General features: G+C 45.4%; 2 protein-coding genes across 3 annotated transcripts in view; one reads left to right on the top strand and one right to left on the bottom strand.

Annotated features, from left to right (window-relative positions):
- ACBD6 (acyl-CoA binding domain containing 6) overlaps positions 1-20,079 on the top strand; it is a 130,019-nt gene extending 109,940 nt beyond the window's left edge. The window contains exons 7-9 of one of the 2 annotated variants that reach the window (XR_002100189.1): positions 12,650-12,680; positions 14,324-14,454; positions 19,102-19,189. Coding sequence is in view for 1 of the 2 variants with exons in the window: in XM_019530939.1 (XP_019386484.1) it covers positions 12,650-12,680; positions 19,102-19,256 (186 nt within the window). In the remaining variant the exon portion in view is untranslated. Of the gene's footprint in view, positions 1-12,649; positions 12,681-14,323; positions 14,455-19,101 lie in introns of both variants that reach the window. The other variant, XM_019530939.1, reaches the window with a different exon arrangement.
- A 10,265-nt stretch (positions 20,080-30,344) lies between these two features.
- On the bottom strand, positions 30,345-67,529 carry LHX4 (LIM homeobox 4). Its single transcript, XM_019530586.1, has 6 exons — positions 67,421-67,529; positions 65,964-66,135; positions 41,782-41,984; positions 36,420-36,574; positions 34,545-34,716; positions 30,345-32,683 (listed from the first exon to the last, which is right to left on the bottom strand). Exons 1-6 carry the CDS (start codon positions 67,527-67,529, stop codon positions 32,289-32,291), a joined length of 1,206 nt encoding a protein of 401 aa, XP_019386131.1. The 3' UTR covers positions 30,345-32,288.
- Positions 67,530-72,089: the final 4,560 nt, after the last annotated feature.

Genomic DNA, 72,089 nt, shown 5'->3' with positions numbered 1-72,089 from the left:
AATGCAAGTATCTTTCAAGGCATCTATTTAAAAGTGGGGGAAAAGTATGGAGAGGAATCCACCTGTAAGAAGGATAAACAAGCTCTGGTAGCACAGGTTGATTAGTCCAACTGTACCCATACATGCCAATCGTTGCTCAAACACATAAGATTTTGAGTTGAAAGTCTGGGACCCTGAGTTCAAACCCAAACTGCTGGTGAAACTAAGGGTTAAATTTCCAAGCTGTAGAAGCAGATTGTGTTTTCCTTCTATGATCTGGGCTGACAAGACATCAGTATTCTATTCATCTGTTGGGAATTAGGCTGTTAATCCAATCAATGACTCTTGAGTGAGCTGCAGCCTGCCTCCCCCACTGGGGAACAATCGGATCAGACGGTAGATTGTTTAAGAGCACAACGCTGTCCCAGTGTCAGGTGGAATTCTCAAGCGTTCCCTGGTGAATTGGGGATGGGGAAAGCTGTCTCAGCCCATTTATCCTGCTCCTTAAATAACCAGGTATCTGCCTCATCCATACTAAAGTGATCAGCAATAGGAGAATGCAATTGGGAGCCACTAGCTTTACATTGATGGGGGTAGGGAAGCACCCTGAGAAGTGAGATCCGAGTCTTCCTGTTCATTAATATATTACTTCAAAAGAAAGAGAAAGCTTATTAATTTTTTCAGTATAATTTGGAGCTAACATATTACTGCTCGGTAACTGTGCTTATGCGGTTCTATAGAAGCTTGGCATCTTCTGCAGCCTTTGGAGGCTGTTGTTATAGCTTTTGGATTCTGGTATCACTCCAAGTATATTTAGAATTCCCTTCTCTCAATGAGTAATGAAACACAGGGCCTCTCAGGTTGCTTTTATATCACATTAACACGCTTTGCCTGATGACCAGTGAGATGCCTTGAACTGTGATGATACATGGTGTTGTAGGTAGCAGGTGATAACAAAATGCTGTTTTGCAGCTTGAGCCTTACACAGTCTTTATATTCTGCCCCTCATCCAAATAGCTAAATACATCCTTGACAATTAATACAAATTAGTATAAAAATACCAGGTATGTCCTTTTAAATCACTCCCAAAAGGTTTTTGAGGTGCTTAAAGAAACTGCTATATGTGTTCAGAAAACATTTTCACCTGCCAATTAAGTGCATCCATCTCTAAGATGAAACTTGGTAGCTGTTTAGTAGTGTACATGCATTTTGTGTTCAGTGATGATAACTAATATCCATCTGAAATAATGCACAGAAATCCAAGCACTATGATGACGAGTTTATTTATCAGGTTGGGAATCTAAGGTTTGGATTAGCATAAACCCTAGAAATCCAGTTCCTCATGCCAGTGGACCCTGGATTCAGGAAGAGGTGATTGAAGGATATTGGGCATGGCATTTTTTCTAGCCTTTGTTGCACCTACTTTTCAGAGCTGCTTTGAAAAAAGTGACCCTTAAAATAAAGCACCTGAATGGGCAGAAATATGCGACTAAAAGAAGAATTATGAAACCACAAGTCCCCAGAATGAAGGTAACCCAGCCCATGGGTTAGTGGGTAAAAAGTTTCAACATCCTCTTCCCTATATTATGCTTCTAACACAAGCAAACTCTGATTGTTTCCTTTTTAATAGCAACTTCTGTTGTAAGGGTCACAACCATTTAAAATACAGTAGTTCAGCAGTCAACAAACTTTTTAAAGTCTGTGGACCAGACTGACCCAGTTCAGGTCAGAGGCAAGCAGGCACTAGGATCCAGCCACCATTGCCACTTTTCCTTGCAGTCAGATGGGGAAGGTGTCCACAGCTAAAACCTCCTATACCACTGAAGCCCCATATCTGTGGCTGGATCTGGCCCATGGCCTTTGTTGACCCTTGCAGTAATTACCTCTCTTTGCAGACCTGGTTAACCTGTGAAGTACTTAGATGCTCCAGCAGTAGGCTTTGTAGAACAACTTTAGAGGTGAATTATATAGATTTATCTCGCATCTTTGAACCTGTAGAGTTCTTAAAGTATTTGATTCATGCACAGTGAAGGAGGTATTGCTGCCTTTGAAAAGGCTGATTGTGGGGATAGAGGTTCAGGCAAGAACTATTTAGAAAACAAGCAACTGGACAGCATAGGGAGAAATGAACAATCTCATCTTGTTTTTCCAGAGGCCAGGTAGCAAAAAGCTTTCACTGATAGCCCCTCTTTTGGCACATATGTGCTGTGTATTAGATTATTTAGTTTGTTTGTGGTCTATACCCCAAAAACATGCTTAGGATGCAAATAGATGCTGATTGGGAGGTTAGTTTTGATGCTGCTAATGTCAGATGCATCACACCAACTCTACCAGAGCACCATGAAACACCCAGATTATTATCATGCCTATTTCAAAGGCCAGCAGTCTTGAGGGCATCTTGTAATCTTTAGCATTATAACTCTTCGCAAACATTGACTCATTAAAAACAGAAGTAAAACAAAGCAGTCAAAAATGGAGTTTGCTTTTTTTAAATCAAAAAATGAATAAATACCAGGAGTTCTGCTTCATATTTCAAGGGATTTTGAAGAATTTTAGATTAAAGAAGACTCCCTTAAGTAAGGAATACAGGCAACCCCTGCTTAACACTCTTAATTGGTTCCTGAAAAAACAAGCATTAAGCAAAACGAGCGTTAAGTTAAACTGGAAGTTTTTGACAATCCAACATGGTGACCGCAAGTGTTTTTAATGACCCAAGATGATGACCGCAAGCATTATAATGAAACTCACTGAATGCTAAATGGAATCAGGAATCAATTTTAAATGAGTCTTACAGCACTAAGCAAAACAGCATTAAACAGGGATTGCCGGTACTATGTTAGAAGGTACGTGCTTAGTAAGGCCTACAGTCAAGGGTCTCACACCAAACTGATGAGGTATAGACTGTTTATTCTTGCCTTAGAGAATTTATGCACTGAAAAGGGATGGCCCGGACAAAAATGGTATAGTTTCTGTATCCAATCAGCGCACTTTAACTTTGAGCTGAAAGGATCCTGTCTAACAATGGAAGAAGATCATTCCATTGGTCTTGAAAGCCCTGTAGTCTCTTCACTGAAATTTACCAGTTACACTGATTGTGTGGCATGGATAAATCTGCAAAGAGGCCTGTTGAAGAATTACTAGAAGATAAAAGAGAAAAGTGTAATTATGGTTCTTTGTGTAGCACGTCTCTGTACACTTACTTATAAATGGATTTAAAAATAATTATATCAAGTTTACTGCTTTAGATTCCATCTAAAGATGGTAAACTTGATACCGTTGTTTTTAGGAGCCTATATTGGCATCTATAATTGATCACTCAACCACTTGACTTGACTGGGTGAAGTTTGGGTTTTGCTCATGCATTTCCAGGCAGTATCTGCTGTATGTAAAATAAGAGCATGGAGATGAATGTTCTGTTGAATTCTGCTGAAAATATGGCCCATGGAGTTCACACGTATTGCCTTAGCCTGTGTTGTCTCATTTTAGTTATTAGTATACACTTGCCTGTAAATTTTGGTACTAGTAATCTCAAACAAGGACATAGAAATATTAGAGACAATTAAAGTAAATTGTTGACAAGCTGGAGTCCTCAGTGGAAATAAATTAAAAATAAAGTAATTTTTAAAAGGACAGAAAAATATTTTCTTTACTATTTTTCACCTGACTCTAGTACTTTTGTGCCATGTGGCTGCAAATATTTATACTTGTAGCTCTGAAGTATCATTGCTCTTTCACTACCATTCTTATTCCTACCCATTTTATACACTTGCCTTCTAGAGATGTAGAGTAAATATTTATCTTCCCACCAGCCAATCCACAGTTGACTCTTTTCCCATGCTCTTGAAATGCTCTTATCACCTCATAGATATTATCTCATGCTATCTCATCCCTTATCTCATCCCTGGCAACATCTAAAATCTGTAAATGGGAACAAGCATGCCTTTCTTAGCTCCCTATTTAACAAACAGAAAAGGGGGAGTGCTTTCTACAGAGATATTGTGATACTCTGACTTGGCAAAGAGTATGTTCATCAAATGGGAAAAGTCAAAATGTATGTTTTGGGCTGTGTATATAACTCCCAGGGTATGTCTACACTGCAGTCACAGGTGTGACATTTTGACATTAGTACATGTAAGCACCTCCTGAGAGCTTTGATCTGTCTGGCTCAGGTACCAATAGCAGTAAACATGTGGTGGAGCAGGCTTTTTCATGGACAGTCACAGTCTCTCCATAGGGCACATATGCCCTACATTGGGGTGTCAAACATATGGCCCATGGAGCCCTGCTGTTTAGCCCATGGTGCTTGCTGCCACTGAGTCTGATCAGACCCACATGGAACAGTGTGGTGTAGGGCTGGTCCTTGGGCTAGATGACCCTTACCTCTCCCCCTGTCCCAGCACAACTGATCTGGCACCCACTCCAGCACACCCTGTACCCACACTGGACTCACCACTTCTGCAGGCATGATGTGCAGCACAGATCCCATATTAGCTGGATCAGGCACCATGTACAGTTTAGATTCCAGATTGGCTAGAGCCGGCACCAAATGCAGCATGGGTCCCAGATTGGCTGGAGCAGGTGCTACATGTGACACAATCCCAGAGCTGCTGAGGTAGGTGCTGCATGCAGCACGCATTCCACCCACTCCAGGATCAACAGCACATGCAGCATGGGTTCCAGACCTACCGGAGCAGCCACCAGATCAGGTATGCTGTAGGAGAGGGAGGGAGGGGATATCTGTGGGCCTAATTTGGCCATCAGATTAGCCTCATGCCACTCATATAGCCCATGGGGTCTGATGTGTTTGACACCCCTGCCCTGCATCTTACCATTACTGAAACCCCAGCTAGGCTTAGGTGGGCCTACATATGCTGCAGTGGTACTTCTCAGTTGCTAGTGTCTGTATGCATGTATTGTCCACCCAGATGTATGAATGCCTCAGCAATTAAAAGCAAGTCCATACCAAACTCCCAATTAAACTTATGCCTCTTTCCCCTTCTCTCTCCAACTTCAGGTTAGTGTTGATCCAACCCAAATTTAGCACCTTAGAGTTGGGTGCAGGTCATTCTGCGGGTGATCCTGTGGATAGCATTCCATTTTTCTGCATCCTGGAAAACTTTTTAATAATTCTGGTCAAATTAAACAAATTGAATTTGTTGAGAGGCTGGTTTTAGATTGTTCATTTCAGGGCAGTTAATCGTGTCTACTCCACTTGGAAATCACCTTCCATGTTTCAGAGGTTACTCAGGGTAGCTGATGCAGATTTCTAAAGAAAGTTATTGTTCTGATATTCCATTAAAACGTGTACTAGGGAAGTGTTAGGATCAGACACTGAAAAATCAGCAAGTGCCCACATTGAGGCAGCCAGTCCTGTTAGTGTTGTACATTTGGCAAGAGCTAAGCCTTCTGTATTTTGCAAAGTGGATACCTGTCACACTGAATCCCTAAGTACCTTAGGATTGCCTGAGTTCACCCAAAAGCTCTTGTCTCTGCCTTTCAGACCACAGGTAGTTTCCATATCTTTGGTATCTGTGCTCAAGTTGCATCTTTTGCAGAAATTCCCACAGATGAACAAGAGTTGGAAATGCTCGTAAAACCCTATCCCCTGCTGTGCAATATTTGTGGAACCATTTACTGGATAAGACGGTCAGCCCATCTGCACTTTAAACATCATCTTCTCTTGTTTTCTTGCTTACATTACAACAGAATCCTGTTATCCAATAAGTTGCTCATCGCTAGTTGGATTTTCTTTGGATGACATCTGTTGCAGAAGCTGGACACAAAAAAAAATTACTAGCGCCTGTGTCTTTGTTTAGCTAATTCTTGTAGATGGCATTTTTAAGAAAGCAGATAGAGCATTCTGACTGCAAGGGAATAATCATAATCTGGCACTAGGGTCTGTAATATATATTTTGTTCAATGGTTAATAATAGGTAATCAATTAATATAACTTCCTTTCGCAATTATCTCCTTTGGTTTAGGGGTTCATTGTGGTGACTGGCAATATGTATTCATCTTTCATACCATACATTTTCAGTAATGTTCTTTTGCAGAAGTTTGTTTGGAAGGAAAGGTGTTAAGTGTGTACAATATGAAATCTTGCAGGACAAGCACTTTGTGTTACTTAATATCTGTAATATTTCTGTGCAGTGACTGATCCAGGCAGCTGTGTCTTGTCCTACAATTAATTCTCCTGTGTTATAGTTTATCTTTATAAGGAGAGTGGATGCTTATTCTCTAGTTTTATATCAGAAATGTACTATCCTCTCCAATTGTTTAAAGGTCTGTACACTATTAGTATTGTGGCTGCTTATATAAAGAACTGGTGATATTTAATTTACTAGAGGTTTGAAGGTAGTAGAAGGGTATTTTTCTTCAAAGGTTTGTGGTTTTGTGTTCAGGAAACACATTCTAAACACAAAAGGTCCTGTACACCTACTATTGCTGCCAGTACTGATGTACTGTTTTGTGGTCTGAATCTGAGGAGGAGCCAACTGCTTCTCTTGAGACATTGATCACCTGTCTTCATTTCCCACTGCTTGGGCCCTTGCAGTCAAGCCTTTACTCTCCTAAAGTAGAAGGGATGAGTGAGAATATTTGATCACATAGTATGTATGGGTAGCTGTTGCCTGTCATGTCAGCAGTTCTTGATCTCTGAGCTATCCTTTGTCTGCTTTGAGAGATACGATAGGATTTGCTTCCTTAAAAAATGGTTCTCAGACCTTGTTTGTCGAAGAATGTGGCAAATTGTAAGATTGTACATCTAGTCTTATTTGTAGTGTATTTCTACAAGGCACTTAAAATGTTTCAGCTGATAGGTAACCATATAGACAGCATGGTTTATTGTTGTTACAATGCATAGTTTTACTAGACTGAAATGTTGTCTCCCTTCAAGTGCATGTAGCCATAGCTCTCAAGCTGCCATGACTAAATGCAACAAGAGGTTGTAAAATGTGTCATGTGGCTTCTCAGTGTTAGACGTGATGTTAAGTAGCACAGGTGGAAGCTTGGAATTGAACATAGTGTTTTTAGTAACTCATGTATGAAGAAGTTGGGGACAGTTTCAAAATCATTGGTTTTCTTATACTTTGGTGCAAGGTTTTTTAATTTATTTCTTCAGTTCTCCTGTTTTTCTCATGTTACTTTATGGGCCATGTCATTGATTAACTTGAGTGCAGTAACTCAATCTGTCTCTCATTTCCCTATCCGTAAAGTGGTGACATTGTTCTCCACAGTGTGGTGTTTTGAAAACTTAGCAAAGATGCAAAGGAGCGCTAAATAATAACTGTTATTATTTTTTTCCCCTTTTGTATGTAACATTACTTTGTTGTATACATCTATGTCTTTCAGATGTTCCCTTTACTCCACTAAAACATTATGTAATGTGGTAGTTAGAAGTTCCCAAAGATATCATAGTGGGGGGGCCTCAACTGAACAGTGGGTGTCTCATGGACCATCCATCACCTCTCCGTTGTGCAGTCACGCGTATCATTTCCTCTCCCTTTTGGGATTGTCTGGGTCATTCCCCCTTCAGTTTGTATTCATGTAATATACTGGTGGCAACAGTTGCTTACAAGGAGAATGAGTATTAGGAAAGCTGTATATTTTTAGCTCTTTTAATGCTCTTTAACAGATAGAAATAATGGGCATCAGTGCCATGTGATCAGGCAGCTTTCCATGGATTAGTTTCAGCATACAACAGTAATGCTAGGCCTTGTTCTTAGTTATGGCTGCATGTGAATTAAATATAGGAAATCCTTTGAGATAAAGTGCAAAGAATGGAATATAAATATCCATGACCCACACCCCTCCCCTGGCTCAGTCATTTTGTAAAATCAACCAACCAAAATTCCTAATCAGTTGAAATGGGGGGAAAATTAACTGGTCTTGTTTCAAGCCAGATAAGCAAAATCTTTCACTTGCACACCCTTTGTTTGGTTACAGATGTTCAAATCTGTACAGGCAGGGGAACTCCCTTCTCGTCAGTGCAGAGGCAGAAAAGGATCTTGGCGTCGTCATTGATGCCAAGATGAACGTGGGCCGGCAGTGTGGGGATGCAGTCAGGAAGGCTAACTGCACCTTGTCAGGCATCCAAGCTGCATCTCAAGCAGGTCCAAGGAGGTGATGTTCCCCCTCTATGCGACACTGGTCAGGCTGCAGCTGGAGTACTGCGTCCAGTTCTGGACGCTGCACTTCAAGAGGGATGTGCACAACATGGAGAGGGTCCAGAGGAGGGCCACTCGCATGACCAGGAGGCAGCACAGCAGGCCCTATGAGGAGAGGCTAAGGGACCTGAACCTCCACAAGAGAAGACTAAGTGGGGATCTAGTGGCCATTTACAAACTAATCCGAGGGGACCAGCAGGCATTGGGGGAGTCCCTGTTCCCCCGAGCACTGCCAGGAGTGACTAGAAATAACAGTCACAAGCTGGCAGAGGGTAGATTCAGGCTAGATATCAGGAGGTGCTACTTCACTGTCAGGGCAGCTAGGATCTGGAACCAACTTCCAGGATGAATGGTGCTGGCTCCTACTCTGGAGGTCTTTAAGAGGAGGCTGGATGAACACCTTGCCAGGGTCGTTTGACCCTAGTACTCTTTCCTGCCATGGCAGGGGGTCGGACTTGATGATCTGCTCAGGTCCCTTCCATCCCTACCAGCTATGAAACTATGAAATATTTTTGGAAGCCAATCTGGAGTTCCTTAGGTCCCTTTTCTGGAAAATCTGAAAGCAAAAAATATCCCAACGAATTGTAACTGCAGAAGTGTTTAAAGGTTATTAGCAGAGTTCACAGAGAGGATTGCTAAATGGCTGGTGGTTCAAAAGCAGTCTGGGCTATTTTTTTTACCTTTATCCAGGGCCAGAAATATGGATGTATTGGGGCTCTTCTACCTCAAGAGAGCACTTGAAGAAACTGTAGCTTACTAGGTACAGTTACTATTAGAGACCCAGGAAGTATGATAGATAAAAACTTTTGGATTGAGCCTAAACCAGGGGTGTTTAACCTCTAGCCCATGGGCCAGATGCAGCCTGCAGAGGATTTGGAGATTTGGTGGCAGGGGAGCAGTGGCTGTTAATACTGCCACTTCCATGCTGCCAGATTCCTAAGCGCTGTATGGCTGGATTGGGGCCAGGCTGTGCCTTCTCATCCCATACAGCCAAATCAGGGATGGGCCACACCCCCTTTCCTCCACATGGCTGGGTCAGGGTTGGGCTGCACCCCCTTTGACTCACAGGGCCAGGCTATGCTGCCTTTCCCTGCACAGCTGGATCAGGACCAAGTCATGCCCTTTCTCCTGCAGAGCTGAGCCAATTCCCCTTTCCCCATGCAGCTGGATTGGGGCTGGCCTTCCCTCCAACACTCTCCGCATGGTATAATGGCCCCCCCGCCGCGTGCTGGCTTGGGACCAGTGGCCAAATCCATCTCACAGACAAACTGGATATTGCCCATTTGGCTTGCTGGGCAAAAATGTTGAGCACCACTTCTCTAAACCAAACTCACTGCTCCTATTTCTTTGGGAGGTCATTGTTGACCCTGTGCAGGGTCCAGAGGAATCTGGAGAGAATTGGAGCTGCTGTTTCCTTGGACATTGTGTTGGGTGTATAAATGGAGAGAGCACGTTCTAGCACTGACATCACAGCAGGGCAAGCAGCACAGTTTACATTTGTATTATTACACTGATTATCTAATGACTTTTTTTGTGTTTGCACATAACAGAAGATTGAGATGTGGCCCCACTACTGGAAAAATGTTTAAATTTCTGTATGAAGACATGCTAGTGTCTTCTTTAAGAATGCTTCTGTACCTCGTGTTTCATTGTAAAGCAATGAGAGTTTCAGGATAACTGTAAGAATTATGTGGCAGTTATGTCATGTAATTTCCACAACTGGAGCTGTGGTGCTTATGTGCATGCCATGTTTCTAATTAGGTTTCAGGTGGGAACATCTTAAATTGAAGCATCAGGATCACTGTATCATTCTTGAGTCGAGCACTATGCCTCTCTAATGCACAGCAGCTGGACACATAAGTATTGTATTAGCCATGGTGCTCCAAATCAAAAAAGATATTGGGAGCAGCAGCCCCATCAGACAATTTCAGGGCCATTAGTGAACAGCTCCAACTTGAGCTTTTTGGTTTAGCTCAATTTAAAATTTGTCATGGGATAAGCAGAAATAAGAAGTATAACATCTAAACAATCTAGCCTTGGACTAGCTTCCATCTAGCATTCGGGTGACGGGAAACATGAGAGTGCAGACAGTAACGTAACTTGTTTCTAATTCTTATGAAATGAAAAGCCTGTCTTATCCTGGGACTTAAACTCAGTTCTGACAATATTAAATATCAGAAATGTGTGTCTTTAGCATATAGATTTTTGTATGAAGCTCATGAATTAATTTTTGATTATGTGAGTACTTGGAGCAACATTATATAAATCTTTGGAACAAGAACAAAAATATATATAGAATTTCTGTAAGAATGGGTCGTATACTGCAGTTTTGAGGCTAAGATTATTTATACCTGCCCTTCTAGGATGCTTATTATGAATTTTCAGTTCTCTTCTTTTTCGTTCTATTACAATTTAAAAAGGAAAAACGCAGGATGGAATCCACATCCCCTCCTCCAACACACATGCAATCTGCATATTTTAAATTCTGCCTTTCCAATAATTCATGTTTACTGTACCGGCCTCTCCATCACCAGCCATTTTCAGTCTCTTGCTGAAGTCAGTGCTGTCTTTGTAGCTGTAGTTTTAAAGGCAAGCATGTGCTTGGGAACTATGCTGTGGCTCTGGATCTGATCTGATGTCTTATTTGTGTTGAATTATAAATTATTGCTGTTCTTGATTCCCTCTTGTTTGGTTTGTGGTATCTGCTTAGATAGCAATTTACAAATCCTAGCCAGAAATTTTCACTCACTCAGGAAAAGGAAGGCCCTATTCCATGGCGGAGCTTCAGCAATATTGTTTCTGGTACATAAATGTTAGGTGCCTAGAATCTTTTAAAATGCTGTAGTTCCTAGTCAGTTGTATTGAAAAAGGTTAAACACTGAACAGTGTATGTTCTGTTAACCAAAGCTTGGAAACAACAAATCTTCAGGCATGTTTTCTTCCTGTTTTGCAACTCTCTTCCCCACCCCCCTTTTGTTTCAGGGGTCATGGCAGTCTGTAGAACTTAGTTTAATCCCAAAGAAGATGATAATTCAAAATTGACCAAATTAATATTAAATCAGCTGATTGATGAAGGCAGGAGGGAGTTCCATAAAGCCAAAATCTGCCACTGCAATGTAAAGCAAAGCAAAGGAGCCGCTAGTTCTTCCTTCTATCATTTAGTGCGATTTTGCCACAAATAATCTGCCACTCAGGATCCAGCACCTTGTCGTGTTTGTTGCTGCTCTTTCTAGCAGGAGTAACACATCACCTCCCGTTGGCAAGTACTTGCTTCTGATAGCAGCGTTTGTGCTTGTCAGATTAGAGTACCATATGTTCCTCCCAACCTGCTGGCTGGGTTCCTTTGGAGTGTGCTGCCTGGGTTGGTGTAATAAATCAATATGCTTCCTACTGCTTCAGATGCACTAAAGAGGGATCCTACCTTCCTTCCTTGCTCAAAGCAAAGAGACTGCTTATACCTTTCCCCCTTCCTCTTACACAGTCCAATACAGGGTGGGACTGAACCCATAGAATGTGACTGAAATAGAGTACAGGTTTGCTTACGGGGGTAAAATCACACATTAACTCCTTAAAGTACTGCAATAGAATTTATTTTTATTACTTATACCACAGATATCTCAGAGTACTTCATATAAGAGCAATCAGGACCTTGACATGCCTGTCATATTTGTGTCTTTCCCTTCATGCTTATACTGCAGCGGCATTAGCAGGTTTGCAAAATTACCTTGTAGAAATTAGCTCAAGATGCAAAGGTTTCAATCTAAAGCTAAACTTACAAAATTGCAGGGTGCTCAGACATAGGATTTATTTAGAAAAACAAAGTGTGATCCTTCCCAACATGTTCCTGCATGTCTGGGGCATTGGTTTTTTTTTATTCCACAGTTTTCAGAAGCGTGTGAATCACAGGAATAGGTCCTACTTCATTTTGGTTATTTTAAAAGTGTTACCTTTCATTATGATCAATTCTGAGGCTACAAGAGCTACACACATGTAGTAGTTGATATTAGAGCCTGTTTTACTGGGAGAAGAAATATTATTTTGAATGCTGAGGCTACCCTTAGTAATTCTGAAGCATTGTCTGGGAGTTCTGCCTCTCCTGAAGTAGCTACTGAAGGTCTTGTCTGGAGAGCACCTCTTGCAATACACCCCACCACATTCCAGTGTCATGTTGCTGTGGCAGACCTGGCCAGGGACCCAGTGTGTGGCTGTAGGACTCGAATCATTGATTTGATGTGCTTGGGAATGGTTATGCTGTGAACTCAGTTGTACTGATACTGTGATGTAATGCAGGCATTCTTAGGATGTATTGATGTACGTTCACTGCTTCCTGAGCCTATAACAGATACATTCAGGAAAATCTGACTACTGTTTAGCATACTATTTTGTGCTGTTTATCTAGTTATTTAGTAAACTGTTCTGAGTCAAGTTGTTTATTTAAAACTAGAATTTACTTTTGTCCTTAAAACCTGTATGCCACTCTAAAACTGGATGTGCTTGTTTTTCAGGATAATGAAGGCCAGACGGCACTGCATTATGGTAAGTCGGGTTTGAGTTTGTTCCATACTGACTATATGAATTTGCAGACTGAATAAATAGACTGACAGAAAAACAATGTCAGTAGAAGCATGGAGCTGTCCAGGAGCTGGAGCTGTGTTAGCAAGGCCAGCTAACTCCCAAGAGTCCAGTGGGAAAGCAGTGTGCAGAGGTTACAGCAAGTGACCTTGGGAATCTCCCATGCTAACATGTAGGTTATGGGCTGACCACACCCCTGAGATATGATGAAGAATGCCCCATCATCCCTAACCTTTACTATCCTCTCACACCTATCTGGACTTTGCCAAAACAGTCTCTCTTCAAATGGGCTGTTCTGGCTACTAGTGTCCAGAGTATCATAGTTTCATAGATGTTAGTGGCTGGAAGGGACCTTATCCCTTTTTCCTTACTTCTAGTCTGAAGCAATCTTCAATCAGTTTGTGCCCATTGTTTCTTGTCCTCCTCCCCCGGAGGGCCTTGGTTGTCAACTTTCATGTGCTTACTGACTTTTCTTTATTTTCTGAACTTTTCCCTTTAGATAATAATTCCCTTTCTGTATAAAGCAGTTTGCAGTACTGCTTTGTGTACAGGATACTATACACGGGAATGTCCTTGCTTACCAGAATTGTTGATGTTCAACCTGTTAGAAGTAATGCGTGGGGGGAACTGTATCATAGGCCAGGAATAGACATTGCATTATTTGTCCCTGGATAAGTCAGGCCTCTGTTTATCCAGGATTGGCATGTACACACATTACCCTTCTAATCAGGATTTAGTGAGTGACTGAATGAAATGCTGCTTTTCTCCCATTAATGATGCAGTCCTGGGATAACTGTACAGATACATACTGCAATATCCTAGGATAAGCTATTACTACGTCTCATCTGGGAAACTTTTTTAGGATTTATCCCAGGACAGTTTTTGCCAACTGACATGTCCTGTGCTTTAACCATACAAAATACATGTCTAGCTTACAGCAGCAGCAGCAACTGAACAGATTCTTCACTTGGCCAAACAAGCAGTTTCTTACATCTGTTGAAATTATAGAATTGTCTCTCCTACAGCTAAACTAATTAACTTGACTTGAGTTATGAAAACTGAAGGTTTTAAAGTAAATCTTCTGCAGTAATCTTTTTAACTGAAGATTGTTATATGTACAAGAGAAAAATCAAAGTGACTAAAATTATAGAAACAGCTGTTGCACAAGGGAAATGCAACAAAGATTGACAAATATACTAGAATGTTTCCCTAAGTTAAGTAATTTCCCATTATTTTATACTGGTCAATCTTGTCACATTTGTACCTCTTCTCTCCATCTCATGCTGCAATAACATTAGCAGGTTGGCAAAATTACTTTGTGGAGATCAGCCCATGATGCAGTGTTTGCCTCTGGATTTAAACATATGTAATTTCCGGGCATCTGGACCTCTGGTTTATTTAGTAAAACAACATGCGACTTTTCTCAGCATGTTTCTCATGTTGGGGTCATTGTTCCTTTTATTTCAGACATTCAGTCATTCTGACTGAAATATCTCATTGTTTGCTGCAGGAGACGGTGGTGCTTATGATGTCAAAATAATGCCTTTCAACACCACATTGTGTTTTGTCTTTGTTCTCGTTCAAATGTTTCCATTTTCCTTACCGAGGGCAAAATTCTCCCACCATGGTTGGAGTCACTTCCATGTAGTTTTTCTTCTGAAGGGGAGGATCCTCATGCTACCCCATGTACCCAGCTAAGGTGCCTGAACTAATCACAGGTTTTTTGCCCAGTTGAATGGTAATTATTTTTTTAGTATGATTGAACTATCCAGTGATAGTCTGTCTGAAGCAGTAAATGAAAATTGTATTACATGTATGCAGACTATTTGTTCTCAGACTTTCGGTCACAATGGCTGGGGATTGAATTAAAGGGTCAACCTGAAATCTGGTTGTTTGCAAAAGAAAAACAAAACTAACGTGGTTTCAGTTTGTTCATGTCCCTGCATCAGTCTGCCAGTTTTGTTCATTTATAATCACAGTTTTCCTCTTGCTTTCGGAAACGCCCACCCACACACAAAGGGAGATGCTGTCAGAGAAACAGTGAAAATGACTGTGCACAAAATGCCCTCAGAGGTGCATCATAATTGGAAAAAAAGGCAGGGAGATTTTTCTTTCCTCTTTGTTCAAGTTACAGTAACAATGGTGGGTAAATGAATTTCAGCTGGCTGTGTGACTGAGGTGCTGGTGTCCCTTTGAGTAAAAGCCACTCTACGTGCAACTTGAGAGTCATATTTTAACTTGTAACGCTGAAAGAAAAAGTACTTTCAAGTGTGACACACATTTTACCTTTGGCCACTTTATTGACTCGGTCTCACCTCTTCCCCCTCCATTTGGGGATTCTCTCATCCTTTCTGCCATAACTGATCGGTAGGAATGCTGCCTGGGATCCCTGCCACGTAGGTCCACTCCAGCTCTAAATGTCATCCCCTCAGCAGCGTCACAGTCTACACATCTCTGAACCCAGCCTATGAAATGTTTTTCTCTTCATTTCCCTCTCCCATTCCCTAGCACTTCTAATAAGCTGAGGCTTTAAAATACCTGGCTAATTTAATAAATTAATTTGACTTGAATCCTTGATCAATTAAAATTAATCAGACCTAGAATTTACTAATAAACTTCACTACCATTATGATTCTTCTTAGTGGTCCAGCATGGGGCTGGTAATTGCAGCAGAGATGTACAGGAATGCAAGTAAAACTGTCTCCTCCTGGCTTTGAGAGCAGGATCTCTTTTCCATGGCCTTCCTTTTTCTTGCAGCCTTACCAAAATGGTTAAATCCCACAACGTGAGGACAGTAAGGCAGGAGCTGCTTTTTGGACTTATCCGTCCACTTTTATGAGTGAGTTTGGTCTGACAGCTGTCCTTGTAGTGACAGCTCTCCTGATTACGGCAGGTGTCAAACTACCCCCTTAGATGGGTTATAAATCCTGGCTTGTTCCAATTGGCTCTGACCCTGGGTTTAATCGGAGGTTAAGTGGAGGCCAGCACTCCAGTCTGTCCTTCCTAAACAGGCTGCATTTATGAGAACCAAAAGCACCCACCTGCCTCCATCCCACTGTCTTCTGGATATTGGTGCTTGTGGCTAAATGTGATGCTTATTTGCAGAGTTGATCAGTATGAGCATGATCTCCCTCATAAATGGTCTGTTAGTCCTCTGCTCCCCCTCACCAAACTCCCCTTCATCCATCCATCTACTCACCTACCCGCCGGGAATACTAAAATCATTGCCTCTGCGTCTCCCAGAGGAAATCAAGGCTTCTCCTAGCCATTGCAAGCACGTGACTTCAGAGTGGGCAGGCTCTGTATCCTCATGGGCGCTCTGTCATCCTTGTAAAGCACCATCTGTTCTGTACTCGGTGCTGTGGGAGGGGATGCTGTAGTGAAAATAAATAAAAAAAATGAAATTCATCATCAAAACCCAGAGGATTAATGGAGTCGGAAGGCGAACTGTGCTGAATGAAAATTCATCTTCACCTGTGCCAGTGTCAGGGCTGCCTCTCTGGCACTTGACAAATAGAGGTTCCCAGGGTGCCATAAATTCAGCAGCTGTTCTAATCTCCAGGGACTTGTTTGTGCTTTTCAGAGATGGGTTGATGACCATTTGTATTTCCCAGCACAGCAACAGCACAAACGCATCCCCTTATTTAGAGCTGTTCCTGAGTGGTGCTGGATACCAGCTGAGCAGTGAGGGATCTCAGGCACTTGGTTGGTGCCGAACACCTCCAGTGATCAAGCCCATAGTCAATGCCAAAGTCCATCTTAGTCCTTTCCAGTGTGTGTTTGTGACAACAAGAGTGAACAAAGATCTGTTATTTCTTTGGAGAGGCAGGATCTGAGGTGGCTTAGGTTTTGTACAAGCTGCTCAGGATTGCCTGGGAAGCCATGAGGTTGACTGCCTTTGTGGCTAACTCTGGTTTTTGGAAATTGCTTTCTTTAAAGGCTTCTGGCAGCCCTGTCGGGCATTGCTATCTCTGTACTGCTTCATTCTCTCTCTCTCTCTCTCTCTCTCCCCGCCACCCCCCGAAGTTGTCTCCAGCCTGCTGCTTGCTTTGTCATCAGTCCCATCAGTCTTTCTCTCTCCTTTTTTTTAAAATAGATGCTCCAATCACACTTAAATTTATTTTAATTAAACTTTGCTGCTTGTCCGTTTGGGTCAGTAGAAAACTGCAGTGTAATGTAAAAGGTACTCTAATTACGGCATTTAATGGCAAAGAAGTGTAAGTCTCTAAAGTAGTTAAAGTGCCTGAAATATAATTAACACCAATAATTAACAGTCGGGCAGGAAGCTGCCATCTTGACTCTCAGGAGGCAGATCAGGACTGAGACATTTCAGGATGTGCTAGAAGTCTGTGTTACCAGGATGCTTTAAGTTAAAATCGAGGTGGCAGAGCTTCAGCCCTTTTACCATTTTTAAATTAAGCTTTTTTTTAACAGCCCTCATGCTAAATTAGGTGTGGATAAGTAGCTGGAACTTGGCAAGGAGTTAGTGATGTCTGGATTATGTTTGGCTTGGATTTGGCAAAACGATGAGAATTTGAAAATGGTAGCTGGGCATGCATGGTAATATTTAAATAGTCATTGTGCTCCCTGGTGATCTTTGCACGCTAAGTGTAAGGGCACCAAGCTGCTGGCATGCATACTTGGGCTCACATGCCATTCTGGCATCGCAATGTCTATTGAATGGGAAATTCACAGACAAAGGCAAGGTAGTCAGCAAGTAGCAAAGAGTCCCTAAAATAGACCTGACTCCAGAGAAGCATTAATTGGTTATGATGTATGCAAAAGGAAGCAGGGAACTACACAAACCATGCCCAGTTCCATGTGCAAAAGCAGGCACTCACCAAGGCAAGATACCCCTGCGTCGAGCACAGCTTGACTCTGATCTTCAGCTCTGCTGGGCTGGAGCAGGGAGGGTGAATTGAGGAGCGCAGGTAGCAGGGATGTGCTTTGCAGTCTCCAGAGGGGGGCAGCTGGACCTGCATTGGCCTCTAGTCTAATCTTAAATGAGCTAAATGCTACTTTCAATTACTGCAGTTTATAACCATCCCTCAAGGGCCATTATGTTGGCTGGGGATTAGAGGGGAGAGGATGTTTTGTCCATGCCAGCTTTTACCTGGCCAGGTCCCCATGCTGAATGGAAAGGAAGGGGTGGCATAGAGCCAGCACAACTTGGCACCAGCTGAGGATTGATCCAGTCTTTTGGGGCAGCCTGTAAACCGTTTTCTGGTAAGGGAGCAGCAAAAGGGGCCTTCTTGGAGTCTTACTCAAGCTCAGAGTACAGGTCATGGGTATGAAGCTGGTTAATAAACACATCAGTGTTAAAGGATTTTTCTACCATTTGTGTTTGTTTAAAAAAAAAGCAAGGCAGCTCCAGAAAGTGTCAGTACATTGAGATTATATTACTAATGAAGGTTGCACAGAAACAGCCAGAAACCAAGACAGTTAAGTGACAAGTACTGGATCGCTTGATACCAGCCTCCATCACTCACTTGTACATACCTGAAAACTGAACTTTTGTGGCTTCTTTCCCACACTGCCCCTTACACTGGTGAGGACTTCCCTGTAAGCACCTGGACAACTACATTTGCCCTCTCCAGTGCTCTTCAAAACACTTGCCTTTTCTGGAGCACCTACAAAAATACTGGATGATGGCTAAGCTGCTGAGATCCATTGCCCAGCATGGTGTCCAGGTTCCCCATGTCCCCAGGCCATCTATAAGCATCTTCTACGTCCTGTTTTATGCTTAGATTGCTAGCTTTTATGGACAAGGATTGGTTTTCTGCTTTGTGTTTATACGATACTGAGCACTGAGGTGCCCTGGTTCATGCCCAGGCCATACTGGTGCAGCAGTAATGCAAATAAGACCAAATAGGTTATGACTTTCAAAATCTTATTTCCTTTCATTCCTCCTTCTTCCAGCTGACCAAATTTACCTGCCTTCCCTGGACCCCTGAATGCAGTACTTCTACATTGGCGTCTATACCTGAGGGCTCATGTTTGCTGCTAGATCCCACTGCTGCTGGCCTCAGCCAGTTAGCTGTGCTGTTCCAAAGTACAGGTCAAAGGTTCAGGACAACAGGAATCTTCAAGGCTGTATTTTCCCTTTACTTAGCAGTGTTCACTCTAAATCCAAGTAACATTTTAGTGCTGAATACTACCCCCAACAAGGTTTGCTCTGTGCTGCCAGAAGCTGAAGTGACAGATCCTAGCACCAGTAAATGTCCATCAAGTGTAAGGATAGGATGCCTAGCACCATTGTGGAGCATTGTGAAATCTCCCTTGAGGTGGCCACTTTTTTTATCTTCCAGTTTGTAAATGCCGGTCCCTGCTGAATTACAATTCCCATTTGTTGGTAACCCCATACTAACTCTGCCTTCTCCTCCAGCCTCTGCCTGCGAGTTCATTGACATTGTGGAGCTGCTGCTGATGTCTGGAGCAGACCCCACTCTCCAGGACCAAGATGGTTGCCTGCCAGAGGAAGTGACAGACTGTAAAGCGATCACATGCATGCTGCAGCAGCACACAATTGGCAAAACCTAGCCAAAAGACTGGGTGACTGCGGACAGCATCAGCTCAGTGCTCTGAGAATGGACAAACTCTGCAATACCCCCCACTGTCCTCCACGATCCTCTTCAATATGCATTGTTTATTTTTGAGAAAGGCACATTATAGTCAGGTGGTTGGGGTCTGGCAAGTCTGGCTTACATCTTTGGACTGGCGATGGTATTGGATATGTATTGTGCATAAAAGGATTCAGGTTTGCATGCTCTGGAATTTATCGCTGTTCAGGGGGGGAAGGGGACTCTAAACAACATTTTATTGTATTAAACATGGCTGCTCATTTGGAAAATGTATATGATTAGTGACTGTTGAACGGATCAGCTCTGAAGATTCAGGTATGACCAAATGGGACCCATGGGGAGATCAGGTGTGGTGAGGTTTGTTTAGTCCTGTCAGGAAGCCAAGCTGATTTTCCCTGGGCCTGACCAAATGCCATAAATAAAAGCAAGAGCAGAATATGAAAATGGTTTGACTCTTTTGCGGGGGGATGACCAGACTCCTGCAAAGCTGAGGGAATGGAGGCCTTTCACAAACCCTTACCCTGCAAACAAAGCCTGAGCATTCTTCTGATCAGCTCAGGGAAATAAGCGTTTTCTTTTGCTTGGGTCCCTCTGTATCACAGATACAAAGTATCCTAGGGCCTGAGAAATGATGTAAAAGGAGGACAGAGGTCTGTCTACATTGAACGCTCACTCTCCATACCTAGTGTGAAATCTTAAGGAATTGTTTTGCCATTTGTATGACTGTTTCTTATATGTTCTTATAGTTAAACATAGGAGTAAGAATCTTTTCTTCAGTCTCAGTTGTTTTTGTTTCGTTTTTTGTTTTTCCAGCTCCTTATCATGGGAAAGTCTTTAAGGATAACTCTCTGGGGTCAGGTGCCACTGATAGTGATTTGTGACAGCCACCAAGAACCTCTTAGGGACTAAATGGCCCTGGAGGGAGCTGTGAACATCTAGACTGCTGTTAGGAGTGATTACTGTTTGGTTAGTTAATAGTCCAGTGGACAGGATTGTAGAGGTGTGTCAGATGTGCATATAACTGCAGTTTCTTTTTAGCCGGGTTGGAGAGTGCTACTGTGTGTTAACCATGTCCTCATCCAGTGTTAAGGCTCTTTCAAAATACAGGGAACTAGCACTAGTCAGGATAGGATTAAAGCCCACACAGTTCAGACTTATCTGTACAGCAATGCCAAACCGTTTGTTAGTGTCAGAGATTGCTGTGCTCTTAAGTCATTTGATGCAGGAGATTTTAGAAGGTGGATGGAATTGTGCAAATGTAACCGAAGTATAAATCCATTTGACATTGAGTCTAGCCCTTTCTGTTAAGGCCCGACTACAGAAAATGTTATTTTGACTCGCTGAACATAGTAACATGGTGTGGATGTTTGGTTCCCCAGGGACAACTAGCAACAGTTCACCTTGTGCTGCTGCTACTTGTCCCCAGGAAATACCCATGCTCTGGTGCACAGCAAGATACCCTGGGGGCAGCCTTTCCTGGGGGGCACCTGGGACCACAGCAGCAGTGATCCTGCCACGTGGAACCTGGTTGGTAGCCGCAGTGGGGCTCTGGGCGGCCTGGCTCCACTTTTGAGCAGCGCACGCTACCTGTGTGGACACTGCTCCACATTTTTTCTCTGTGGGTTTTTTTGACCCCTGGAAGAACAGAACACACAGTGAATACTCATGCTTATGGTGTGACCTGTACAGACACATGGATGGAACATTATGACTGAAGCTTGTGCCCAGTTGTCTCCAACGGTTTACCTGTTTTCCAACTAAACTGACTTCATTCTTCAGCTGACATCAGATCTGAGGTGGTGACCCAGCATCTACTGAAAGAAAGGGGAATCTTTCCATTGACTTTTGCCAGATTTGTAGCTGCCCTAATTTAACACTTAAAAAAATGTCATTTATAAATAGCATGTTCTTGTACATTTTTAAAGTGTGGTTGAACAAAAAATATTCCTTTTTGTCTCTGTGTTAGTTAATACCCAATTGACCCATTTAAAATACTGAAACAGATGCACTTGTTGATACAAACATATATTTATTGGAGAATGTATAAACCTATTTTGGAAGACAAATAAGATGAAGAAATTGTTTGTGCAGCTCTGTGCTCAGCCTACCTGTGGATACAAATATGAGCTTCCAAAACAATAGCCCAAGTTGGCTTTAGTAACATGGCAATGTGCATGCATGCTATCAGATCAGGAATATCAGTATCTACTATAGCCCAGATGCAGCAATGGCTTGCATAGTCTTGTGGCCTTAAATGTAACTAGTGGTTACTGTACAGAATAAGAATGCCAGCTTGTTGCTTCAGACTCTGGATCTTTTATGAAATCCTGGAAGATGTGAATGGTGCATGTTGCACAGAAGAACAGCAGCAGGAGTTGCACACAATTATTTTCTGATTAACTGAACCCTTTGCATGTAGAAGGTCATGAATCCTGTGCTTGTAAAAGGAAGGGTTGAACTTTCTGCTGGGCTTTATCACCTAACATCAGAAAAGCACTGGAGGCCAGTGTGTTCAGGTGATGTGTGCGATGTGCAGCTGAGTGTTGGCAGGTACCTACTGATGTCCCATCCCATTCAGTGGTATGTTAAAGGAATGCCACTGAAAACACCTTCCACCCCCTATCTCGGGATCTACAGAAGCAAGGACTAAGAAGGCTGCTGTTTAAAATTGATAAGCTGCTTCCCACTGTATGAGGTAGATGTTATAACAGACATTAGGCCATGTCCCCTTTTTCCCCTGAACTGCATTCTGATGACAGCCTTGCAGAATACGATGGTGTATAGGAAAATGTCTTGCTGGGAGTACAGCTAAGTCTGAAGTTGGTCACAGCTAAAATGAATTGTAAGACTACTCTTCATGCCCTTCCACTAACTTAGCTATGGGAATCTGAACACTCAACTGGCTAACAAGGACTCTTTCTTTGATTGTGCTCTGCAGGGGAATGTGATATTTTTTCTCTTCCTGTCTGGAATGTTAATAACTCCACCCATGCGGATATTGCCTGTATCAGGTGTTGATAGTTTACTAATAAATGTGTATCTTAGTAAGCTGGTATGGTCAGAAATGACAAATTTAGCACCCAGTTCCACAGTTTATCACTGGACTCTGCAGTTTTTTACATGGATATTAATTCCATGTATGCGGGATGTATACATAAAATAGAAAGATTTTGAACGTGCATCTTGTTGTATAATGCAGAGAGCTTGTTGATTGCTTTTGGGTCCAACTGTGTGGAGGGGGATGTACAAAACCAAAGGTAATTTGTGACTGCTTATTTCTGATTGAATCTCTTGTGGTCAGAAATGAAGATGTTCAAGTGGATTCAGTACCAGTAAGCAGTTTCCAGTTTGTGCCAACAAGGGGTGAGAAAGGTTAAAAAATAATAGGGAGGTCACCTTCATGCATTGTCTTTCCAGGCAACAGCCACCTTGTCCTCACCCAGGATTTATTTTTCTCTTCACATTGAAGGTTATCCCTGCTTGCGTTTTAATATGGCAAAGGGAAGTTGAGTTTGATGGACATTTTGTGTAATAAAATACTCTCTTAAAATACACACACGCATAGATGAAAAGTGGCAGCAGTGCCCACAGCTTTCATGAAGTACATTCAGCTTAGGCCTGGATATGTTTATAGCACTTTAGGTCTGTTTGTGAGCTTGGAGCCCTTCCAAAAAGAGAAGAAAAAAAATGAGAAAGACATATATTATTGTTTATAATCTGCTTTATTCAGCCAAACCTTTCCCCAGCAGCCCTGTGGATTGCTGTTTAAATCCCTCAGTGCCTTTAACTACCGATACAGAAAGTGGTTAATGCGCATTCAAACTAAGCTTGGCATCCACTCCAGGAAATCACTTTAATTGAGAAGCATTAAATGTTAAAATGATTAAAATATATAAAGCCAACACACCGTAGTGTACGAAGGGCCTAACTCCTTTCTCCATCTCTAAATCCTCCAGCAAGTGTGAGCTTTAAATGCTACCGTGAGTAGTTATCTGGAATGTACAAGGCATTCACTTCCTGGGTCATCTCTTCGATGCTACAGGATGTCATCTCTAGTTTAGTATGCATGCAGCTCTGCTCTATGGCTGAAGGTGAGAGGCTGCATCAATTTGTTAGCGTAGTAGCCAACCTTGAGGATCTGAGCTGCGTGCCTGTACATATGTGCTAAAAAAGCGAGTGGGAGCAGGAAAGGGAAAGAGGTGCTCATTTTTAATGGATCTTTTCTGTTTCTTCAAGCACATTTATGCCTGGACCCCTTCTTCTGTGACATTTGCAAAAGCAGCCATGTGCTGAGGGGCTCTGTAAGCAAAGGGGATTCTGGCTTCCAAAGCTTCTTTCCAGTCGCATATAGTAGAAGCCGAGTTCTGCGTCCATGCCAATTTGACTGCAGTCAATATGATTGCAGCAGTGTAGCCAAGAGCTCAGTCTGGCCCAGGATGAAGGGAAAGCAACTTGACTATTCAAAAAGCAACATACAGCACAGTAGTAAAGACTCCCCTCCATTTCCAGTGCGCCTGGATTGCTTAACTTGTGGAAACTCTGCCCTGATGTGAATGTGCTAGGACCTCCAACTTGCCAGTTCCCCAGCATGGGCAATGTCACTCAGTGAGCCAAGGACAAAGGAGCCATACTCTTCCATAGCATCCCCCACTCTGCTTACTAGAAAGATCGCTGCTTACCTGATATACAAGGCCAGGCTAAGATGAGATTGAGCGGGTCTGGGTGTTCAGTGCAGGAAAAGGGTGTTGGTAAGTGAGAGTTGAGACAAATTCAAAAATATAAGGCCAGGTTAGAGCAGGGTGGTTACAAAAACCCAGCCCTAGTGGGTGCTACTAAGACATAAGTGTTGTTATGGTGGATGATCTTGTCATGTCCAAGGATGCTATATAGTAGCTTGTGAAATGTCATTTCTGTCTGTTCTCCAGTTCTGTTTTCACTCCCGTTATCCCACTCATGCTGAGAGATCCCAGCTTGTAATCCTTTCAGACATGCCCGGTGAGGAAAGACTCAGTTTACCTGTTTGTTTCTACCAACAGGTCTCCCATTTGGTAGAAACCCATGTTTGCTATCTCTCTTCTTCCCTTTCTGTGCATCACCTTCAGCAATGCCAACAGGGGTGTGTATGGCTTTGAGGATTTCATGTGGCATAAGGGGAGCTTGCACAGAGCAGTTTCTGCAATAAGTATTTGGACTACAGTGAGTTTCTCCCAGACTGGAAGTTCAGAGAGCTGTGCATTGGAACCTGATACTAAGGATTATAGCAGGAATACGGCAGGCCCTAATATGGGCTCAGGGCCCTTTGTGCTGGGCATTGTACAAACGCATTAGATTACGAGTGTCCATTTATATAACCCTTTAAGCTGGCCCTCGCAGCAAGAGACATGCAGAAAGGGGCCTTCCAGTGCTTTCACTTTGCTGGCTCTACCTGTTACTCCACGTGGCTCTTAAGCAGATTAGAGAGAGTTCAGTAAAACCTCAGCTGTGGGAAAAGTGCTTTTAGATAAGTGTAGTAGGGGGTGGGATCTTGGGTGAGGGAAGGCTTGGACTCATATTTAGGCAGCTGCCTATCTAATCTCTGCCTGAACAAGAGGAGTCAGCTGCCTGTGTCTTTGAGGATCTGAGCCAGAGGTTGAGCTTTGCAAAGAATTATAATGGGTTTGGACACCCACTTCTGGCTAGAACTCAATGGGAGTTGCACGCCAAACTTCCTTCACTTCTGAAAATCTTGGATTTCATTTCTCTAGGCTTCAGTTTCTCCACCTGTAGTATGGGGCAACTCATACTCATGTGTTTCATGTGCTACTTCAGATTGTAAGGTTTAGGAATGTAGGCATTGACGAATATTATCCTATATTTTATTAGTAAGTGGTCCATCTAGTCTTGTCCCAGCTCTCATAGCCACCAACATCAGCAGTCTTAACAATCCTTGGATGAAATGTACTGTGGAAGGGAAAGTGTTCTCGTGGCTCTCATCTGTTTCCAGTACAAAAGAAGAGAAGGCAGGACACGCTGGCTGCTAAAGAACTTTCCATGTTTTATTTTACATAGATTTTGTTTTGACCATACACATCTCATGCCAACGCACAGAAGGCATAATACAAAGAAACGCACCAGGTTCTGTTCTGTTTTCCAAAGACACATGGCAATAAATAAGTTTTTATTATTAATTTTCTTTTTCTCAGGAAACAAGACTTCACTTTGGAACTGTACAAAATTTACACTGCAAGGGGTGGTCAGGAGGGGATTGGCGGATCACTGAGCCACAAACAAGAGAGCTTGGTGACCTGGCCTGCAGTGGAAACTGCATTCAGAAAACAAAATACAAGCAGCCTCTGTGTTGCAGAAGAAGCTCTGCACGCTCTTGCGCTCCCTTCTGCTGCAGGGCAGGGGTCTGTGCTTGCGGGTCTGCACAGCGTAGCTAATCCAGTGGAATGCCTGATGAGCTCCGAGAGCTAACATTCACGGTCTGAGCCTTACTGCGGGAAGCCATCTCATTCACCAGCATGAGCGAGAAGTGTCACTGATGTGCTTTGTGCTGCCAAGCAGCCTGAATGTGGCATTGCTGAGCTTTGTTTTTGCGCCAGTTGCTGTGTCAGTGCAGCTGCAGCAACTCCTGCAATAACCGACCGACAAATCGGAGAGGGGCAAGCGCTAGCGATGTGCTTTTTATTTAGCTTTCAGCGTGCCCAGAGGCCTTTGACAGCCGGCAATAAAACACAGCTCATTTCCGCTTAATTGAATTCTTCTTCAGCCTACTGTTTCCAGCTTTTAAAGTGCAATGTTTAAACATGAGCATCTTCCCCCCCATACACACATACGCACACACGCACACATGCACACACACACACCAACCTCCGCTGATTAGCGATGCTATAGCAACAGCTTCTGTGATGTCACTAGCATAATGGAAAGGGGTGCATGTTTGTCTGACTTGGGGCAAGGAACTGTGAACAGCAGATACCCTATATAGGGCCAGCATACAATAAACACACGAAAACAAGTTCTTGAGGGATCACAGTGGGAGAAAGCGTTTTTTCGATGCTAAGCCATTATTGTTTCTTGGTGAGGGGCATTGATACCAGGCCATGCTCCTTTCTCCAAGCACCAGGCAAAATTCAAATAAATGCAGCCTGGATTAGGAAGGGGCAATGCCCAAGGGATTCTCTTGGGATCAGTCTGGCCTAAATGTATAAATTGCATACTGGGATCAACTGGTCACAAACCAGGCGAGTGACTTGCACTGGAGTGACTCTACACTGAGGTGGCATTTTGGTTGTACAAAACAGGCCTGAGGTGCCAAGGGCTGTTTTTTTACAGACTGGGGCTCCTTTACTGGGGCACCACAATGTGATTTGGGAGCACAAGTCCCAGTGGCTCTCCACAAATCTTGTGTTTATAGGTCACTCCTGGGTGCTTTTTGAAAAATCCTATTGCTTAAGCCTTTGTGGGCAAGTCCTATAGGATGCACTAGAAAATAAGCGTTCTTGCTATCAGTGTTTTAGAACTCCCCTGTACCATTTCATAGGGAAGGTACCCCTGCATGCAAAGCTAGTTGAGGGTTTTAAATAGACTGTAGAAAGGGTAACATTTGTCATTAGATGTTATAGGGTTTTATGGTAATGTCAACAGAACCTTGGAGGAAAAGAGGAGACCAAGCAAAACCAGCTCGTCAGTGTGTAGTCCTGGGCACACACAACGGCATTAATGTCAACTGAACTCCAGCATGCTTCAAATCAAATTCAGCCCTGACAAAACTATGCATATTGCACTTTGACTTCAGTGGTGGCATATCCAGAGCTAAACTTGACCTACAAGGTATATCAAACTGAAGTGACTTACGCTCATGTTTCCAACAATCTTGTCCTGCAGCGGACAGCACCCTTTGTATCACTGGCAGTTGTGCCATCTTGCAGTTGTGCCATCTTGCAGTTGTGCCTAATGCCGTATCATGTTTGTAGGCTGAGCCTTTTCAAAGCCAAGAAAGAGATTAAGACACCACTTAATATTAGCAGAAGATGTGTGCCTGAATCCACTTTGTCAGGTCTGAAAATCTCAGCCATGCTGACTGTTTTCTGATACTTCCCTGTACTTTGTGCAGCAGCCAGCACTAGCTTTAAGCTTCTCCAGTTCTCATCAGAAGACAGCACTGCCCACTGCATGAGTATAATTTGTCACTGCTTGTAATGCATTTAAAGCTAGCTTTTCTTTTCTGCTGTTGGTCTTTTCTATTCACAACAAACAGTTCTCCTCTCTTCCTTGCTCTTCTGGGGCCATTTCTCCTCACTACGGCTGCCTAGGTGGTTGGTGGGTGACTTTTTTTTTTCTTTGAGTCACCAATACAATGAGCTGTACCAGACTACTTCTGCTGAATTGGTCATACTTTGCAGCCAGGTAGCCAGTAGAGAACAAGATTGGCTGTTTGGGGAAGCTCTGATTTTTCATATTTAAATTCATCCTTGCTAAGCTAACAAGGTAAAACTGCAAATAATGCAATCTAAGCGCTACTGCGAAGCCAATGATTAAATCATCATAACAACTGCATTTTGGCTTACCCTTTTAGCTTCAGAGTGATGAGTTCTTTAGAAAGAAGACAGCATGTTTCTCAGTACAAGGATGTGTTGAGCTACAGTGACTAAATGTTGCAGCTACCCTGTCCTTTAGAAGACAAAAGGAAAACATTTTTTTAATGTTTGTATGGTTTGAAAAGTGACTGTAAAAATGGCACTGACTCGAAGAGCAAACCAGAATCATCAGGTCATAGCTCCTAAATATTTTGTTTGTTTCTTATTAAGGTCCAGGTTCAGATCAGTGTGGACCAAGAGAACTGATTTCTTAAGGTGGTATCATGCCATTCTTCAATTCTATTCAAGAGGCAGGATCAATCACAGTGTGGAAGAGGCAAGAAAAGTCCAGCCTGGTTTCCAGGGCTGTTATGACATACTCAATTTTAGAAAGTAGGTGGAGAGTTCAGCACTGGCATTGCCCCTGTAAAGTAAGCACCTTGACTGTGGAAGCCACAGGAGGGAGAGTGTGGGCCTAAGTTAGTCTCTTTGACAGTCAGTTGTATGCCCCAATCTAGCCTCCACTGAAGTCAATAAATGTCTTTGTGGCAGCTAGACTTAGTACTTTAGACCTGCTTACACATGACTCATTGCTACAGAATGAAGTATAAGTGAGAGCAACCTGAGTATAGGGGCTTGGAGGTAGTATTAGATGGTGTAAGTAAGAGGAGGGAGGGAAAGGGCCCTTGTAACATCCACATGGACATACCCTCTACTAGCTGTGCTCCTCCTCCATGCTAGCTCATGGGTCTGAGTTACTACAGCTTAGACTGTTACACTCACTGGGCTGAGGAAAGAGTGATCATAGAAAATTAGGGTTGAAAGGGACTTCAGGAGGTCATCTAGTCTAACCCCCAGTGGTGCATGTGGAGGTTGTGGAGGAGGGTTGTAAGACTTAAATAATGCAAACATGCAGTTGGGGCAGAGCTGGAGGAAGGTGCCAAGGCCCCCCTCTAAAAGTCAAAGCCTTTCTTTTGCTGTGATTCTTGCTTCTCAGGGTAAACCAGTCCTGCCGGCTGGCTGCTCTAACTTAGGTATTTGCCAGTGGGCCCATACATCAGCTAGTCTGAATCAGAGGGCAGTTTGGTGCAGCTGTACCCTACCTTCTGCCCCTATGGACCCTGCCCCAGAATGATTTGGGGTGATGGTGCATCAGATGGGGCTACCAGCTTTGCATTCTTAGCTGGGCAAATCCAGCTGCTATGGCAGCATGAAGGGGTCTGACTCTGAACTGCTGTCACTCTTGGCCTCACCAACTAAGGATACTTTGGAGTAAGAAACACTGAGTTTCTCCCCCTCAGCCATTCTGTGGATAGGCCTAGAGGGCTGATTTAAGATCAGAACCTGGACTGCAAGTAGAAAGGAGCTACTACAGTAACCACCTGTTCCATGCCCCCCGCCCCTGCTTCCCTGCAAACTTTGCCAGCCATGAAAGCCAGGCTTGCAAAGCATGCAGCAAGCACGTGTAGACCTCAGGACAGGCTTCAGAGCCCAGGTGATAGGGGAGCTCAGTGGGAACCCGGTAGGAGCTGGCAAGTTCTGTCAGGGCTAGAAGCGGTAGGTGCAAGTAGCAGCTTTCCATGTTCTAAGTGAGGGTCCAGTTAACAACAGGAGCTGCCTCCAAGCATTACGACTAATCATTTGTGTGCACTAAGTGCTGTACAAAGCCCCAGCAAGACACAGTCCCTGCAGTCTAATGATGCAGAGCACTGTGCCAATAAAATCTTTGCCTCTTCCTCTAAATTAGTATCTCTGCCAAGAGCAGCAAAATCCTGCCTGCACCTGTGCAGAATCCAGGGGGAAGCTTGGACACAACCACCTTGAGTTACAATGAGGGAAGAATCTCAGGAGAACAAGCATCACTGAGTGTCCTTGGCCTGGAGCAGCGTGCATGAGTGTTCAGGGCTGTGACTCATGGTCATAGATCCCCAGGCAGAGAGAGAGGAGAGGGACTTCCAGCTTCTGGTAAGTACAGGCTGCTGGAGGAGAAAGGGACACTGCTCCTCTAGAGGATGTGGGTGTTGGCAAGAGCCCGGGAGAACACCCGTTTGTCAAATTGTTCAGATTGGCACAGGGCTGCATGCCCGGCTCAGGGTGACTTCTCAGATTAGCTTGCTTCCTCCAGGTTCTGGTTCACTATCAGCATTTTTTCAAACAGTCAAGAGCACTGCAGGCGACAGTAGTTGAGCGGGGCCATCTTAAAAAGTCCTGATCCCTCACGGAAGCAGATGCTGCAGCCCAAGTGCCTCTGAGAAGGAAAATCCTGGCCCCCCTGGGAGCCAAGAGGAGCTTTGCTATTGCCTTCCATGGGGCCAGTATTTCATCCTGTTTACATGCACATGAACCTTGATGAAACAAGGGGATGCTGCAGATAAGACCAGTATTCACCTTTCATCTGAGGCAGGATTCTGATCAAAATGCTAGATATAGAAATATTGGCTGTAAATAAATTCCCTCCCCAACCCACCCCCTCACCACTGTGGCATTCACTGGAGGGGGAAAGAAAGTCTTCAAATGACTTGAACCCAGCTGTTTCTTAGGACACTTCAAGCAGCACTTTCCGCCACCAAGAGAACTGGGGAGAAAAAGTTGTGTGAGAATTGGAGTCTGGTCTCTCTTGCACTAACATAAACCACTTTCCAATATATAAGCTTTTCTTTTATGTGAGGATCTTGGCAGCTCTGAGTAACATTTTCAACCCAGTGTCCTAAAATAACTCTTGGAAATAGAAGATTGCTTTGTCATTCCTTTTGTAGAGCACACTCAGTCAAGGGACTCTCCTGCTAGCTGGCTGGGTTAATTTGAAAAACCTGTTTGAGTGGCTTTATTCCCACCAACGTTTTGCCTTATTGATTGTCTATCCATTACATTTTCTCCCTAGTTTATGTTCTTCCTATCTGTGACATGCAGCCTGATCAGCAGGAGCTGAGGGACTTTTTAAAAGGGTGTGAATAAATGGACTTTTACCAAAGAGGGTAAAAAAAACCCAAAAAATCCCCCAGATTGTGCTTCAGCCAGCCAGCTGGGAAGCATAAATTATTGCCATGTCTTGAATTATGGCCTACAGGCCAAATCCTGCTGCTCTTTCTCAATGGCATGCAAGCTGCAATGGGTAGGGGCTATCTACACTAGGAAAATGTGCTATGGTATAACGTATGTTTGGTAACCTGGGAAGAGAGCCTGCTCTTATGGTACATGCCTGGAAGTCAGGAGACCTGGGGTATCATTCTGGCTTTGCCACCTTGGGTAAGTAACTTTGCCTTCTCCTCTTCTCTCTTTGTCTGGCCTCATTAGGCTGTGAGCTCAACAGGCCTGAGATGCTGCGTCTCAAGCACCGGGCACAACGAGGCCTCTGGCCACTACTATAATGTAGACAACAGCAGTGTAAAGCCTGAGTTAGCACCCAGTGTGGAGAAGAGCTGTTGGTATAAAAATCATGTCAGCTAAATCTGAGAAACTCCACATTCAGATTAACCATAACCATTGACATGGTTCTACACTGGATAGTCCTTGTCTACCAGGGGAGGTTAACACAGACCCTAATGCAATGTAATTCTCTGGCACAGGAATTCATCTTTGTGTAGAGGGTCAGAACAGAGTCTGTGCATCACAGCCTTAAAAGTGCTCCTAGGTCTTGTCAGATCCTTAGCACCTGCTGAGTGTTTGACCCAAAGATGGCAGCAGGGCTACACTCAGGAGTAGGAATTTGGCTTGAGACACAGCCAGCCACATTCAGGAAACATTAATATTCAATGTGGCTATTCAGTTGTAGGAAATCATGTTTTTCACCTTGAGAAATCCTGACAGCTTTTCTACCCTGTGACTGTCCATATTGTCTGTGACCTTTAGAGACAGAGCCCTGTGCTTGGTGAGGGTATTGCACTTGCTTAACCATGGCACGGCTCTGGAAATGCTGCATTTTCATTCCAATGGGAAGATAAGTTTGGCTGCCTGCACTCAAGCAATTCTTGTGAAAAACAGTGGGTCTGGAGGCTTTACAACATACTTAACTCCAAGTAAGGAAATGCCAGCTGATGTGGAGATCCCAATGGCCAATGCTTGCTGAGCCAGTCAACATGCACTTCAAAAGCACTTATCAGCAGAGTCTTCAACAACAATGTGGAGAGAGTGTCAATGAGTTTGTGTTTACTACCAATCTGCAAACCTAGAACCAGAAACTATATACCAGTGTGCTGTGTACAAGGAAGGATTTCTCCTACCCTCCCACTCTCCAAATAGAAAGGAAATAAATACCACACTATCATCTCACAAGCCTCCAGGAACCAGGATTCCCATTGAAAATAATGGAAATTTCTCAGTGCTGTATGTCTAGGATTCTTGAAGGTCGATGGTTGCCTCTTGATATTTTTAGCACACTTTTGGGCCAAAAGAATGCATTGGTTGGGGTGGGCTGGAGAAGTGGGAGGTGCTTAAAAAGGAGGATGATCCATGTCATCCAGCCAAGAGGCAGGGCTCGTTGGAAAGTCTGGGTAGCCTACACTGCTTCCTGTAGAAATATCAGAGGTTGGTCCCCCAGCCATTGCCCTTAGCGTCTGGCTCACCCCCTGCCCTCCATGTGCTATGATTCCTAAATTATTGTCCATTGTGTAATCCAGACCATTAAGCAAGGGAGTATGGGAAGGAAGGGATGATATAGAGGACGGAGACTGAGGAATTCCATAGGGACTTCCATCCCTCAAGTCCTGATAAGATTGTCCTGTCCCATCCATGGAGAAGCTTCCATTCATTAACTGTCCACTAGCAACATCCCCAACATTGCCGTAAATTCTATTGGTGTGGCCAAGCTCTGAGAGGATCTGATCTTCTGTGAATGAAAGAAGGAAGATCAAATTATGAGCGTAGGAACACTACAGTCATGGACAAGGCATCATGCAGAGCAAACGACGTCTTGGGTGACCCTACTGAAGTGAATGGGATAACTCGAAGAATAAGCCTGGCCACCAAAATGCACATGAATGGACACTAGCTATTACAGGAGGCCAGCTGTAAATACATTAAGGCAAATTCTCAGCTGATGTCAACCAGCATAGTGACCTGGCAATAGAGTGGATGTCCTCCAGTTGAGGATTTTGTTCATTTGACTCTGACTGGTGGGTAACTATGCTACATACTACAACTAATGAAGAATAAAATCTAAATGGAACTATGCCTAAAGCAGGCCTTTTTTTTTTAATTTAAAAAACTTATTTCTACTTGAAAGGGACACTTTTCTACATCCCTACTTACAAGCCATTATTATTTTAAATGTCTTAACCCTTTGGTCAGAGCAAAACTGCTGGTAGATAGCAGCTACTTTTGGGAGTACTCACTGGGTTCAAGCTTGGTGCACTCACCTACATAAAGGGCATTCTTTCTAAATTGACTAAAAAAAAAGTCTTGTATTCAGGCTGTATGAGAGGCTGGATTTAGAACCACAGTCGATCCTTGCTGGACTGTAAATAATCTAGTTATTGCCTGTGGGTTCTGTATTTGCTGCCATAGTTCTCACTGGGAGCATTAGAAGAATTTTATAATATTTATTTAAGGATTTTTAAAAATCATTTCCATTTAAAATACTTGGTTCTTCCTGATCCAAACTGTTGGCACAACCAAGAATACATTCCTGTCCAGGCCTATTCATTACCAATGATTTTTTTCATTATATGTAATCCATCCAGTCACAGTACAAGGGCCTAAGCAGGACAAGGTTATAGTTTCATTGATGTTATAAACCTTTAATTACATTTTGAGACGTGGGTAGAAAACTCGCACAGGAAAGTATAGTGGCACGGTGCCTGTGGACCACACATCTCCCCCTCTGTGCCTAGTGCACAGGGCATTGGTTTATGGCACCTCCCAGTAAGGAAGTCTGGCTGCTTAATTCAAACTGCAGAGATTTATGCTTTCAGCTGTGGAGCTTCCGCCTTCAATCTCTAATGTATCACCCAAGACAGTGGGTAGCATACATGCATTGCCTTTAAAATGCTTCTGTAGAGCCCCCTCCTTTAGCTATCAGTCTTGAAGGAAGCTACGGTCAGAAACATTTGGCTTCCAATGGCCAGATTCAGCCATCCTAAAGAGGGCCTGTTCAAGGAGGAATCTGGTTGCTGATAGCTGCGTATTTTCCCTAGAGATAGGTTACTAGCTTATTGAGCACCAGAGTATGGTGAGCTTCCAACAGGGGACTAGAAATTCATGTTGGTGCGAATCCCATTGCCAGTGACATGAAAGAGGATAAGAAATGTAATGGGATATCACTCCTCACACTGTAGGGTATGAACCCTTTCAGGGCCTAACCGATCAGCAGATGAAATGGAGAAAAGGTCCAACTTTGTGATATCACATGCCACATGGTGGTGCCTTCTTGGGTTGTCAAGAGCTGCCCTGAAGCATTAGCAACCTCTACCCTGGAAGATGGATCACTGCACTATTTTGGCACTCCATGACATAGCAGTAATTATTCCTTTATCCTTCTCTTATTTAAAGGCCGCCACACCACCAGCCTCTCTGTCTGAGGAAGGAATATTGGTTACAAAACTCATTCCAACTTGTAGTGTGACAGGAATCCACTTTTTCTGAGTTTATATGTGGGAATGCCAAGAATCTGCCCTTTGCTCTGGATGCTATATTCCCCACCCTCAATCCTCAGTGCCAATCCTGCATGCAGTCCCTGCTTCCACACTCACCTCGGAAGCTCAGCTCGCTGTCACTAACCCCACAGTCCTCCGCCGAGCTCTCCTTCTCATGTTTGCTGCCACTGCGGTTCCTCTTCACCGTCTTGTAGAACTGTCCCCAACGGTGCCGCCCAGCATCCTTCTTCAGACGTTTCTCTTTGGCTCTCCTATTTTGAAACCAAACCTGGAGCCACAAAAAGAAGAAAAAACCCAACGCACTGCCACAAAGTAAGAGACAGAGTCATGAGCAAAACTGAAGGGTGAAGTGAAAAGCCTGGGTAGGGATACTCGGGGCTGGCTTGGACCCTTCCAGAGTTCAAAATAGTCCAGAACCTGAACCTCCTCCAACTCCAAGGGGTTGCAGTTTGGAGGTAGCTATAGCACAGGTCCAAGCCACAAAGGCTGCATCCAAACTTCCCTAAAACTCATACCCAGTTTCCAGGACTGGGGCTATCTCTGGGGCAGTAAGCTCAAAGGAAACCTCTTTGATTTTCACAGAAGACATCTCCAGCAAGCACCTGCCCCCTGCGAAACCTCTAATCAGCCAAGAAACAACAATTCCAAGGGAGGCCTCCACTGCAGTTAGACACACCTGACTGAAGTCCACTGAAGTCAGTGGAAAGAACTTAACTAAATCCAGCCAGCTTTGATTTGCCCCCGCAGAGAGGTCAGGCCAATTATCTCAAGTTCCAGGGTACACTGGCTTGGCATTAATGCCCCAAACATGCAGCCTAAATTCTCTTTTGGCCATTGCAAACTCGAATCTAATGTACTCCTAGATCATAAAAAGAAAAATTTAAAACCTCAGGTCTGGATCCTGCGCTGTGATCCATGTGGGTGGATGGCAACACCCAAGGCAGCCTCATGGATGTCAGCAAGGCTCTGCAGAGACTCAGCTGCCCAGTCATTCCCATTAGTAACAGAATGAGGGCCTTAATGCTTCTCAGATTTTCCTGCCCTGGTTCCTTTGACACGGAAACACTGCACTCACTGCTCCTAGATGCAGTGCAAAGCTTGTGTGGTACAAGAGGAAGTAGTGATATCAGAAGTATAGGGCCCTTGCATTACGGGCACTACACGATGACTTTGGGCATATGGGGTAGACCACACCTTGGCCTTGGCACGTAAGCTGTTCTTTTGGCCGAAGATGGCTGAAGAAGTAAAGGCCAAGTGCCTGACTTGTGACTGATGTGTGCGACGAATAACTTTGCCCACTCGAACCGCCTACCTACACACCATTCAGAGCTCCAAGCCCCTGGAGCTCGTGTGCATGCACTTCCTATCCATAGAAGGAGAGGGGCACCGGAAGGGAAAAGTGCTGGTGGTGACAGATCGCTTCACCCAGTATCCCCAAGCCTTTCCTATGCAAGACCAGATAGTGCAAATGGTTGCCAAGGTACTGTGGGAGAAATATTTGTCTGTGTTTGGCCTGCTGGCCAGAATCCACTCCGATCAAGGGTGAGATTTCGAAAGCCGGCTACTGCGGGAAGTACTAACCGTGGTGGGGATTAAGAAATCTCAGACTATTCCCTACCACCCCCAAGGGGACCCACAACCAGAGTGTTTCCACTGAACATGCTTGAACATCCTGGGCACACTTCAGCATGAGCAGAAGGCCGCCTGGAGCCAGCACACAGTGTATCTGGTACATGCTTACAACTCCACCCAAAGTGATGCTACGGGGGCTAGCCCGTACTTACTCGTGTTTGGGTAAGAACCCTGGTTACCCATCGACCTATGTTTTGGGCTGGAACGGGCCTATGCAAGACAGATGACTCATGGGCAGTATGCGCAACAGCTCCGGGATCACTGACATTGCATGGCACTCTTCCGCTTGGTGGGAAGAGGAGGAAATCAAAGCAATCATTCAGCCTGCAGTTCTCTCACCTGCACCACCCTCATGTCCAGACCTGTTTCTGAGGACAACTGCTCCCGTACGTGCCTGGCAGGTTTGGGGGAGTTCTTATAGGCATTTTTTAACGTTTCCAACTGTTTGGCTGTGATGGTGGTTCGTGGCCGCTTAGCTCCAGCTTCTGAATCATCTGCAATAGAACAATTTCTTACCAGTTTGGAACAGACAGCATGAAATGCAGACCTGCCAATGAGCAGCACAGAAGCTTTGTCAAAATTTAAAGTATGATACATTGGCTCTGAGGAGCAAGGAAAGAAGAGTGTTTGCAAGACTCAGCCCTGGTATAATCAGTGGCTCTGTCTTGGTAGACTTTGGGAGAAACTGTGCTGTGGTGGGACAGTGCTGCCTCCTCAAAATAGTTAAAGGGTCAACATTACTAGACTACCTGAGCTCCTTACAGTTAGCAATTAATTTCTTGTCATTGTACCTTCTGGGGGGGGAAAGGAGGGCAAGGGTGGTGGTCAGTGCTGTAACAGCCATTTCACAAAGAGGAACTTAAATACAGACATTAAATGCCAAATATTTAAATGTATTCATGTGTTTAATTTCCACTGCTTTGAAAAGAAAAACCAAAAACTCAGTCTACATGAAGTGCCTGAGGTCATAAAGGGACTTGCCTGTGACAAGCAGGGAGTTCAGTCCCTGTTCAGCACCCTGAAACACTGCCCCCACCCCCCATTTTAAAGGCTTCATTCTTAAAGCTCAGCTACACATTCTTCAAAGAGAGCACCCTTGAAGCCTCCAGAAGTCAGTTTGCAAGTTGGGAGAAGCTGTGTTCGGTTTTGCACAGCTGGCAGGGACTAGCATTTGGGTACCTTAACTAACAAGCCTTCTACCTGAAGAGCTGGTGGGGGGGAAGGGGGGAATTGTAAGACTCAACTCTGGTGAAATCAGTGGCTTTGTCTCGGCAGAACTTGTTAGAAACTGCGCTGTAGCATGAATTGTTTTCCAGAATCACTTTCTCAACAGAATCACTTCCACATCTAGCTAAGCCATCCTTTCAGTTGCACAAGCAAATTGCCACTGAAATCAGTTCTGATGCACCTTTGTCACAGAAAGGAAAATTTGTGCTCATCTCTTTCCGACTGGCTCCCTGGCCTGTCAGATGCCATGACACTAAGGTCATCAATAGCTCTGGGAGTCAATAATGGAATTTGAGTAATATTAAATCCATGCCCCCCCACTCCCCGCAGCACAAATAGGCATTGCATCACCCTAACCAAATTGATTAGGTCAAAATAGAGTCCTTAATTAATGAGAAGTCAGGGCTTGTCAACATGAAATCCATTAAAGACCTGTTCGGGTTTTAATTTCAGTCAGGCGCAGTTGGGAAGTCTCTGTGGATTCATTACTGTTTTGTGATCTATAGTCTCTTCCTCTCCCTCCTTCCATCCTTGTTTTTCATCTTACTCTGTCTTGGCTCTTTAGGCCCCCATTTGGCTCCTCTATACATGCTTTGTGGACTGAGGGCCAAGTCCAGCACCAATGTAAGGTGCAACATATCCCCTTTAGTAGAGCTGAGCCTGCCTACACCAGGGCAGAATTTCATTTATGTTTTTTTTTATCACAGTCCTATTAATGCTAAAACTGAATTTTGTGTGGATTGGTCTAGTGACAGCATACCTCAGTTCTGTTCTAGACAGATCACTTGCCACAAGACAGGAGGGGAGCAGAGGACAGGGAATTGGGATCTCAGTGAACTAACTATTATTTTATTTTACAAAACTTCAACAATAATTGACAAATTCTCCCCAGGTTACTCCCAGGGAAACTTGCTGACATGAGCATATTTGCATGAAGATAACTAATGGCCAGGAATTGGCCTTTACCTACATGAAAAAATAACTTGTCTGAGCAGTGCAGTTCAGCAGTTGCTGAGAGTGAAATGTAGCAGCTCTTTAACACTGCATAATAGAGAACTGTCTAGGCATAGGGAATGAGTCAGAAAACTACACCCACATTAGGCAAGGAGGAGAAAGTGTTATGGGGCCTGGACTGGCCACAACTAGTGGAGACTCATGATACATCTCATGCAGTAGACTTCATGAACAGCATCCCAGCACCTCTTACCACCCTGTTAAGGGTTTGCTCTAATACGAGTTGGAGCAGGGGTCTCATGGGTCAGACCAGCCCCACATGCTGAGTCCAGCACATGGGTCGGGTCTGATCATGGAGGCCATGATACCACACACCCTGGACCAGCTCCATGTACTGCATGCAGTTTGGGGGCCCAGGCCTGTGCCCTACATGTGGCCTGGTGTGGGGCACACCACATGCAGTGTGTAGATCCCGTCTGAGACCTGGGCAGCACTGTGGGCCAGACGACAGGGTTCCACAGGCTGAATCTTTGCCACCCCTGGACTGAAGGAAATCACACAAGCTCTACTTTGTGCAAGAAGTAGCTTCTCCTTGAACATGTTCCCTCAAATTAATGATTAGGCTCAAACATGTTAGTTTGGGAAAATACAAGCTATATGTGGACCTGACCTGGAAGAACCAATATCCTCTGGAGAGGGGGCACTTAGTTTTATGAGTCCGGTGAATCCTCTGTCACTAACACACTGTGATATTCCAGCCCTGGAGTAGTCCCTGGCCACGTCTAAACAAGGTGCTTACTGCGCAGTAGCTTGTTAGTATTGTGCAGAAGCATCGCAGGCCATGAACCATGATGCGACACTACTGTGCAGTAGTAACAAACTACTGCACAGTAGTAATGAGTTATAGCACAGTAAATGTCCCCTGGAAGCCATGGGGGAAGCTACTGTACACTAACGCAAGTACAAATGACTGCGCAGTAACAACTGTGTAGTCAGTGTCTTGTATAGTTACAGCCACTTTCTCTGAATGGATATTCATTCTCCAAGTTCATTCCATTTCTGTGTAGATTGATCCAGGTCAAAATAACCTTATTGTAGTAGTAGAAGAGCAGGAAGAGCTCTGTCCTGCTCTCAGTGAAGTCAATGGCAAAATTCCTATTGCCTCCAATGGGAGCAGGGTGAAGCCCCTTCACTTTATTCTGTCATGGCCTTTCTGAGCTAGCATTCCTATGGAAGGGCAGACCCAGATGAACTGATGGAATAGTCTCATCTCAACTATCCCATAACAGAGAAACACATATTGTTTCTAATGGGAGACTGAAAATCAGTCCACTTCCTACTACTACTACTGCTAAATAGTAGGCACGTCTACACGTTGCCCTATGGTAACGTTATTACTGCGCTGTGCTTTTGTACTTCCTTTTGGAAGTATGAAAGCACAGCATGGTAACCATGCATACTGCACCACACATATAGCACAGTTATTTTTAGCAGCTACTTCACTGTAGTAGCGTGCTATAATGGGAGAGGACACTGCTGTGGTGAAGTACCTGCTGGTCATGTGTAGACACTGGTGGATGCTACGTTGCCATAGCACACCATTACAGCAACGTAGCATCCAATGAATCTGAGCTGAAGTGCTGATCAGATCTGGATTCCAACCTTCCCATAGCATGCAAAATTTGGACCCAGATTTCTATGTGGCCCAATCTCAAACTAAAATAGAAACAAGATGATAATATAGAAATAATAGGAGCCTAGGGACAAAGGACTGGAAGACACCTTCCAGCTTATTAAAACCAGTGTGCTTTTATCGCAGGTACCATACCATGAACAGGGCTGTGTGACATACCAAGCTCCATCCTAACACACGTTTGGGTACTTGCCCCTAGTGCTTTTAGAAGACTGTTGCAGAGCCTCCTTGCTCTGCTGGTTAGAAACCTTCTAATTTCCAGTGCAGCTGAACTAATAATAATACATGATAAAGAAACTGCTATAAAAATGTCTATAGTTTTTCTTGCATCCTATACAAACTCATCCTTTTTTTCCTTAATGGCTGTGAAAGAGAGCTGGATGGACAAGCTTTGTGATTCACTATCTCTGCAGAACAGGTACAGCAAAAGGAGTGGCAAGAAAAGCTTCCCTCATACTGGACTACTAATCTGCCTCATCCTACCCTAGGTGGAGGTATGGCCAGGAGGGGGCTAGTCCTTCCTTGGCCTCTCTGCTGAGGCTACTAGCAAGGGGTCATGATGACAACTACACTTGTGATGCGGATCTCCACTCTAACGCCTCTCAGGAATGCCTGGCCTGACTAGAAGGGAGTCACCTATCTTCCTGACATCACCTTTTCCTAATCTCCTGTGCCAGAAAATCCTGTTCCATGGTTCCCCCCATATTTCTATTCCCCAGTATTCTTAAATTTTAATTCAGTGTTAAGCATCCAAACACCAATTATCCAAACCACTCAGTTTTCCAAACTCAGGACATGCCACTGATCTGCACAGTGTGTGGTAGAAGTGAGAGCAAGGGAGACTAAAAGAAAAAAGAGAACCATTTTGATGACTGAGGAAAAGACTGGGAAATAATCAACAAACTGAAGAAAGTTTGCATATATTATGTACATAAATGCTCATTTAATGCATTAACTAAATATTGATTTTATAAATGGGCTTTGGTCCCATTTAGTCTGGATAATTGACTCTACTGTACCAGGGATTGAGTTTTTAAAGATATTTTTAAAGGTGAAGATAGGTATCTAGTGGGATTTTCAGAAGCAGTTAGGTGCCTAGCTCACAATTACTTGAACCTGTTGGTGTTTAAACCTCTTTAAAAACCTGGTCATAGGTGCATTTCTTTGTGAAACAACATCTTTTTTCCTAAGGGTCCGCCTGCTTCAGCTGTTTATTTCCCACATGAGGTTGCTGGATTAATCCTTTCAACAGGATGTTCACTCTCACAGTGGAGTGCAATGTCAGGTGGGCAACAGACGGCTGAAAAGCTGCCAGGAGATCCTGGTCTCTTGCTGGTGATCTCAGGAACAAAAAATGGAGGAAGACAAATACAAAAAAAGAAAAGGAAAAAGGGAAATATACGGCCTAACCCTGAGACAGCACAGCCCTTAAGGACAGGCTCAACTTTATACATGTGAGCAATCCTAGCCATGCCAGTGAGACTATATGTGTACTTGATGTTATGCACGTACTAAAGGACACAGCAGAGCAGGGGGATAAACACACTTAGACCTGGATGAGAGGCCAAGCATAACCAAGATCCAACCACCCTGTAAGCATTATCTAGTACAGAATTTAGATCCACATTTCCCAGAATTTTCACAGCAAATCCTGGGCAGGCCCACTAAAAGCTTGAATACTCTAAGCAACCATCAACATCCTTATTACTCAGACATTCCTTATGATGGGTTATAATCTGAAACTCAGTTTTACAGGTAGCATCTTCCCGGCATGGACCCCACCCCCCTGCCTTTTTTGGTGTAGCCAGCTAATGGCTCAACACCTACCATTCTGTTTGGCTGTCTCGTAGTCCTCTTTGCAAACCAGGCGCCCATCTTCCATGAGGTAGAATTCATCACCTGTGGCCAGTTGACGGTTGCAGATGATACAGGCAAAGCAATGCAGGTGATAGACAAAGTCCTGGGCTTTCCGTACCACCTGGGTTGGAGGAATTCCCTGCTGACAGGCCGTGCATTTGGTACCAAAACGCCTGCAAAGAGGACAAGCAGCAGCTCTGACATGGATGGAGCAATGGTGAGAAATAAACTGCTAGAGCTGATGGGAATCTCCTGAGCAGGTGAGTGTGTGCTGCCAGGAGGCAAGGACGGGGGATGAGGGTGGGGGAGCAGGGAAGAAGGGGCAGAGTTTAAAACAGCAATCAACCTAATTATGCATGACATTTCACACAGCAGGGCTTTATCTTCTTCAGCATGAAAGACTGGCTTAATGGCTCTCAGAAAGGTTTGATTTTAATGGTCCTTTTAACTAATGCTTAGAGGCAGTGCGATTTCCCCTGCAAGGACAGTACATATTTCATCCACATTAATACCAAATAAATTAATTACGCTCACTGCTAGCATGATGAATCCCAGATTAATTCAAAATGATAGGGCTCTTACACAGTAATGATAGCTGGCAGTATGCATCTGCTGCACCGACGGGTGTCTAAGGGTGGGCAAGTGTATCTGAGATACTGAGTCTACCCAACTACGAGCATACACCTTCCAGTGTGTGCTTCTGAGTAGCTGTGGTACTGACAGCACATGAGCACGCAGATAAGCATCCTTGCCTCAGTGCACAGCACACGGCAGCTAAGGGAGTGGGCATGCTAAACAGAGCTCTGCAAGCGTGCAGTGGGGTATACACAAGTGACAGCTTGCACCTCTGTGTGTCTGAGAGCAAGTACCTGTGTGCATTTGTAAGCCTGGGTATAAAATGCATTTGTGTGCGTGCATGTCCTTTGTACAATGTATTTGTCTGCGTTTGCCTGCCTGACAGTGAGTCTGTTTTAATGTGTGCGTGTATGTGTGCATGTATGTGTGTGTTCCTATAAAGTATGTGGCTCTAAAGGCCTGGGCAGACATGCATTTGAAGTGCTCTGAATCCCAGAGCACTTCAAATTCAGTGCCATGCAGATATGCATTACTTGGGATATGTCTTTTGTATTACCTGGGACAGAACATTGTTCAAGGCAGCTTGTTATTCATATGTTCAATCACTTAATTTCAAGATGATTACATTCCTCAGATCACTGTTATGCCATTCTGATGCTAGTGCATCTGACATCATGGGATCTGCTCCCTGTTTACATGAGAATTAGTGAGACTGGAATCATGATCTCAGAGGCAAGTTCTAAAATAAACTTAAAACAACACCCTCTTGGCCATGGGTGCATCTAGGATTTTGTAAAGGGGGGGTGCAGGAACAGCAACCAGCACTACAGAGGCGGTTGCACCTGTGCGCCCAGCTTCCCTGCACACCCCCCTGCTGGGCAGACTGCACTATGGGAGCTGCAGCCAGGGACTTTTTTTAAGTCCCCAAAGCAGGTAAATATTTTGCCACCCTCCCATCTTGTTCCTTCCCCACCTACCACTGCCACTGTCCCCACAGTCCATGGCTACCTTGGGGAGGGGGGAGTCCAGAGATGCTCCTGCTCTGCTCCAGTCAGGTGAACAGGGAGCCTGATCAGCTAGGGACAGCATCGGTAATGCCAACAGTGGGTGCATCCCCCCCCTACATGTCTGCTCCCAGGCTGCCAGGGAACACCAGGGGGGACCGGGCGGGGAGGAGGAACCCGCTCACCACCGTCACTGCCACTGTTCCTGGCTGAGCCTAGATCCCTGTACAACTTAGCTGGAGCAGGTCAGGAGCAGATCTAGAGATCCCCCTGCCCTGGGCCACTAGGGACAATGGCAGCAGTGGGCAGAGGAGGGGAAGGATGTGCTGCTGAGCACAGAGGGAAGAGGAGGAGATCTTACCTGTTTCAGAGACTTAGAGACTCAAAAGGGGAAGTGATCCCACCACTGCACCCCCTCTGGATCCATCCCTGCTCTTGGCCAGTTCTGCAGTTGTAGCAACACATCTTTAGGGGAAATCCAAAATCAGGCATTTCTCAGGAGTGATTAATGGCAGAACTGATTATCAACTTGTGAACTGGCCCATCTCTATTACACACAACCCAAGTGAGACCAGAGACCTGTTGTGCAAGGCATTGACATACACTTAGTCAGACAGACCTGCCTCAGGGAATGAACACTCTAACAGACATGACGATGAAAAACAGGAGGTGACACAACTTGCCATAGGTCCCACAGCAAGTAAGTAGCAGAGGTAAACTTAGACCCTGGTCTCCTGCCTTGCAGCCCAGCACCATGTCCACAAGACCATAATACCTTTTATCAGCATACAGAAGCACAGCTGCCCATACTGTTTTTAAATAAATAACCAATGGACAAACCTAAACCTTTCCCATATGGATGAACAAATCAGCCTGATGGAAGGAAATACTGTCTTACACCTTCTAGTCCTTCTGATCTCCAGCACTAGGCATTACCAGAGAGTGCTGAGTTCCACGGCTCAAGGCACTCACAGACATCCCACGTTATACAAGTCCAGGGAGATACTCTTTAGCAAAGGGCTGTTCCCTCATGAGAGCTGATGGTGTCCTAGCTGCAGCATGCAACAGCCACTCTGCTATTGAATTTTACTGGCCAGGAGCCCTAGCTGACATACGTGCACTAGAGACATGAAAGCTAATGTGTGGCGTAAATTTAATCTACATACGGACAGTGATTCATGCTGCCGGGTTGCAAGTGCCCAAGAAAAATGAAAAATAAATGGACTTCTCTGCCACGGTTTTTAGTAATAGCAGCAATTTTCCTGATTGTGGGATTCACACCAGGGACTAATGAAAGCAGCTCTATGTTGTCTTTCACGTCCCACCTGCAAACAGGGCTCTCTCTCTTCATCAGCGTGCCCTTACTGCAGCTGTGTGAGAAAGGCCATTGTTTTCAACACACACACACACACACCACCCTAAATCCAGTCTCAGGTAAGGGGCAAGAGACACTTACCTCTCCACAGTCCTGCCTTCAGTTCCAGAACTGACAGATGAACAGAGCCTAGAGAGTGGGCCAGGCCCATACAGGCCAAGGCACATGGAAGATGAGTGCTGGGTCAATACCTCCCCGGGCAGTGTCAGGCAGCAGAACTTCTATGGTTCTCATCTCCATGTAAAGGTACCCTCTCCTCCTGCCCAAAAAAGGGGGTAGGTTCTGGAAGAGGGAATGCCCCCACTGGTGGAGAGTTTACACAACAGTTTTTCTTATTCCCCTTCTATAGCAGCAGGTGTGAATTAAGCACTTTTCCTCTAGGTGTCATTTCCATGTAAAGTAGAAGTAATGCAACTTCAGTTTTGTACACCTTGAAAGAATCAGAAGGCAGGAAACACAAATTTAAGGTTTCAACAGCAACAGTAACTCAGCCGTTTTGCACGGATCCTGGTGGTTTCAGCAACATTAAATGGGAGGTACTGAGCTGCTGGGCCTGGCAACAGCCCCTGCCTGCACACAGCACCATGGCCTTTGTGTTGCCATTGGAACCTTACAGATAAAATGTTGTCTGTGCAAATGCTGCATCATGCTAATGTAGGTTATGAATTTAATTCCCTTACTGCAAGCTTGGGGGAAGCGGGTTCCTCCTCAATTGTGCATTTCAGTGGGTTACTTATAGCTAGCATGTTAATAACAAGCCTGGTGTCTTCAGCTAGGTCTTATAGGCCCATTCCCCTCTCTCAATAATCTCCACAGAAACTCACCAAAAGGAACAGTCTTCAATAATTAATGTACTTTTCACTTTAATTAATTAAACACTCCCCCCCATCCCAGCGAAGGCGCAATGGGGACTATACTCTTGTTTAATTGAAAGTTCTACTCCACACTGGACAAATTTGCACACATACAATTAAGTTCCTAAATCCATAGGGGAGTGGAGAAAGCTGACTTCCCAGCTCTGCCACTGACCTGCTGGGTGACCATGGCCAGATCCCTTTGCTTCTCTTTGCCTCTCTGTTTCCCCTCGCATTCCTCTCTGATATGACTGTAAGCTTCCCAGGGTCTCTCGTGTGTTCAGACAGCACTTGACCAAAATAGCCACATGCTCATCTGGGTTGTCTCAGTACTATTATAACCTGAATGCCAACAGGCACAAACGGAACCATGTAGCATTTGGAAGAGAAGAAAGAAAAGCTTGAGTTGCATGACTCCATCTCTCCCTTAGTTATGGCTAAGATCATGGGACAGGAAGAGAGAGTGACATGGGAGGAATTTTACTCAACTCAGCAAAACCTGTGTTGTACACAGACTGCAGAAAAATCTCTTACCAGGCCCAATTGAGTGGGTGGCATTAAAGAGACAGAGGAGATGGGGAGAGCAAGAACTGGACTCTGTCACAGCCAGCGCGCTTTATATTCACATGCTTTTCTTTTTTTTTTGTATTATTGACATCTGACTCCTGCCTGCGCAGACCTTGGCCTTGGGTGGCACTGCCTGATCTGGGCCCATGCCTTTGGGTGGATGTGCAGTCTGGTTTGACTCTCTGTTGCTGAGCTACTCCTCTCAGCATTTATGCTCTACATGCTCGGTCATATTGATGTAGCGCTACATTTAATAAGCATTGCAAGAGATAAAAGGGCAGTGCAGCCCTGTCGCTGGGGTTACCTGTGCCAGTGATTAGCCCTAAGAAGGGAACAATGTGTTTAAAAATTGAGTCTCCTCTCCTGCAGAGATGGTTTGGATGCAGAGACCATGGTACCCAGAGCTCCCAAAGTTAGTGCTCAGCGATTTTGGAAGGGAAACAAAATTGTCTACCCCAGGACATAAGCCAATCCATAACTGCTAATAGTTCAGCTGAGATCTCCCAGAGGGACAGATCACCCTTCAGCAACCTGCTCTAAAGTTTCTTTGTGCACCTTTCCCTGAGGCAGCAGTCAGTGTCCACCACTAAACTAGCTGGATCGTGGTTCCAATCCAGATGGAAAATTCTTATGGATCCTCACCTGAATGGTTCTGCAGGAGCCACATAGAAGAGCCGCCCCTATGCTCTGGGGGCTGGCAGTGAGGCGGGGGCACATGCCCACTCTCCACACTTGGGCATCAGGAAGCTCTCATGGAAGAAGGTGCTTGGTCACTGCCCAGAATACCCTTTCCATTGCACTCTACCAGGTGATGCTATGTGGTACAGGCCCCTGGGCTAGGTTGTGGTGTCCAGCATGTTACACACTCCACAGGATACTTCTCTGCATTCACATGTGTTTATATAGTATCCACCACAATAGCAATCTTCAGTAACAGCAGCAACAGCTGCGGCCTGACACTAACAAAGAGATACCCAGTACTTAAATACTATAGCTGTGGCACATTATAAGACAGATAGCGTAGAGAAAGATTAGGAAGGCTGCTGCTCAGATGAACATCAAACCCCATGCATTGACAAAGAGATAAGGATAGCAGAGTGTGTACAATGAGGGCATGGTGATGGAGGTGCAGCACTCCTGGGGATACCAGCTCCCAAGCCCTGGATGTTCTTAAAGAGGCTTATAAATAAATAAAGCAAACCCTTGGTCCCAGGGCAAACTGTCCAGTTATAGCTTCACTGAAATAAACTCACCGCAACCCCCAGAGAAATCCCATTCAGTAACCCTGTATTGTGAGGCACTCACTGTCCCTGTCCATGGACCACAGCATTTAGTTGGGGCTGTGTTTAATTTTTGGCTTATAAAGTGTCTGGGGTAACTTCCTCATAACTAGAGGATGGTGTCAGTGAGGCATTTGGCTTATTTCTGTTTCCTGAGGTGGAGAGTGTGAGCAAGACAGCATTGCATAAGAAAGAAGGGGAGTGATGATCAGGAAGCTGACAAGCAGGTGGAAGGGACCAGAGCAAGCCTTTGTGTGGGTGGGAAATAAGCCCATCTCCCCACCTAGTTATGCCAAGGTATTTAAATTGTGCCCAGCAGCAACCATCGCAGTACCAGCCCTCGGCCTCCCCCCAGCCCTGCTAGCGCAGGTTGTTCCAGACCTGCAGCCCCTCCCTTCCCCTTCCCAGCCGCGAACACTTCCCCGCATTGGAGGCTGCCAGCTGGGCTGACCTGTGTCAGACTTGTGGGCTGTCAGCAAATGTCTAAGAGGATGAAATGCCAGACGTCTTTTAGCTTCTGACAACAGGAACACTTTGAACTCAGCTCTGCAGTGGAGAAAAGCAAGTGAATTAGACCCCTGAGCCACGACGCACTGCAATGCAGAATGGTCAGTGACCCAGTGAATGGCTGCAGGATCCTCCACAGATACAACTGCCACTGAAATGGCTGTCTCTCCTCAATCCCCTCCTGCTCTGCCTCTAGGTCCAGCTACACAGCACCAGCTTGCTGTGCCACAGGGCAAGTGACACACAGTCTCCTGTCAATTGGCAGGTACTAGCTGGTGATTCGGCCCCCACCCCCAGCCAGTTGCTAGTCTGGCACACAGCTATGCCTGTACCATTGGTGAGGCACTAGGGTATGCTGCTGTGCACAGGCACTTGTCACCATGCTGCCACATCTGTGCAGTCAGCTCTCCCTCCTCCTATAGTCTTGCAGTGTGCAGTAAGCTGCCCCAACGTGCACTCCCCTGCACAACAGGGGAGTCCTGCCTCGTAGGTTTTCACACCCATTTTGAAGTCAAGCTCAGCCTTTCTATTGAGCTTGTGGGCTCTGGACCAAACCCAGCTTGCTGGATGCCTCCACTCCTAAGTATCCCATTCCCTGGGACATCAGATGATCCAGGGGTTTTCTGGGCTGCATCATTCAAAAGACAAAGGCCTATTTAAAATTTATAGCACATTTTTGCTTGATGTAGCACTCACCTCGTTGTTCCAGTGTCTGAACACCATGAACTACATAGAAACCAGATTTATTGCTCCTCCACTGTGGAAAAGCTGAGACATTACATCTGGTCCAAGCCAGAGTTTAAGACCCTGCTGGCTCCTAGGAATTCAGCCAGAAGGGGTAGCAGCAGCAGGTCTCTAATTGCTGGCTGAGAGCAGGATACCATGGACAGCAATGCAAAAAAACCCCAAAGTCCACAGAGATGCAATGCAATTGTGTAAAGGACTCCATTGAGGTTGCCTACCCCCAGCAGATTGCCTTCCCTGAGTCTGCTGAGCTGGACCAAATGTTTGTGACTAGTCAGATCACCAGATTCACTCATCTTGTAGATAGCAGGGAGCCAAACCATGTGGGCTGCATGTACACTGCTGTAGAGCCATCATCTTCCCATCTATGCCCAACCTGTAATGTGTTCCCAGGCCAGAAAACTCTGCTCTGTCCCCAAGTGCCTCTTCTCTTCACTATGAAGCCATACAAGGGTTAGCCATATTAAGGTGCTAAGACACTCCTCTCTCCTGCCACCAAAATTCAGAGTTAGAAAATTGACTGCACCAAACAGCTTCCCTTGATGCTTGCAATGGCAAAAGCAGCCTCTGTAAAGGATATTCTGCCCCTTTGTGCCTGACACTGCAGACTGGCTTCTCCCCAGGTTGCTTAGCCACTTACACCTTGCTGCCCGGATAGGATTTTACACCCACAGAGGTAAGCAACTGCAGGCAGGTAGGAGGCCCTACAAAGCTGATCCCCATAATGGCAAAAGCAAGCCACAAATCACAGATCCAAGATTTTGAAAAGTGGGGCAGGAGAAGCAAACATTGCTACAGAGTTGGCTGCAGTGTCTGATCCGATGAGCAACACTGGGGGTGGGGGGAGTGGGGGGATCAGGCAGGGAGGAGGAACCCACCTGCTGCTGTCACTGTCGGGGCTGAGCCCGGCTCCTCACAGAGCCCAGCTGAAGCAGAGCAGGAGCGGTTCTGGAGCCTCCCTCTGCCCCTGGCCCTGGGCAGTGGGAGGAGGGAAAGGGAGGGAAAGTGGCTCTGACCATGGAGGAGAAGGGAAGGGGTGAATTCTTACCCAATTCAAAGACATAGGAAGTCCCTGGCTGCGGCTCCCATGGCAGCATCAAATGAAAAGAGGGTGTCACTGCACCCATTCTGGATACACCCTTGATTTTAGCTAACTGCACTTCCACAGCCCTTTTCCTTTCAGAGTTGCAGTCTCTGCATCACTCTGGTATTAGTCTAGGTGATCCCCATGTGTCAGTGTGAGCCTACATATAGCACAGAGTGTCCCTTATAATACTGCCTGCCTCACTCTAGCAGCAGTTTTACTGTGGTGGTAGCAAGGCCATAGCCAAGGTCAGCTAACTGCACCTCCACAGCCCTTTTCCTTTCAGAGTTGCAGTCTCTGCATCACTCTGGTATTAGTCTAGGTGATCTAGGCCAGGGGTGGCCTAGCTGCAGCACACATGCCACAAGTGGCACAGGCAGCCTCTTTGTGTGGCATGTTGCAGATGAGGTAGGGGGCAGGCAGTATTGTGGCAGACTGAGTAAGAAGGAGAAAAACAGGACAGTGGATCAGGCAGGGAGCAGAAAGCAGAGCAGCAGTTTGGGTAAGAGAAGAGGACTGGAGTGGCATGTGGGGAGGGTGTAGGACTAATTATGTCTGTCTAGAAGGTTGCCTCCCCTCCCCCACCCACACACACACACATACTGACCTGGGCCATATAAGAGATGTCAGACAGCACATAGCATGTTTCAGACCCTCGCTCTTCTGGCTTGTGCTCTCGGACCACAGGTAGCAACCATTTCAAAACAACCTGTGGATGACAATATGTTGCCCTCCAAGCACACCTGACTCCATGGGTCATCATAACCCTGGACAGTCTGAATATGATGTAGTCTGGTTTCTTGGCAGCCTGATGGTTTATTAGACAAATGGTATCTACTAGGGCAGTGTGAAGATTCAGCCTATTCAGTGGCTGCATCTCTGAATCCGAATCAAATCAGAGGACCCTTTAATCTCCCTGCATCAAATCGGAACCCTCCGAAAGTACTTCCAGCTCAGGTCCAGGTTCATTGCCAAGCATGTGGAGGCTCCCCACCCCTGCGCTTCTGTGGGATGCTCCATCTGCCCCACCATCACACCATTCACAAGCCATGCCTGGTACCTCGAGGTACGTAGAAAAAACATTTAAAGCTGTGTCTGTGTCCGAATCGCTGATTCTCTGAATTAGCATCGAATCCTCAGATTCAGATTCGGCCAAATCGAATTGGGGAGAGTGATCCAAATCAACAAATTGAACCACTGTCCCGAATTCAGGTCAAATCCAAATTGAATAGGACCCATTTCGTACACCCCTAGTATCTACAGGAATGCCTGGCGATGTTATAGAAACTCTAAGTTGCAACCACCTCCTTGGAAGTCATGGAGAACTCTGGCTGGCTTAGCTCATGGCAAATAAAGATAAAAAAGCAAGCACTGCAGTTCTGAGCAGATGAACAGTGGCTCATGGGAGAGGGGCTCAGGCTGATACTCTCGTGCAGAGGGCTCCACTCACTGATGTGGACATTAAGTGGTGTCTAGGCTGAAGCTGCCCTGCACAAAGCAGGGGAAGTCTCAGCCATTGGGTGTAATGCTCCAAATGGCTTTGGGTTTGCCCATTGAAAGGCAGCCTGGTGTCAGTACCATGCCAAGCATAGCACACAGGTCAGGCACTGCAGGTGTTGGTACAAGAGAAAGACCTGCAGAAACCTGATAAATTTGAAACACAAAGATCAAGAAGGAACTTACTCTTAAGGGTCCATATTGTCCCAGAGACCTGCTGCTGCTACCCTTTCTGACTGCCTCTGGCTGAATTCCTAGGAGCCAGCAGGGTCTTAAACTCTGGCTTGGACCAGCTGTAATGCCTCAACTTTTTCACAGTGGAGGAGCAATAAATCTGGTTTCTATGTAGCTCATGGTGTTCAGACACTGGAACAACGAAGTGAGTGCTACATCCAGCAAAAATGCTGGTGTTTGCCTTTTTGGGCCAGAAGTGCAATGAAGGAGAAAGGTGGAAGACATGCCCAAGACAGGGGAAGCAGAACAGGTGAGATGGAGCCTTACAAGAGATGGTATCGGTAGGTTGCAACATTGAGACAATAAGCCAGAAATAATGGAGATGTTCACAGCTTTGCCCCCTGACTGTAGATGAGCTTCTTATGTGCTCAAGTCTCCTCTCTCCTCTGAAGCCTACCCATGAGCTATGACAACAATTTCCAGTTCCTCGCCTCTCAGGCTAATGCCCTGTGCCCATGCTCAGAGCTGGTTTCTAGGAGCATTGCAAAGGCCCAGAGCTTCCATTTGGTGTGGTGAAAAGCCAGAAAGCACAGAGCGCAATTTCCCTTGACTGTATCTTATTACCCATGTTTCAGAGGTATAACAAGGCAGTTGCGTACCCTGGGCAGCTTCAGCATTGTCCCCCCACCAAAGGTCTCCTCTCCCCACCCCAAGTTATACTACTGCCCTGTTAGCACCACACACAAGTACTTTTTCTAACCTATTAAATAATTATGCCCTTTAATAGCACTTTTTGGAGTGTATCAAATACACTGCTAAGCAAATACTTCATTTGTCATCATATGCAGCGATAAGCACCTGACACCAGTTCTGGCTGGTTTTAAAAAGGAGAATGAATAATGGGGACGTGATAGAAACCTGGAGATTTCACTCTGTGTCCTCTTCCCTTCCCCATGTGTCAGTGTGAGCCTACATATAGCACAGAGTGTCCCTTATAATACTGCCTGCCTCACTCTAGCAGCAGTTTTACTGTGGTGGTAGCAAGGCCATAGCCAAGGTCAGAAGCCTATTGCACTAGGTGCTGTACCTGCACAGAGCAAGAGACCATCCCCAGTGTGCGTTACACCACTGTGGTTATCAACAGCACTAACAGGTCAGTCCTGTCCAGGATACTGGTATAAATGGCTGGATGTAACCCATATGGGTTTCATTCAGGGTTGAAATTACAGGGATTTAGTTCACTTGTGTTGCTACAAGAGATGCAGAGGTAACAGCAGATTTCCACTCTGGAGCAGCAACTACTCCTCCCCTTTCAAAGCCTGTCTGTGCCATACTAACAGTACTGGTAGTCCTTCTGTGGTAGAACCAAGACTGCAGCCAAGGCTGCAAGCCCACTGTGCTAGAACAAGAAACAGCCCCCAGCCCCAAAGTGGCTAGACTCAAATCCAATGCCACCCTTAGATGGGAAGTCACATTTACACAGCTAGATTAACCATGTAAGATCCTATTCCCCTAGGAAGGTGAGCAACTTCATCAACATCACAAAGAGAAGGGGGACTCCCACCTTTTATTGCAATAGCCTACTGCTTTGAGCGTATACCCAGGGCATGGGATACCCAGGTTCTAGGCACCCCTCCCACCTCAGGGGAGCTGAAACTGTATCTTCTCTTTTCCAGCAAAGTCCTCCAGCCACCAGACTACAAGCAGGGATTATCCAGTGCACCCCCCCCCCGCTCCTATGGAGCAGTGTGGCTCCATAAGATGGGCAAGGTCCTAGACCAGTGGTGCTCAACATTTTTGTGCAGTGGGCCATATGGGCAGTGCTCAGGCCATCTGTGAGCTAGATCCAGCTGGGGATCTCAGTCTAGCAGCCAGGGGTGCAGCAGAGCTCCATCTAGCCGTGCAGAGGAAGATGGGGGGGAAACTGACCCTGATTTGGTCACGCAAAGGGGCGGGGGGTGGCCTGATTCTGATCTGGCCATATAGGGGGAGAGGGCATGGTCCAGCTCTAACAGGCCATACAGGGCTTGGGAATTTAGCAGTGTGGAGAATGGTGCTATTAATTGCAGCCACTCCCACCCATCAAATTTCCCAACTCATGGGGAGTCCCACAGATTGGATGCCATGGCTCTGCAGGCCAGATTAGGCCCATGGGCCGGAGGTTCACCACCCCTACCCTAAAAGGGATTTGATTCTGGAGTCAGGACCCTACTCCTGCCCCGAGGGGTGCTGCTGCATTTAGGAGTTATTGGATACAATGGTTAGACAGCACCAGGGCAGCTCCTGTCCATTTAGGGGCAGAGGCCAGAACCCAGGGCCCTCTCCTTACCAGGGCAATGCCCATTTCACTGAAGTGAAGCCTCATACACTTTCCCTTCTTGCCTGTACAAGTAAGCCAGCTTCAAATGTAGGGGTGAAGGGTGCTTTTGGCCATGTCTAACCTATGACTTGCTGACTAGAAGACTTTGCTAAGTGGGAGATGCAGGCTCTGATCCCTCCTGGGCCCCGGAACCTGGGTCTTCCACCCCATCCTTTGGCAGGTGACTTCACCACTAGGGCTCTGGGCTAAAAGATAAGAAGCCACTGTTGCCAACATCACCAAACTGTTTTTGGCCATGGCTTCTCTGTAGTTAACATTTCAGAGACATGCAGAGCGTTTGCAATCCTTCCTGGGTGGACAGCACCAGAGAAAAACTACTCAGAAAAATCCAGTGATCTGCGTAGGGGGAAGTAAAGTCTAAAAATCTGCCTGCGTGGCTCAGGTTAGCTGTGTTAGTGCCACTTCCCAGCCAAAGGGAGAGCTGGTTCTGCGCCTTGCAGTCTAAGGTGAAGAAAAAAACGTAAAATACATGGGGTAGCCAGAAAGCTTTCATTGAAAGGACAGGCCAAGCCCATGGCAGCACCATGAGTGGAAGCCTCCCCTACTGAGCCCTGCCTCAGCACCTTAGTCGCAAGACTGTCAGGAGCCCTCACTGCTGTCACAGATTCACAGAAGTTTAGGGCTGGAAGAGACCTCATGAAATCACCGGGTCCAGCCCTCCTGCCCCTCTTCTGCTCAGTGCTATTATGAAGCATGCAGCCCAGAGTGCCTCAGTTCATGGTCATTCCACCTTAAGAGGCCTCTCACCCACCCTTCGCTCTTCTGGAGGCACTACTTTTTCAAATGCCATCTTGACATGACTAAGACAGCATTTAAACTAGACACGTGTCCATGCCCTTGGACTCTGGGCTTGGCATCACCAGCCAAGACAGCACTGGCAAGCAGGGTCCAACAGCCACCATGTCACCATTAATATCCCTGATATTGGGGAAAATAACAACCACACTGAAGCCTGTAACAGGCAGTGGCACAAGGCTAGGATCCTTGAAGCCCTGGCTGGGACCCACTACTGCTGGAATGACTTACAGCTATAGCACTCTTTGGGAAGGTGGTGTTTAGGTACCTAAGTCCAAAGACCAATTCAAACTAGCCCCATACCAGCAGCCACAAAGTTCATAAGAAGCCTGAATTCATCAGAGGTCTCTGTTTTGGACTGCAATGTTCCTGAGGCATCTACCTGACATTTCTGCATGCACCCAGAAGTGACCTACATGGTGTACCTAGGTGTACTACAGCACCTAACTCCTGCTTGACCTCTACAGGACCTGAACCTGTTCAGCCTCCACCAGAGAAGGCTGAGGGGGGATCTTGTGGCCTGTTACAAACTAGTCAGGGGGGACCAGCAGGCACTGGGGAAGTCCCTGTTCCCCCGAGCACTGCCAGGAGTGACCAGGAATGATGGTCACAAGCTGGTGGAGGGTAGATTCAGGCTGGACATCAGGAAGCACTACTTCACAGTCAGGGCGGCTAGGATCTGGAACCAACTTCCAAGAGAAGTGGTGCTGGCCCCTACCCTGGGGGTTTTTAAGAGGAGGTTAGATGAACACCTTGCTGGGGTCGTTTGACCCCAGTACTCTTTCCTGCCATGGCAGGGGGTCGGACTAGATGATCTACTCAGGTCCCTTCCGACCCTAGAAACTATGAAACTATTATTCAAACTGTCTCTCAAAGAGGCACCTACAACACCATCAAAGGCCCCTGAGAAGCCTCTGCTAGGTGAAAAGAATGTGTCCATTAGAGCATTCTGGGACCCGACATAATGGCCATACTTCCCTTGAAGTCCTGAGGCAGGAGAAGCTGAAATACAGACCCACCTGCACCTAGGCTTCCTGCTGGTGAGCTATTGGAACCTCTCTGCTGAGCTGCTAGTAAATGTCTAACCTTGTTAATTAAAACAAGGCACCTACATCTTAGGTATTGCAACACCTAAGTGGACCATCTTTTGAGTAGAGTCTGGCCTCATACGCCTGGGATGAACACACTGAGCATCTCAAATGCTTCATTAAAACCCTCTTTACGTAACACTGTTAAAGAGATTTGAAGCAAACAAAACGCTGGCCGGTATTTCTACAAGGCAGATTGCATGGCCATTTCTGTGATCCCCTGGGAAGAGATGCAAGCAGCTGGTGGATTGAGGGGGACACTTAACTCCCTGTTTAATGCATGCACAATGCAGATGGGAAGTATAGTGAGCTTCTAGTTAGGAGGAAATAAGATAAAACTAAAGGGATTCTTATTTATCTGGCTAGGATCTATAAGCTATGCCTGCCACATGAGCTCTGGACTGTCACACAAAACGCAGAAGCAACTTGAACAGATTCCACCCCCGCCTCCACTCAGCTCAGCAATTCACAACCTTTACATCAACCCTGCACAGGCACAAACTGCAGGTGTGGTGCTTGCCAAATGGCTTTACTTGCAGTGGCTGGCAGTTCCTTGGCATTCAGAGGCTCTGCCCCTCTAGCATCAGAGAGAAGTACTAGGATGACTCAACCTGCTCCTGCTCCAGCCCTGCTGGCTGTGAATGACAAGCCACCTTGTGCTGACAGTGCTTTGGGGTGACACCAGAGCTCCTTGTTGTAACAGGACAATGCCCCATTTGTAACAGCCATGGCTTGGAGAGCACTCACTCTGCTTTCACTCCCTTGCTTAACAGGAAAGCCCCAGCTATACTTAGCACTAATTCCTTGAGCACACACGGTTCTGAGCATGTTGACTTCAACACAGCTGATCTGATTTACCCCAGCAGAGGAGCTGGCCCATTATCCATAGGCCATAGATCAAAATACTGACTCTTGGTTGCTGCAGATGAAGGTTCCACATGGACTTGAACTGACCCTGAAACCTTTGCCGCATGGCTCTATATGGAAGGAGTTAATGGGCACTAGATCTTGGAGCAGGAATGTGTGGATGATGGAAAGGTGTCACATCAGGGAGGCAGCATGGATGCAGAGCAAAGTGGGGGTTTGCAGCTGTATCTGGCAATGGCAACATAACAATGGGAAGTAAAGCATTCATGACCTAGAGTGTATTCAGTGGCTTCAGCAAAGGGTAACTACTGGAAATGCCACCTTGCACATTGAACAACAGTCCCAACAGGGTGAAAGTGGTAGCTCTGGTGTCTTGGACAAACCCTATATTGAGCAAATGCATTCTGCTTCCCTAAACTCTCCCTGACGTTGCGGCTGGATATTTCGCTGTTCACTGGCTGTGCTGAAGTATGGCTGTGTGCCGCTGAACAGCTGCCAGATTCCACCTCAGGGGTGGCTGCATTTCAGGACTGGGCAAAATGATTTTCTATGCAGGCAGACCGCAAGCTGTGTGAAACACTTCAGAATGCACTGGGGCTATGACCCAGTATCATGTTGGTTAACACAGATTTCTTGTTGAGCACAAGGAATTAAGATATGCTGCCCCTTCTGGAAGAGAATAACCTCGTGGGGTATCAGTTTTGCTGACTGTCTGTAATACTCAGTGCTGCAGGTGCACAAGGATTCCTAACACAAGGCTGGGAAGCAATAAACTGCCTGCACACATGGGAACAGATCATCCTACCATGCACAGTGTAGCAGGATGCTTTACCCCAGTGTCACATCCATATGGCAGTGCCTCCATTTTCATACACAAGCATGTCCTGCAACACTCACTTCCTTCACACCACTCTGCCCTGGCCTAACCTTTGGACAGGCACCCACCTCACTACTGTCCCTTCTTCTGCTGGACCCTGTGTTTAGCAGAACTGCCCTACACAGTCAGCCCATAGTGTCCACTGAACAAAGGGTTCACAGTGCTCTTGGACTCACATTCGCAGAGCAATTCCTACATGAATCTGCACCCAATGGCCTTGCCTCATATTATTTGTGAATGATTTATACAGTATATTTCTCACCCATCAGGTGAGCTACAGAATAAAAAATCTATTTGTTAATAAATCATCGCTGTATCACAGGCCACAACCCATCACCAGCATTCAGCCACCCCAGCCATTCACTTGCACCACAACACCACAACACGCAAGCAATTCATTAAAATGTGATGACTGTTTTCTGTGACCAAGAAACTTGGGGGATCCGGAATGAGATCACCTGATCTTGGGTGCAGCCACAACAGCAAGGTGCACAGCCTTGTTCTTGCAAAAACAGCTCCTGCATCCCTACGGTCCATGCAGGCCGTCCTAACATGACTTACAGCCAGAACGGGTATCTCTGCCCAGCAGTCATTGCACTGGGTAAATATACCCTTAATGATTCAACATGGTCAGGACCCCAGTGCCATGTAAAGAGTGCACTTCTGACAGCTAAGTAACCCACTAACACCACAGGGGGGCATTGCTCATTACAAGCCCACAAAGGAGGGGGCATAAGCTATATCACTATCATTTCCACTCTGCCACAGTTTGGGTTTATCTTGATCTCCCAACAGCCCAAAGTGACATGGCCACTGAGAAATAAGCCATGCCCATATCTGTCTACCACATCAAGCAACACAGTACTTGCCACATGTGAACAAAACAGTGACACATGTAAGCCCATGTCCTGACTGGCCAACTGTCAGAAGATGGCCAACGCCATTGTCCTTCATCTAGGAATGCCTCCTGCACATTCACCTATTCATTTGTCTCTAGCAAGGCCTTCAACATATGCACAAAGAATGCTGCAGCCATTGTGAAGACCACCTTAGATTAATGGTACATCTACAAAGTCTACAGTCAAGGTGACTGCAGTTCATGTAGCTATATGCAAGTATACTCAAATACCCCTGGCAGCATGTAGCAGCATGGAGCTCAGTGTCAGCGGCAAAGCTGCTCATACTGAGCTCTATACTGTTGCAGCTACGCTGTTAGCATACCCAAGGTAACTGGCTTATAGGCAGCTGGAGTATCTGAGTGATACAAGAAGCAAGAGCCTTTGACTGAGGTGAAGATCTTCAGGAACAATTTTACGTGCTTGCAAAATCCCATTTTCCTAAAACCCCACCAGACTGTGACAGGAGCCACACTCTTCTTTGCAAACTCCCTGCCCTGTGCATGGCCAAAATGATAAACTCTCCAAAGCCTCAAATGTGCTTCTGCTCCATGAAGTCATGACTATGCAACTAGCTGAATGCCATGCCCCATACTGGCTCTCTTTCCCTACTTCAACCATTCATGTAGCTACATGACCCATTCACAGCCCACCTCTTAAGCTATTAAGCCCCTTCTCCTTTTGGCACGGCCATAAGCTGATCACATTCCACTGCTTGGATCACTGCTCAGTGGGCACTATGCGGAGGAGACTGGCACTGGAAACCCACAGCAGGTGTCCTCTAGGGCAGGGCGCTGATTTACCACCAACGTGTTGAGACAGTCTGGGAATATGTGGAGTGAAATTTTGGCCACCATCTTCTGTGGCAGAAAGATCACAGGCCCTGCACAGGCTCACTGAGAGAGAGCCTAGCAGAGCCTTCAGAAACATCAAACTTGATCCTGCTGGCACTGATACCCAGGCTCTCAGCCCCCAAGGCCCTTCTCCCCTGAACTCATGATTTCTATAGGGAACTTGTGCTCTGAAGCTATTTCCTCCATTTTGTATGCAACAGCACAAAGCAGACTCAGCTAGTGAAGAACAGGGGGCTGTGGAAGGGGCAGCTAGTGAAAGGATGCTACTTGGGGTTCGCATGTTTTTAAATGTTTCCTTGAAAGTGTCTTGTCTCTCTGACTCTCAGCCTTGAGCTGCCAAATCAACACAAACCTCTGTGAAATCCTGTCCCTTCCTCCTGAAAGTCCTGGGAGCTCCAACTTTTAAAGCCTGATATTTTCCCTCTAATTCTAAGCTTGAAGAAGGAACCAGGAGGAAGTACAACATGCAGAAGGAGGAGGTACTGGAAGCCAGTGCTGTGCGTAATTCTTCCCTGTCCCCAGTTGTAGTATGTTTTGAAAATGTCCCCTGCAGAGAAATGACAGGTTACATGACTATGCTATCTGCCTGGCAGGTGGTGCCAGGGCTGGTTAGAGAGAGGTGGCTGAGGCAGCTTTGTGACACTGATGAGCATAATGTGCACGTCACACAGCTGCATGGTGGAGAGGAGTTATGGTTATGGCATGGCATGACTTGTCTGGCCTGCCTTGCAGTGCAATGGAAAGGTGATAAGGAACTTGGCTTGATCCCAGGTTGGACTAGTTGATCTTGTGAGGTCGCTTCCAACCTTACTTCTCTGTGATGAACTATGAACTGGCTTTTCAGCTTCCTGCGACAGGCCACTGTAGGCTTCTCCTAACCAGTTGGCCTGCGACCTGCCTTTCATGCCACAAAGATGCTCATTGCCTATCAGTGCTGCGTGGTTATCGACTGTGTTACAGTCATGTGCAGATACCAAACAGCTGGTGCCCACTCTGCTAGGCACTGCACATACATCTCTGACTGAGATCATCTCTAACCTGGGGATGCTAGGCTATAAGTAGGCAAGAGAGACAAAAGGTGAGAGAAAAGGATACAAGACACAAGCAGAGTACTGGGAACTTGATGAGAGATTATGTGACCAGCTCCAGGTTATAGTGTGTGTGGCAAATAAAAACTGAACTCAGTCCTCCTGAATGAGAGTTTTGCCCATAAAACCATTCCTCATCTCCCAGCTTAGCCTTTCTGAAATTCCCTCTCATTCCTCTGGGATCTTTTTATTGCTAACACAAGGCAACCCACAAAAAAAAATATGGATAAATGACTCTGAAGATGCAGGATCCAGTGCAAGTAAGGTGTCAAAATTCATAGCTTCTTTATTCACAGTTGTCCCACAATTTTCCACCCTTGCAGCATCACCCTCCTTAGATTACAGGTGGTCTGGGTTACTGTGTGATGACCATTAGCTTCTGAATCATCACATTTTGTGCATGTTACATATATTTAATGTAATAAGAGCAATAAATGGATGATGGAAAGAATCTGAAATAAAGATAAGAGAAATAACTCTTATTACATTAAATATATGTAACATGCACAAAATGTGATGGTTCAGAAGTTAATTCAGTGCTGAGTTCTAGATTTGCAGGATAAGACACAGGTTAACATTTTGTAACCCAGACCACCTGTAATCTAAGGAAATCACTGCTCTTTCAACTCTAACTAACACTGATAACTTGAACCTTCTTGACTACTGCTGAAATTACTTTGAGATGAATAGTCTGGAAAATATCGGACATGAAATGCTTTTACCAGGTGCATAGTCACAATCTGACCAATACAGAATCCCAGATTAATTTTTTTAAGTCTGTGGGTTTTATAATATGAATATAGTTATGTTATTAATAATATTTTACATCATGGTGCCAGAGCAAATATTAATAAACTACATGCCTCACAACACACCTGCAGAGTAGGTAAGCATTAGCTGTATTTGTACCTAGGTTACTGAGGTACAGCATAGTTAAGAGACTTGTCCAAGACAGGCAGTTAGTCTGTTGCAGGGCTAGCAATAGAAATTACTTTTGCAGAGAAGTGCTAGTTTATGATGGAAAAAAGCACCACAGCCCTGCAATGGGGGCATGCAGTCGGGACTCAGCACACCTGTATTAAACTCCTGGCTTTTCTGCTGATAGGCTGGGGAACCTTGGCAAGTCACCACGTCTGTGTTCCCTCACTCATCCCCTATCTTGCCTGTAAACTCCTGGAGACTCCTGTTTGCAGTGAGCTGGAAAATTGCTTTAAAAAGTGGGTAAACAAAAATAAAGATCCCTATTTGACCCTGGTGGTCTACAGAAATGTGTTGTGGGATGAAATCTGGACCTTGAAACTGCAAAGATAGCTGGGTACTGCTGCCAAGTGCAAGTGGACAGTTGTTATTACCTATGGTAAAGGATTTAGCAGGAATTAAGAGAATGATAAGGCAAAGGAAAAAAAGAGAAGGGCTATTAAGTCACTGCCAATGGCAAGCATGTAGTAAGACAAGAGTAATGCACATGGCATTCGATTCACCACTAACTCATCCTCCACCCCCTCCCTTCCCTGAATTGTCTTGTCCTGTCCAGCGGGTGTCTTCTGACCTCAGCTCTCTGAGCAGGCCTGACTTACTGACAAGTGTGCTCACGGTGCCTTGCACAATGGAGTTTTCATTCCCGCATGGACCGTGGGGGTGCTATTATTACAGTCATTGTCCTTACAGAAGCAAGTGAGTAAAGCCGCTACCATGGATCACCGAGGGAAGCCTATTAATGCAATTAAACCAACTGGGAACAATTACTAGAGAGGCATGATAGATTTCTGTCCTATGAAAACGGACAACACCTGAAGCAAACCCAAGTCACTTTTTCCGAAGCAGAGGAAGTTGCCTGTGCTGATGATGGCGACTGCTTTGTAACGAAGACAGCTGTCCAACAGGCTGCATTCACAAAACCAGATGCTGAAACACACAGTGATGATGAATCAGCCAAGCTATCCAGATCCAGCAACAGCAGTGAAAAATGCTTAGCTACTCACCAGGCTAATGCTTAAAAATGAAAAGACGAGAGGTAGGACACTGTGGATTTGCACCAGCAGACAGCTGGCCACTGTGTTATGGCAGCACGATGGAGATTTAAGAGCCTCACTTAAAGGTACTGGCACTAACAGTTAGCACTCGGACACCTTCCATCTCAGGAGCTCTGAACACACCACAGACGTTAATTCATTCCACCTCAAGACAGTTCCTGCAAGGCAGAGTTTTGCCCCTATTCTAAAGCCAGGCAAATCAAGACAGAAAAATTAAGTTTCTTGCCTTAAGGTAGAATTGGGACAAGAACCCAGGTGTCCTGACTCCCACATTTCTCATGCTCCCTATGTCTGGACACAAGCGTGCTACTCCTACAAGATAGGGTGGCACATCTGAGCAGCTCAGTTAATAACAGTGGGTGCCTTACAGTGCCACAACACTGCTCTGAGCTGTTACATTGTCAACAAAAAACCCAAGCAGACCAGCAAGCCCTGCAATGCTCCACTTGTGGGGGGAGAGGGGGCAACCCCTTTTGTCCCCACTCCCAGCCCTTCCTCTGTGCCCTTCCACACCCCAAGTCACACACAGCCCCTCCTTCAGGAAGGAGGGATGACCTCCTTACCTCACTCCCCATGCCTTCTTTCCTCTGGGCAGGGTTTATCTCAATTCTGTGCAGAAGCCTTAATATTGTCTAGGAGTTAGAAGACCATGTGGTTGCTTTGAATGTGTTCTGTCAGTTCTTCTGCCTGGTAAAGGCTGGGATAGGGGGCCGGGGGACATGCCTCTCACCAACCTCCTTCATCACTGCACATGCTTGGCTGGTGTGCTGCTTGGACAGTTTTCTTCTCATCCCCATTCTCCTCCCCTTGTTGTATACTCTCACTGTGGGAACATGGTGCCTCCTTGTGTCTCTCCACTCAAAAGCCATGGCAACAGCTATTAAAACGGATGCCCTCCTTTCCACATCTTCATCTGCTTTAACCAATGAAGCAAATGATGCAAGCAGTCCTAATGGGTTGGGGCAGAGAGAGCCTCTCACCAGCCTCATCCTTTCCCCCAATTTGTTTCTGAAGAGCCTGTCCCCATGCTGAGGCACTGAGGCTTCTCACACAATAGTTCACAACACCCAGTACATCACCCTGCTGTGCAAATTACACCTGGAGCATCTGGCATGGGACTAGCAACACCAGCAGAGCTATACAGACATAAGAGAACTGTGTGGCATAACAAAGCGGGGGCTGTTCATTGTCCGCATCCGTGTGGATCTGAGAACCTGTGTCTAAACTACTGTGGCCATTCATCCAGTTTTAGAGAGGACAGTTCAGTTTTCTGGTCCTCTGTCCTCTACTGATATGAAATTGGATGCCTTTATGTCCTCTATTTTTCACTACTTGGCACCCCCCCAACCGACACCAGCACCGCTGCCTGTGGGAACGCCTCGCTCAGCCCACCCCTGCCGCCGACACCACCGCAGCTGCCTGCAGGAGCTCCCCAGTCACCGCCATCACGCCCCCACCACTGATACCGCCTTAGCCGCCTGCGGGAGCTCACTGTGCCCCCCCAGCCGTGGGAGGCAGGCAACGTTCGTGGTGGTGGGGACAGTACAGTTGCACTAAACGCAACTGTCCTCTATTTTGGAGGTACCTCGCTGGCCCCTGAGTCTCGAAACACTGAGGTGAATCCATGACTAGTCTCAAGCCCATCTTTAGAGACATGAGTGACCGGTGCCTCCCGAATCTAGGGGAGCACCTGCAGAAGCTGCTGCCGGTGGCAGCCCTGTCGGGGGGGGGCACCAGCCCTACCGACAGCATCAGTGTCAGCTGTCAGGGGGGCACCGGCCCCTTCAGGGAGGCACGTGCACCCTGTGCACCCGTACCAGTTGCCTATGTTTAGAGAAATCAGAAGACAAAGCCAACACTCCACGCCCTGTTAAACTGAATGCACTGAGTGGCAGGCAAGTCCTACGCTGGGAAAAGCCGAATGAATAATTTCACAGTGCATTTGACCAATGACACAGTATTTGGGAGATGAATGGCTAGACAAGCATTGGCTTTGTGATACCCCAGCTGAGCTGGGCAACAAGCGTAGCATTTGGGGCTTCTTGCATTTTTCAAGTCAAACATTCCTGACTCTGCTGTCTGTGAGACTCCTGTAGCAAAGGACAGGTCTGTTGCCAATCCCCTATTGGCAGTGGGCTGGAGAAGAACGGTGTGACTTGGGGCTCTTACAAGGCAAGGGGACTATGCCAACTACCAGTGGTGTCAGGATGCTACAGAACGGTCCTGTCTGGGACCAGGAAAAACAGAGAATGGTAACATGCAGCAACAGTGAGGGGAAGCCATTTATATTACATAGCCCTTGTGCCTCCTCAGGAAACACACTGAATGTCCTAAATTACAATGACTCTGTCCTCCAAACGTCCCTCATTAACTCCTTTTTCTTTAAGTCATAAAAGATGTACCAGGCCACATCCCCACCTTGTACCAATAAACTTCAGTTCACAGATTTGGATGGACTTACAGCAATTTACATCAAGGATATGGCCCATACACACCTAGACAGATCCTCAGTGTAAATAATCACCATTCTGTTGACTTCCATTAAGTTACACCCATTTACACCAGCTGAGGATGTGGCCCAGTATCATCTAGCTTTTACAAAATGACAGAATTTTGCCAGCAGCCATGGAACAAAATGTGCTGCTAAAGTCCACAGGCAAGCCAAAGATTGTGCTATTTCTGGTATAGCGGATAGCTTAGAGGCTAATGTGTATATGACAAACAACCAGAGTGCAAATTAAATACGGTTTTACACTACCAGGAAAGAAAAACACCAAGATGACAGGGAAATACAAACAAACAGAGGAGCCCTTGAACAGCAGCAGGGAGTTGGAGTCTGTGTGTTTGTGTGGGTTTCTCCTGCCCTCTAGCTCTGATCTGAACAGATGTGCATGCAGGGTGATTAACAAGACGAATCTTTAGTCCAATTTGGGTTTAAAAATGTAATAGGACAGGAGGCTGTGGGGGCAGGGGAGTATTAGAGAGATTTGGGTCTCTAAGAAGGTTAAATCCCCACAAATAGCCTTCAGCCTGTGGCAGCTCTAAACCAGCAAAATTCCCTTTATTTAAACACTTGAGCTTAAAAAAAATTATAAGAAGATTTTGGAGAAATTATGCTTAAAAAATGTCTGACTGTTCCCATGTCTGTCTGTAGTGGTGCCTGCTTAAGACCCTCGTATCTGCATTTCGACAATTATCATCTGTCTCCCCCTTTCTTCTCCATTTCCACCCATCTCAGCATGCACTGAGGCCCTGAGCAGCTAGCATGTCTACCAAGTCAAACAGTTCCCCTTCTGATGTCTCCCAGAAATAAAGCACCATGGTATTAACCAGCCTCTTCAGCCTGGTACCTCTTGTGATCTGGGCAATCAAGTTTCTCCTAAATGACCCTAGGAGAGGAGTTCAAAATGAGCCACATGCTGGTTTTATCTAACTCTATCTGTGCCTGGGACAGGCTGGGATTTGATTCAGAGAAAAATTAAGCTAAAACAGGATTCAAAATCAGGTTGGATAGGCTGTTGGGAGCTTTATCAAGAGCCTGGTGTGAGCTCCCAGAAAAGGCTGAGCACTGCCTCCTGCCTCTCCCAAAACAAAGGAGACAGTTGTACTTACTTGAAGAAGTCTTCCTTGCAGTAGACGCTGCCAGCTCTGGAGAAGCACCTGTCTGCCAGCTGCATTTGGCAGTCCGCACACTTGAGGCAGGAGCTGTGCCAGTGCCTGTCTAGGACTTTCAGGATGAATTTATCCAGGATGTGCTGGTTGCAGCCAGCACACTGGGGAATCTCTGAAGGGGCAGCGATTGGAAGAAAGAAAGGAGAAGAGCAGTGTCAGTGAACACAGCACCCTTTGAGGAAGAAATCAGCAGCAAGTGAGGACTCAGAGCCCTTTGCTCTACTTGGTGAAGATATGTGGATGGGAACAGGCCACTTACTGAAGGTCTAATATCCATGAAGCTAAGCTCATGTTGTGGCCCTGTACCCTCCCGGCAAGCACTTCACACTCCCACTCCGCCCTGCTCATGGCCCTCTTCTGCTGCTCCAGCAGTATCATCCACTTCCCTCAGCACAGTATTATTTGTTATAACTCACTGTCAACCAGATGCTGAGGTGTCAGGGCCCTGTTGTGCCACCTAGCGAGAGACACCCCTTCAGTGCTTCATCTCCCCTTCCTCACTGATGTCCTTCTCAAGGGCCTGCACAACTTCACCTTCTCAACTTCCCTTTCCTCTTGATCTCTCTCTGGCTTCTTGTGCCCAATAAATGGAAGAGGGAGCAGATTGCACACCATCCCTGGCCAACCCTGATGAAGTGTGTGAGGAACACAAGACAGGCGATGGAGAGCAGCTAATGCTAAATTGCAGGTTGCACTACAAAAGGTGCTGTTAGAAATGGCTCATGCTGCTGGAAATGATAGCTTCTGAATGGGCTAAGTGGTCCTAATTTTCTGTGGTCAGCAAAACTCCCATATCAAGAGAAGCGTCTGTCTCATGTCCTGGTCAAATTTTAATCCCACTGCCAATACCCCACCTAACTACTCCCCCCTGCAGTTACTGTGACTTTGCATTGAATTTGGCATACAAGCACAGGTCAGGTTGCACATATCCAGACCATGTGCACAACATTGTGCAAAAGGACATTATTATGGTTGCAAAAATAAAGCACTCAGAAAATGGAAAGTAACTTTCTACCCCTAGTAAATCTAGGAAATTATCTTTCTACCCCTGGGAAATTATATTTCTACACCTAGTAAATCTCTCATCTAATTTCCTCATCCCTGTTGCCTCTCACTCCCAGTCTCTAGCTGGGCTTCTTGTCTGATTTCAGTGTCCTACCCCCCTTCACCCACTTTCTTCATCAGACTCTTTGCTCAGCCAGTCCCAGGTCCCTCTCAACCCTCTGACTTCTTAGCGGAGCCGTTTCCACTACTCTCCCATCTCTTTCCCCAGCCTACTATTTCCTAGGCCCCTTGCCCAAAGTGCTCCAACTTCCTTGCCTAGTTAATTACAACCTTTTCTCCATTCCTTGGTTCCTTTCCCAGTCTTCCCCACCAGCTCCCCATCCCAGTTTAACCTTTCCACTCGCCTCCAGCCTGCATGTTCATTCTTCCAGTTTGTATCAATATAGCTGTTCCAGTCCCACCATATCCAGCTCTTGTCCCATCTGCATTAGATTCAGACATATTCTTCTTCCATGCTGCTTGGGGCCAGATGCAGAAGCACTCAGAGCCCACAAGGGAGCTCCCTGCTCTTGCTTTGGATACTTAGACCAAGCAGCAGCCTGGCCCAACATGGAACTGCAGATCCAGGGAAATCTGGCACTAACCCCAGCAGCCCCAGGCTGAGGCATGAAATTTGCAGGGGATTAAGTCTCCAAGTTCTGCAAAATCTTCACTGTGAAGAAGTTGACTACAATTGTTCAAAGGTTTATAACCTGGCCAAAGCTGGGTGGATTTCCAAGAGGAGAGGAAAAAGTGCGCCTGTGACCCTAAGGTAATCCCTCATGTTAGATTGCAAGTCCCAGCTCCAAAGCATGAGGGCACAAAGGCTGCTCAAAGAACATTTGCCAACATTTTTTAACCTGAGCAAAAGCATCAGGATGTTTTTCTTAGCCTTGTCTTAAGAAACAAATTTTTCTTTTTTGCTTAAATTTTCCAAGAAAAGGCAGACGCACTGTGGACAATCCAAGCTGTTAAATTCTGGCATGATGGTAAGCTACTGAAAGCTGGGGCACGTTAGGAAGGGTCAAAAAACCTTAATAACAAACAGGCAGTGTTACCAGTCCCACTTCTAATACCACAGCCTGCAAGGAGTAGGACTAGGTAAGATAATGCCTGAAACAGAAGAATCTGGAAGAATCCTGGTAAAAGTTTGAGCCTCTGTTGCTTAAATCAGGACCAACCTTTTTGGCTGGCATGCCACAAATTAAGCCCCACACCCTCCCCAAGTACCACTCTAGTCCCCTTCCCTTGCCTGGTTTGCTGCTCTACTTTCTGCTCCCTTCTCTGTGCTCCTTGTGCAGTCTGCTGCTCTGCTTTCTACTTTCTACCCTGTGTTCCCTGCCCCATCTGCTGATCTTTTTTTCTGCTCCTTGCCCTATGTGCTGCCTGCCCCCTCCCCAACCTACCACGTGCCACACACTCAGGCTGTCCATGCCACCAGTAGCATGCATGCCACAGGTTGGCCAACCCTGGCTTAAATAAAGTACTAACACCTTCAGCTGGCAGCTGTGGAAACTTCTTACCCCCCTTAGCAGACCAAGGAGTCACAAAAATACACACTAGGCTATTACAGAGTACATGACCAGCTGATGAGCGTAAAGGCATCTACAGAGTATATGATGTGGTATGTGAAAAAAAAGAGTGAAGTGACAGAGCAGAAGAGCAAAACTAGTACAAGGAGCAAGATCATATGGCTCATTGTTGTCTTACTGACTCCAGTCAAACTGACTGGTCCCCTCTCTTCCCACCTTCCGCCTATGTACCCCCCCATCCTTGTTTATCAGTAGAAGTGGCTGTTCCAGGGATCCGGCTTGCAAAAATTCTCCTCTACCACATAGGCCTGTATAGCAATCCAAAAACAGCCACCAAGTCAGATCATGGAGTCTGTCTGCTGTTTATTCATTCATGTCACATCCTCTGCAGTTTCATTTGGATACTGGGTAACTACTTTGCTTTCCCTCCTAAACTGCTGTGCCGTGTTCCTGAGCCCTGTTAAATTGCTACCTTGTTCCCCGCCAAAGGTGGTTGCATTTCACTGGCATCTGAAATGATCCCACTGGTACAGTATTTATGCTTTGTAAAGGGCTTTTAAAATGCTTTGGGGTGAGAGAGTCTATATAAATGCAAGATATATATCTAGCTATCCAGATTCATATAAGATGTCTGTCTATAGATAGGCAGCTTATATAGATCTAGATTGCCAGATATTTATCTCTATTTCTGTCTGACTATAGTTCAAAATAAATGGAACGTGCTGTAAAAGTCTGCAGGAGAAGATTGCCCAGTAAAAGCAATGCACATAATGCTGACATGCATGCATGAAAGAAGATTGATTTCTGAAGAAACATGCCCCATAGCAGGAATGTAATATCACTGAAGATGTTTATGCATCAGGTCTTCCTTTCTCTCTGTCTCCTACTGGATAGTTTGGTGGTATCAGGAGACTGACTGGTAGTAAATATTTGAGCATTTTCATGCTGCCACAAATCCTGATAATGATCAGGAGTTACCCTATTTAGCAAAATGGTATAGTCAAGCTGATTAGCTTATTGACAAGTATTTTAAAACTCATGGGCATCAGCCAGTCTGAAGCCAGTTTACCCTCTGAAACAGACTTCACTAAAACAAAAAAATAAACCCTATACCTCTTAAAGCCATTTCCTGATTGGCAGAAGCAGGTAATCAGCTTCTGGGCCAACCAAAGTATGGCTTCTCTGATGTGGTCAAGTGGACCCTCCAATTTGTCTTCAGCGCTGGTTTGAAGCAATGCTGTCTGGGAAGGCGGGCAGCTCTTACAGGCAAGACATTAGACTAGAGCAAGAGAGAGCTGGATAGGCTCTACCACTGACCAAATGTGTAACCATGGGCAAGTCACTTAATACCTTGCTGTACCGACTCCTTGCAAAAAAAGATACTCCTTTTGTCTTCGGAGCTTCCAAGGTTTCCATACAGGGAGCGTATCATTCTAGTTGCACGTAGAGCTTGTAGCACAATCTTGAGGGGTGCGGCCTGCGTGGCTCTACCATAATAGCAACACCAATACAAAGCTCTTTTTAAAATTCTTCATAGTAATGTAGGGCCAGAAGGAACTTCGAGAAATTATCTAGTCCATCCCACTGCGCTGAGGCAGAATCAAACCTGTTTAGACCACCTCTGACAGATGTTTGTCTAACCTGCTCTTCAACTTCCCCAGGTAGTCTGGTACTCTGTCTTACCATGCTAACAGAAAATTGTTTTCCTAATATCCAGCCTAACATCTTCTTTGCTGCAAATTACGCTGATTTTGCTTTGTCCTTTCCCAAATGGCTGATGAGACGAACTGATCACTGTCCTCTTTATGACAAAGTTCTACATATTGGAGGATTGTTATCATGTCCTTCCTCTGTCTACTCTTTCCTAAACTAAACAAATCCCATTCCTTCAAGCTTTCTTTATCGTTCATGTTCCCCAAACTTTGTAGCATTTTTATTGCTCCTCTCCGAACCCTCCCCAATTTTTTTTTCTCTCTCTCAGTACAGCATGCCAGCTGAGACATCCTTGGTACACATTGAACAGGGTAATTTACCTCTGATGTCTCATATATGACACTCCTGTTAATATATCCCTGAATTAGATTTGTCTTTTTATAACAGCATCACACTGTTGACTCATATTTATTTTTTGATCCATTATAAACCCCAGATCCTTTTCTGTAGTATTGCTGCCTAACCAGATAGTCCCCATTTTGCTTCTCTTTTCTAAGTGCTTTTCACTTGTCTTTATTGAGTTTCACCTCGTCGATTTCAGACCATTTCTCCAATTTTTCATGATCATTTTGAATTTAGATCCTGTCCTTGCAGGCACTTGCAACTCCCCTCTCGCCAGCTTGATGTCAGAGACATATTTTGAAAGTAGGCTCTCTGCACCATTGTCCACATTGTTAATGAAAATATTGAATAGAGCTGAATCCAGAATAGACCCCTTTGGGATCTCACTTGAAATGCCCTCCCTATTTGACAGGGGACTACTGATAACTATTCTCTGAAAGCAATTTTTCAACTGCATGTGTCCTGACCTGATGGTGATTACAGCTAGAGCATACTTCCTTCATCTCAGTCGCTTTCTCCTTTAGTGACCCAGTGACTAGCTAAGGAGAATCACCGATGGGTTCCAAAGAGCATCCCACCCAGCCACCTCCAAAATCCACATGACACAAGGCAATGAAGATCAGATGGAAAATTGTCCTTCTCATCAAAGATGAAAGAATAAGAGAAAGATATTAAATATAATCGATATGCCTGCTTTGTCTTTTTAAATGGAATTGTCTTTGTTTGGGTCAGCTCTCCCACTGCTATCATATGCCTGCAGAATGGCTTTCATTTATTTAATTTATTTTAACTAAATTATTTGGTATAATAGGAATAGTGTTAATGGAATTATACACTGTGACTAGATTACTGTCTAGCTTTTTAACAACAAATGTCTCAGCTTCACCTCTCTGCTTGCAGTATTTTTGATAAATACTTTACCTCAGCATTTGTCTTTCAATGACAGTTATCCAGCACAATAAGTAATTAGATTAGTGGTCCTGCTTAATTGACTGCATATCTATCTGTACAAATTCATTCCCTATTTGTTCTTATGCCTCTACCTACATGACTATCTTACATGTGCAGAAAATACAGTCCAATAAGAAAAGAGAGATATATGTCTTTTTTTATTCTTAATATCTTTAGTATATTCTTGCCCTGTCGCTTTTCCACTATACATGAGCAATTGTTTTTAGAGGAAATTAGTACTGGCCACAACTACAGGATGAGATAGGACCACATGAGCTTGCAATCTACAAAAAGGTCAAACAAATGATTGGACAAAATAATTTAGATCCTATATGGAAAAATCAGCCTTAAATACAATGAATCATAGGATACCACAGGGCTTGGGTTACAGAATGCTTTTGCACTGGGCACTCACTAAACACACATCAGAGCCAAATCTTACTTGCATGGTGCTTTCCTTTATCTTCCTTTAGCAGCTGGACCA

This window comes from Crocodylus porosus, unplaced genomic scaffold (genome assembly GCF_001723895.1).
Source record: "Crocodylus porosus isolate Cpor-Errol unplaced genomic scaffold, CroPor_comp1, whole genome shotgun sequence".
Taxonomy (NCBI): domain Eukaryota; kingdom Metazoa; phylum Chordata; order Crocodylia; family Crocodylidae; genus Crocodylus; species Crocodylus porosus.
Note: the sequence above shows the minus strand (reverse complement) of the source record. Positions and strands in the feature narration are given on the sequence as shown.

Coding starts and splice junctions, on each gene's coding strand:
- LHX4 (XM_019530586.1), bottom strand. CDS start 67,529: ATGTCTGAATCTAATGCAGATGGGACAAGAGCTGGATATGGTGGGACT. Junction 41,985..65,963: donor TGCAAGGAAGACTTCTTCAA/GTAAGTACAACT, acceptor TCCTCTTTGCAG/GCGTTTTGGTACCAAATGCA. Junction 36,575..41,781: donor CGAGACAGCCAAACAGAATG/GTAGGTGTTGAG, acceptor GTTCTATTGCAG/ATGATTCAGAAGCTGGAGCT.